Here is a 72,089-nt window from a genome sequence, read left to right on the forward strand (position 1 = left end):
CAGAGTGAAGTAAGTCAGAAAGAGAAAAACAAATATCATATATTAATGCATACATGTGGAATCTCGAAAAATGGTACAGATGAACTGGTTTGCAAGGCGGAAATAGAGACACAGATGTAGAGAAAAAACGTATGGACACCAAAGGGGGAAAGCAGTGGGTGTGTGGTGGTGGGATGAATTGGGAGATAGGGATTGACATATATACACTAATATGTATAAAAAAGATAACTAATAAAAAGAGAAAATAAGGAACTTATGGAAAATGTTCAAACTTACTAGACATCAAAAATGCAAATTAAAACAATAAGATTTCATTTTTGCCCAGCAGTTCTACCATATAAAAAATGATAAAAGCAATTTTGGCAAGGACATGGGGGAATATGCACTCTCATTTCTGGTCAGTAAAGTAAATTCAGAGAAATTTTCTAGACAGCCATTTGACAATGCGTATTGAATCTTTAAATATACTTTCACTCTTTGCTGAATGATCTTTTAGGACTTTTATCTGAAGGAAATGTTTACACAAGTATAAAAAGGTATATGTAAGATCTTAATTACAACCTTTTAAAAAATGGCCAAAAGTGTAACATCAGCTGGTTGTTTATAATCTATTTCTTGAATATAAAGACCTCTTTATCTTTCCAAATTAAATGCATGTACAGTTGATCTTAAAAGACTAAAAAAATATAAAAAAATAAAAATAGGTAGTCATTTAAGTTCAAACATACTCTAAAAGATCTACATTTTTACCCTCCTCTCCTACATTTTTTTGATGTCATATTTTACATATTCATGTTTATCCCTTTATTAATTATAGGAGTTATAGTTGATTTTTACAAAGTTTTTTCTTTCTTTTTTTTTTTTGTGGTATGCGGGCCTCTCACTGTTGTGGCCTCTCCCGTTGTGGAGCACAGGCTCCAGACGCGCAGGGTCAGTGGCCATGGCTCACGGGTCCAGCCGCTCCACGGCATGTGGGATCTTCCCGGACCAAGGCACGAACCCGTGTCCCCTGCATTGGCAGGCAGACTCTCAACAACTGCACCACCAGGGAAGCCCCAAAGTTTTTTCTTTTAATATTTGTAGTAGCTTACTTAAGTGGTTGATCCTCAGCCTTTACTATATATTTGCCTTTACTAGTGAGATTTTTCCTTTCCTATAGATACTTACTTATTGTTATAGCCTTTTCTTTTCCACTTAGAGAAGACGTTTTAACATTTATTTTAGGGTGGGTTTAGTATTGATGAACTCTTTTAGTTTTTGCTTGTCTGAGTTGTTTATCTCTCTCTCAATTCTAAATGATGATCTTGCTGGGTAGAGTAATCTAGGTTGTAGAATTTTCCCTTTCAGCACTTTGAATATATCATGCCATTCCTTTCTGGCCTGCAAAGTTTCTACAGAAAAACCAGCTGATAGCCCTTATGGGTATTCCTTTGTGTATTCCTCTAAATGTGTGCTCTCTCCCTTCCCAGCACTGGCACACTTGCCCCAGAGGGGAGCTGTGCTGGCAAAAGAGGGGTTGGTGTGGGTGCTTGGTGTGGGTCTGGAGTGGACTGTGGCAGTCCTGTTCACAGTCAGATACCTGGATCACTTCTGATGCACTGTCTTTGTAAGCCTCAATAATGAGTGCCCCCCCCCACTCAGATGCTGCTCCAGGTCTGAGCTGCCTTTGTCCCTCACAGCTGAGCTCTTCCTTAGGCCACTACAGTCATTGCCCCAGTGTGGTGCTCCATCATGAAGCAAGTTGGGCCAGAGAGAGTGCTTGGCTTAGGTTAGGTCGTGTGCTAGGGTGGTTGCAGGATACCAGGCAGCATCTCATGCAGTTTCAATCCACCCCCTCCACCCTGTTTGAGGAGTAAGTAAGCATGTGTACACTCCTCTCAAGCAGAGTTCAGACTTCCCACAGCCCTTTTGTTAGTCCAACCAGCCCTTCAACCAGCCAAGGGGACTTTTCTTTCCAGTGTTGGACTCCAGGATTGGGGCACCCAATATGTAGCTTTAACCACTCACTCACCAGGGAAGTAATCCCCCTCCTCTTCTGAGTCCCCTCCCAGGGCCACACGTGCCGACCTGATTGCTTTTCTTCCCTTCCTACCCAATTCTTTGTGGATCACTCTTATAGCCTTGTTTCTACAGGAGTCTTTCTGTCAGTCTCCAGTTAATTTTCAGTGGGAATTGTTTGCGTGTAGATGTACTTTTGATGTGTTTTTTGGGGGAGGTGAATTCCGCATCTTCCTACTTTGCCATCTTGATCTCTTCCCAAAATTCATATTATTTTTGCCTGAAGTGTCAGAGGACAGAGTTTGGACTTTCCACAACAGCTGAAAATTGTGGACGGAAGTCTGGTAGAAGGGAACTGTGGTGGGAGCCCCTAAAATCCTATTTGACCCTGAATTTCACATGCATGAGACTACTCCAAGGACCTCACAGAATGAAATATCTAAAGGGTTAAAAACCTGAGCAGAGATTTCAGCTATTGTTCACTGCAGGGAAGACAGAGTTTAGAGTCTGAGTGCTACCAAGTAAAAGGGGTAAATATCTCTTTGTAAATATCCCAGACTTTCCATTGAAATCCTAGAAAACTCTTGACTTTGGAGTAAAGACTATGCCCAAGGATGTAGGGGCTTACCTGTAGAGTAAGAACAAAATTGAAATAGATCCACCCTAAAAGATACATATAACCAGGCCCCCACAATTTCAATGTTATTTGACTTATTTGCCCACTAGAACAAAAATCAACACTCTTGAGAGGACAAAACAAAGTCTGCAGTCTCTACACTGTATAATTCATAAGGTCAAAGATAAAACAAAAATTAGTGGACATGTGAAAAAACAAGAAAATGTGACCCAGTGTCAAGAGAAACAGAAGTCAATATAAACTAACATGAGATATGCCAAATGTTGGAATGGTAAGCAAGGACTTTAAATATTTTTTTTTATAAACTGAAAAAGAAAAAGATAGCTGTAATGATTGGATCTCAACAAAAAATAAATAAATTAAAAAGTAGAAATAGTTAAAAATAGTTGTCTAAGATGGCATTGACTTGATTCTCCTGGACAGGGTGATGTAAACTCAATGGTAACATAAATCCAAGAAATAATGCAAGGGACAATCAAAAGAGAATAGAGACATGTACCACAATGTTCATTGCAGCACTATTTATAATAGCCAGGACATGGAAGCAACCTAAGTGTCCATCAACAGATGAATGGATAAAGAAGATGTGGTACATATATACAATGGAATATTACTCAACCATAAAAAGAAATGAAATCGAATTATTTGTAGTGAGGTGGATGGACCTAGAGTCTGTCATACAGAGTGAAGTAAGACAGAAAGAGAAAAACAAATGCCGTATGCTAACACATATACATGGAATCTAAAAAAAAAAAAAAAGGTTCTGATGAACCTAGGGGCAGGACAGGAGTAAAAACACAGACATGGAGAATGGACTTGAGGACCCGGGGAGGGGGAAGGGTAAGCTGTGACAAAGTGAGAGAGTGGCATGAACATATATACACTACCAAATGTAAAATAGATAGCTAGTGGGAAGCAGCTGCATATCACAGGGAGATCAGCTCAGTGCTTTGTGACCACCTAGAGGGGTGGGATAGGGAGGGTGGGAGTGAGGCGCAAGAGGGAGGGAATATGGGGATATATATATACATATAGCTGATTCACTTTGTTATACAGCAGAAACTAACACAACACTGTAAAGCAATTATACTCCAATAAAGATGTTAAAAAAAGTGGGGGGGGATCCTGAAAGGTGGAAAGAGGAGAGGAACTGATTGGAGGAAAACTCAACTGAACATTTTATGATCCAACCCAAAAGAAGAAGGCTACCTAAGACTAATGTCTACTGACCCCCTACCTAGCAACAAAATGTGGCCCAGGTAGACTCACTCTTCCCCAAGATGGAATGGGAATCCTGATGACAACCCCAGGTAAAACTGGCAGCACCAACAGGGGAAGTCAGTTGAAAGACCCACTGAAGTTAAGGGGCTAGAAGAAGTGTTCTCCTTTCCCATCAAGCCTGGTACTCCAATTCCCCATCAATAGAAACTAGGTAGCTGAATGGCAGGGGCAAGGGGGACCCCACCACAGCAAGTGGCCTGGTCCAGGAGGCACTCTTTATCCTTGTGGGATGGCCTGGAGAAAGTTCTTCTGCCTACTCAGCATCCCCAGCAGAAACCAGTGGAAGTTCCAGCAACACCAAATAAACCAAGCAGATAAAAATAACACCTCAAAGACTCTAAAATTAAATTTGATTGGAATCAGAGTTCACAAAAGTAGGCTAAGACCTGTGTGCTATACCTAAACCGAATGATTGCCTGCTAAAATAAAAAAAATTAAATTGGACCCAGAGTCTCTTAAAATAATAGATAAAATGCCTAGGAAACAATAAAAAAAATATCCTTCATAACAAGATCTAGGAAAGCCAAAACTTTAGCAAGAAAAGACAATCAGCAGATGGAAAACTGACATGAATCAGATTTTGGAATTATCTGATAAGGATTTTAGAGCAACCATCATAAAAATGCTTCAACCAGCAATTAAAAATTATCTTCAAACAAATGAAAACGTAGAGTATCTCAGCAAAGAAATAGAAGTTATTTAAAACAGAACCAGATGCTGTTTAAAAAAAAAAAAAAAGGCACAAAGCACCGAGCTGATCTCCTTGTGCTATGCGGCTGCTTCCCACTAGCTATCTATTTTACATTTGGTAGTGTATATATATGTCCATGCCACTCTCTCACTTTGTCCCAGCTTACCCTTCCCCCTCCCCATGCTTTGTGACCACCTAGAGGGGTGGGATAGGGAGGGTTGGAGGGAGGGAGACACAAGAGGGAAGAGATATGGGGAGTTATGTATATGTATAACTGATTCACTTTGTTATAAAGCAGAAACTAACACACCACTGTAAAGCAATTATACTCCAATAAAGATGTTAGGGGCTTCCCTGGTGGTGCAGTGGTTGGGAGTCCGCCTGCTGATGCAGGGGACACGGGTTCGTGCCCCGGTCTGGGAAGATCCCACATGGGGTGGAGCGGCTAGGCCCGTGAGCCATGGCCACTGAGCCTGCTCGTCTGGAGCATGTGCTCCGCAACGGGAGAGGCCACAACAGTGAGAGGCCTGTGTACCGCAAAAAAAAAAAAAAAAAAAAAGAACCAGATTTTATAAAATGAAAAAATGCAATAATAGAAATTAAATATTTGCTAGATGGGGTCAATAGTACAGTGGAAATGACAGAGGATAGAATCAGTGAACTTGAGCACAGGTCAATAGAATTTACCCAATCTGAACAATAGAGACAAAATAGAAAAAAATGAACAGACTCACATACCTGTGGGACAATAACAAAAATCAGACATAGGTATCATTGTAGTCCCAGAAAGAGAGGAGAAAGAGAGTGGTATTGAAATAGTATTTGAACAATACTCTGGCTAAAAACTTTCCAGAAGCTGAGAAAACCTCAAAAGATACCACTCTCCCCAAAAAGTTCACATTGAGACATATCATAATGAAATTTCTGGAAAGTAATGACAAAGAAAAAAGCCTGAAAGGGGCAGAGAAATGACACATTACCTATATGGTAACACCAATTTGAATTATAGTAGATTTCTCATCTGAAACCATCTGTCATGAATAAGGGGAAATAAAGACATTTTCATATGAAAAATGACTGAACTAATTGGTCACTAGTAGACTTCCCCATAAAGGATTGCTAAAGTAAGTTCTTCAAACAGAAAGGAGATGATAAAAGAAGGAATCTTAGAGCAGTAGGAAGGAAAGAAGGAAGGAAGGAAGGAAAGAAGGAAGGAAAGAAGGAAGAACAACAGAAAGAGCAGAAATATAGGTACATATGATAGACTATCCTCATGAGTTTTCTATATCATATTTGTTGATTGAAACAAAAATATCACACTGTCTGATTCTCACTGTCTTAAATGTGAGGAAAGTAAAGGGAGCTAAATGGAGTAATGTTTCCATGTTTAATTATAAATTCTTATTTTGTGTGTTCTTTTTTCTATTGAAGTATATTTGAAATACAATGTTGTATTAGTTTCCTCTGTACAACATAGTGATTCAACACTTGTATACATTGTGAAATGATCACCACAATAAGTTTATTTTCCATCTGTCACAATACGAAGTTAAAACAATATTATTGACTGTATTCCCCATGCTGTAATTACACCCCTTGACTTATTTATTTTATAACTGAAAGCTTGTACCTATTAATCTTCCTCACCTATTTTACTCATCCTCCACCACTCTGCCCTCTCGCAACCATCAATCTGTTCTCTGTATCTATGAGTCTGGGTTTTGTTTTGTTCTGTTTGTTTTCTTTTTAAGATTCCACATATAAGTGAAATCATGTGGTATTTGTCTTTCTCTGTCTGACTTATTTCAGTTAGCATAGTACTCTGAAAGTTCATCCATGTTCTTATAAATAGCAAGATTTATTTCTCTGTTATGGGTAAGTAGTATTCTGTTATATTCATACCATAGTTAGATTGTTTCCATTCTTGGCTATTGTGAATAATGCTACAATGATCATAGGGGTGCATATATCTTCTTGAATCAGTGGTTTTGTTTTCTTCAGATAGAAACACAGAATGGAATTGCTGGATCTTATGGTAGTTATATTTTTAATTTTTTGAGGAACTTCCATACGGTTTTGCATAGTGGTTGTGTCAATTTACATTCCCACCAACAATTTATGAGGGTTTCATTTTCTCTACATCCTTGTCAACCCTTGGTATTTCTTGTCTTTTTGATGATAGCCATTCTAACAAGTGTGAAGTGATATCTCATTGTGGTTTTGATTTGCATTTCCCTGATGATTAGTGAGGTTGATCATCTTTTCATGTTCCTGTTGGCCATTTGTATGTCTTCTTTGAAAAAATGTCTATTCAAATCCTCTGTCCATTTTTAAATTGGATTATTTGGGGTTTTGCTTTGACTTGTATGTGTTCTTTTTGTATTTCGGATATTAGATATTAACACCTTATCAGATATATGATTTGCAAATATCTCCTCCCATTCAGTAGGTTACCTTTTTGTTTTGTGGATGGTTTCCTGTGCTGTGCAGAAACTTTTTAGTTTGATATAGTCCCATTTGTTTATTTTCACTTTTGTTGCCCTTGCCTTTGGAGTCAGATTTTTAAAAAATTGCAAAAAGCTATGTCAGGGAACTTACTGCCTATTTTTTTCTTCTGGGAGTTTTACAGTTTCAGATCTTACATCCAAGTCTTTAATCCATTTTGAGTTAATTTTTGTGGATTGTGTAAGATGATGGTCCAGTTTCATTCTTTTGTGTGTAGTTGTCCCATTTTCCCAACACCATTTATTGAAGAGATTATCCTTTCTCCATCATATATTCTTGTTTCCTCTGTTGTAAAGTAATTGCCATTTATGTGTGTTTTTATTTCTGAACTCTCTATTCTGCTCTATTGATCTACGTGTCTGGTTTTATACCAATACCATACTGTTTTGAATACTATAGCTTTGTAATATATTTAGTTTGAATAGTTTGAAACCAGGGAGCATGATACCTCCAACTTTGCTCTTCTTTCTCAAGATTGCTTTAGCTATTCATGATCTTTTGTGGCTCCATACGAATTTTAGAATTATCAATATTTGCTCTAGTTCTGTGGAAAATTCCACTGGAATTTTGACAAGAATTACATTGAACCTGTAGATTGCTTTGGGTAGCATTGATATTTTAGCAATATTAATTTTTCCAATCCATGAGCACAGAATATCTTTCCATTTATTTGTGTCTTCAGTTTCTTTCACTGATGTCTTACAGATTTCAGTATACAGGGCTTTCACCTCTTGGCTTAATTTATTTCTAGGTACTTTATTCTTTTTGATGCAATTGTAAATGAGATTGTTTTCTTGATTTCTCTTTCTGATGTATAATTTATGTTTAGTGTATAAAAATGCAATAGATTTGTATATTAATTTTGTTTCCTGCACCTTTGTTGAATTCAATTATTATTTCTAACAGTTTTCTTTGGTGTAGTTTTTAGGGTTTTCTATATCATGTCATCTGCAAGTAGTGACAGTTCTACTTCTTCCTTTCCTTTTGGATGCCTTTTATTTCTTTTTCTTGTCTTAATACTGTGACTAGGACTTCCAGTACTATGTTGAATAAAAATGGGGAGAGTGGGCATCCTTGACTTACTCCTGATCTTACAGGAAATGCTTTCAGCTTTTTGCTGTTGAGTATGATATTTGCTGTGGGTTTCTCATAATGGCCCTTATTATCTTGAGGTACATTCTTTCTGTACCCACTTTGTTGAGAGTCTTTATTATAAATGGATGTTGAATTTTGCGAAATGCTTTTTCTGCATCTATTGAGATGATTATGTAATTTTTATATTTCATTTTGTTAATGTGGTGTATCACATTGATTGGTTTGTGGATGTTGAACCATCCTGCATTCACAGAATAAATCCCACTTGATCATAGTGTGTGATCCTCTTAATGTATTTTAAAATTCGGTTTGCTAATATTTTGTTGAAGATTTTTGCATCTATGCTCATTAGTGCTATTGGCCTGTAATTTTCTCTTTTTGTGGTGTCTTTTTCTGTTTTTGGTATCAGAGAAATGCTGGCCTCATAATATGAGTTTGGCAGCATGTACTTTTCAATGTTTTGGAAGTGTTTGAGAAGGGTAGGTATTAAATCTTCTTTGAATGTCTGGTAGAATTCACCAGTGAAGCCATCTGGTCCAGGACTTATGTTTGTTGGAAGTTTTTTGTTTTTATGTTTGTTTGTTTTTTTATTACTGATTCAATCTCCTTACTAGTAATCAGTCTGTTCAGATTTTCTATTATTTCTTCATGATTCATTCTTGGGAAGTTGTATGCTTCTAGGAATTTACCTATTTCTTCTAGGTTGTCCAATTTGTTGGCATATGATTGTTCATAGTAGTCTCTTATGATCCTTTATATTTCTGTGATATCAGTTGTAACTTCTCTTTCATTTCTGATTTTATTTATTTGAGTCTTCTCACTTTTTTTCTTGGTGAGTCTAGCTGATAGTTTGTCACTTTGGTTTATCTTTTCAAAGAACCAGGTCTTAGTTTCATTGATCTTTTCTGTTGTCTTTTAATCTCCATTTCATTTATTTTTGCTCCGATCTTTATTATTTCCTTCCTTCTACTGACTTTGGCCTACATTTGTTCTTCTTTTTCTAGTTTCTTTAGGTGTAAGGTTAGATTGTTTATTTGAGTCTTTCTTGTTTCTTGAAGTAGACCTCTATTGATATGAACTTTCTTCTTAGAAACGCTTTTGCTGCATCCCATAAAATTTGGTATATCATATTTCTTTTTCATTTGTTTCTAGGTATTTTTAAAATTTCTCCTTTGTTTAATTCAATGACCCATTTGTTGTTTAATAGCATGTTGTTTAATCTCCACATTTTTGTGGTTTTTCCAGTTTCTTCTTGTAAATGATTTCTAGTTTCTCACCATTGAGGTCTGAAAATATGCGTGATATGAAACTAATCTTGAATTTATTGAGACTTGTTCTGTGACCTAACACGTGATATACTCTGGAGAATGTTCCATATGCAGTTGAGAAGAATGTGTACTCTGCTGCTTTTCGGTGGAATGTCCTATATATATATATATATATTAAGCAATATGATCTAATGTGCCATTTAAGGCCAACGTTTCCTTATTGATTTTTTCAGTCTGGATGTCCTATCCATTGATGTTAGTGGGGTGTTAAAGTACCCTACTATTATTCTGTTGCTATCAATTTCTCCTTTTAGGTCTGTTAATATTTGTTTTATGTATTTTGGTGCTCCTACATTGGGTGAATATATACATATAAATGTTATATCTTCTTGCTGGTTTGACCCCTTTATTATTATGTAATGACCTTCTTTGTCTGTTATTACAGTATTTTAAAAAAGCCTTTTTAAAAATATTTATTTATTTATCTAATTATTCATTTATTTATTTTGGCTGTGCTGGGTCTTATTTGCGGCATGAGGGATCTTCGTTGTGGCATGCGGGATCTTTTTTTTTTTTTTTTTAGATTTTTAATTTTATTTTATTTTACAAATTTAATCAGTTATACATATACATATGTTCCCATATCCCCTCCCTTTTGCATCTCCCTCCCACCCTCCCTATCCCACCCCTCCAGGCGGTCACAAAGAACCGAGCTGATCTCCCTGTGCTATGCGGCTGCTTCCCACTAGCTATCTACCTTATGTTTGGTAGTGTATATATGTCCATGCCACTCTTTCACTTTGTCACAGCTTACCCTTCCCCCTCCCCATATCCTCAAGTCCATGCTCTAGTAGGTCTGTGTCTTTATTCCTGTCTTACCCCTATGTTCTTCATGACATTTTTTTTTCTTAAATTCCATATATATGTGTCAGCATACAGTATTTGTCTTTCTCTTTCTGACTTACTTCACTCTGTATGACAGACTCTAGGTCCATCCACCTCATTACAAATAGCTCAATTTCATTTCTTTTTATGGCTGAGTAATATTCCATTGTATATATGTGCCACATCTTCTTTACCCATTCATCCGATGATGGACACTTAGGTTGTTTCCATCTCCGGGCTATTGTAAATAGGGCTGCTATGAACATTTTGGTACATGTCTCTTTTTGAATTATGATTTTCTCAGGGTATATGCCCAGTAGTGGGATTGCTGGGTCATATGGTAGTTCTATTTGTAGTTTTTTAAGGAACCTCCATACCGTTCTCCATAGTGGCTGTAAAAATTCACATTCCCACCAGCAGTGCAAGAGTGTTCCCTTTTTTCCACACCCTCTCCAGCATTTATTGTTTCTAGATTTTTTGATGATGGCCATTCTGACTGGTGTGAGATGATATCTCATTGTAGTTTTGATTTGCATTTCTCTAATGAGTAAAGATGTTGAGCATCCTTTCATGTGTTTGTTGGCAGTCTGTATATCTTCTGTGGAGAAATGTCTATTTAGGTCTTCTGCCCATTTTTGGATTGGGTTGTTTGTTTTTTTGCTATTGAGCTGCATGAGCTGCTTATAAATTTTGGAGATTAATCCTTTGTCAGTTGCTTCATTTGCAAATATTTTCTCCCATTCTGAGGGTTGTCTTTTCGTCTTGTTTATGGTTTCCTTTGCTGTGCAAAAGCTTTGAAGTTTCATTAGGTCCCATGTGTTTATTTTTGTCTTTATTTCCATTTCTCTAGGAGGTGGGTCAAAAAAGATCTTGCTGTGATTTATGTCATAGAGTGTTCTGCCTATGTTTTCCTCTAGGAGTTTGATAGTGTCTGGCCTTACATTTAGGTCTTTAATCCATTTTGAGCTTATTTTTGTGTATGGTGTTAGGGAGTGATCTAATCTCATACTTTTACATGTCCCTGTCCAGTTTTCCCAGCACCACTTATTGAAGAGACTGTCCTTTCTCCACTGTACATTCCTGCCTCCTTTATCAAAGATAAGGTGACCATATGTCCGTGGGTTTATCTCTGGGCTTTCTATCCTGTTCCATTGATCTATATTTCTGTTTTTGTGCCAGTACCATACTGTCTTGATTACTGTAGCTTTGTAGTATAGTCTGAAGTCAGGGAGCCTGATTCCTCCAGCTCCATTTTTCGTTCTCAAGATTGCTTTGGCTATTCGGGGTCTTTTGTGTTTCCATACAAATTGTGAAATTTTTTGTTCTAGTTCTGTGAAAAATGCCATTGGTAGTTTGATAGGGATTGCATTGAATCTGTAGATTGCTTTGGGTAGTAGAGTCATTTTCACAATGTTGATTCTTCCAATCCAAGAACATGGTACATCTCTCCATCTATTTGTATCATCTTTAATTTCTTTCATCAGTGTCTTATAATTTTCTGCATATAGGTCTTTTGTCTCCTTAGGTAGGTTTATTCCTAGATATTTTATTCTTTTTGTTGCAATGGTAAATGGGAGTGTTTCCTTGATTTCACTTTCAGATTTTTCATCATTAGTATATAGGAATGCCAGAGATTTCTGTGCATTAATTTTGTATCCTGCAACTTTACCAAATTCATTGATTAGCTCTAGTAGTTTTCTGGTAGCATCTTTAGGATTCTCTATGTATAGTATCATGTCATCTGCAAACAGTGACAGCTTTACTTCTTCTTTTCCCATTTGGATTCCTTTTATTTCCTTTTCTTCTCTGATTGCTGTGGCTAAAACTTCCAAAACTATGTTGAATAAGAGTGGTGAGAGTGGGCAACCTTGTCTTGTTCCTGATCTTAGTGGAAATGGTTTCAGTTTTTCACCATTGAGGACGATGCTGGCTGTGGGTTTGTCATATATGGCCTTTATTATGTTGAGGAAAGTTCCCTCTATGCCTACTTTCTGCAGGGTTTTTATCATAAATGGGTGTTGAATTTTGTCAAAAGCTTTCTCTGCATCTATTGAGATGATCATATGGTTTTTCTCCTTCAGTTTGTTAATATGGTGTATCACGTTGATTGATTTGCGTATATTGAAGAATCCTTGCATTCCTGGAATAAACCCCACTTGATCATGGTGTATGATCCTTTTAATGTGCTGTTGGATTCTGTTTGCTAGTATTTTGTTGAGGATTTTTGCATCTATGTTCATCAGTGATATTGGCCTGTAGTTTTCTTTCTTTGTGACATCCTTGTCTGGTTTTGGTATCAAGGTGATGGTGGCCTCATAGATTGAGTTTGGGAGTGTTCCTCCCTCTGCTATATTTTGGAAGAGTTTGAGAAGGATAGATGTTAGCTCTTCTCTAAATGCTTGATAGAATTCGCCTGTGAAGCCATCTGGTCCTGGGCTTTTGTTTGTCGGAAGATTTTTGATCACAGTTTCAATTTCAGTGCTTGTGATTGGTCTGTTCATATTTTCTATTTCTTCCTGATTCAGTCTTGGCAGGTTGTGCATTTCTAAGAATTTGTCCATTTCTTCCAGGTTGTCCATTTTATTGGCATAGAGTTGCTTATAGTAATCTCTCATGATCTTTTGTATTTCTGCAGTGTCAGTTGTTACTTCTCCTTTTTCATTTCTAATTCTATTGATTTGAGTCTTCTCCCTTTTTTTCTTGATGAGTCTGGCTAATGGTTTATCAATTTTGTTTATCTTCTCAAAGAACCAGCTTTTAGTTTTATTGATCTTTGCTATCGTTTCCTTCATTTCTTTTTCATTTATTTCTGATCTGATCTTTATGATTTCCTTCCTTCTGCTAACTTTGGGATGTTTTTGTTCTTCTTTCTCTAATTGCTTTAGGTGCAAGGTTAGGTTGTTTATTCGAGATGTTTCCTGTTTCTTAAGGTGGGATTGTATTGCCATAAACTTCCCTCTTAGAACTGCTTTTGCTGCATCCCATAGGTTTTGGGTCGTAGTGTCTCCATTGTCATTTGTTTCTAGGTATTTTTTAATTTCCTCTTTGATTTCTTCAGTGATCACTTCGTTATTAAGTAGTGTATTGTTTAGCCTCCATGTGTTTGTATGTTTTACAGCTCTTTTCCTGTAATTGATATCTAGTCTCATAGCATTGTGGTCGGAAAAGATACTTGATACAATTTCAATTTTCTTAAATTTACCAAGGCTTGATTTGTGACCCAAGATATGATCTATCCTGGAGAATGTTCCATGAGCACTTGAGAAAAATGTGTATTCTGTTGTTTTTGGATGGAATGTCCTATAAATATCAATTAAGTCCATCTTGTTTAATGTATCATTTAAAGCTTGTGTTTCCTTATTTATTTTCATTTTGGATGACCTGTCCATTGGTGAAAGTGGGGTGTTAAAGTCCCCTACTATGATTGTGTTACTGTCGATTTCTCCTTTTATGGCTGTTAATATTTCCCTTATGTATTGGGGTGCTCCTATGTTTGGTGCATAAATATTTACAATTGTTATATCTTCTTTTGGATTGATCCCTTGATCATTATGTAGTGTCCTTCTTTGTCTCTTCTAGTAGTCTTTATTTTAAAGTGTATTTTGTCTGATATGAGAATTGCTACTCCAGCTTTCTTTTGGTTTCCATTTGCATGGAATATCTTTTTCCATCCCCTTACTTTCAGTCTGTATGTGTCTCTAGGTCTGAAGTGGGTCTCTTGTAGACAGCATATATATGGGTCTTGTTTTTGTATCCATTCAGCTAGTCTGTGTCTTTTGGTGGGAGCATTTAGTCCATTTACATTTAAGGTAATTATTGATATGTATGTTCCTATTCCCATTTTCTTAATTGTTTTGGGTTTGTTATTGTAGTTCTTTTCCTTCTGTTGTGTTTCTTGCCTAGAGAAGTTCCTTTAGCATTTGTTGTAAAGCTGGTTTGGTGGTGCTGAACTCTCTCAGCTTTTGCTTGTCTGTAAAGGTTTTAATTTCTCCATCAAATCTGAATGAGATCCTTGCTGGGTAGAGTAATCTTGGTTGCAGGTTTTTCTCCTTCATCCCTTTAATTATGTCCTGCCACTCCCTTCTGGCTTGTAGAGTTTCTGCTGAGAGATCAGCTGTGATCCTGATGGGGATTCCCTTGTGTGTTATTTGTTGTTTTTGCCTTGCTGCTTTTAATATGATTTCTTTGTGTTTAATTTTTGACAGTTTGATTAATATGTGTCTTGGTGTATTTCTCCTTGGATTTATTCTGTATGGGACTCTCTGTGCCTCCTGGACTTGATTAACTATTTCCTTTCCCATATTAGGGAAGTTTTCAACTATAATCTCTTCAAATATTTTCTCAGTCCCTTTCTTTTTCTCTTCTTCTTCTGGAACCCCTATAATTCGAATGTTGGTGCGTTTAATGTTGTCCCAGAGGTCTCTGAGACTGTCCTCTGTTCTTTTCATTCTTTTTTCTTTATTTTGCTCTGCAGCAGTTATTTCCACTATTTTATCTTCCACCTCATTTATCCGTTCTTCTGCCTCAGTTATTCTGCTATTGATCCCATCTAGAGTATTTTTTATTTCATTTATTGTGTTTTTAATCGATGCTTGATTCATCTTTAGTTCTTCTAGGTCCTTGTTAACTGTTTCTTGCATTTTGTCTATTCTATTTCCAAGATTTTGGATCATCTTTACCATCATTATTCTGAATTCTTTTTCAGGTAGACTGCCTATTACCTCTTCATTTGTTAGGTCTGGTGGGTTTTTATCTTGCTCCTTCTCCTGCTGTGTGTTTTTCTGTCTTCTCATTTTGCTTATGTTACTGTGTTTGGGGTCTCCTTTTTGCAGGCTGCAGGTTCGTAGTTCCCGTTGTTTTTGGTGTCTGTCCCCAGTGGCTAAGGTTGGTTTAGTGGGTTGTGTAGGCTTCTTGGTGGAGGGGACTACTGCCTGTGTTCCGGTGGATGAGGCTGGATCTTGTCTTTCTGGTGGGCAGGTCCACGTCTGGTTGTGTGTTTTGGGGTGTCTGTGGCCTTATTATGATTTTAGGCCACCTCTCTGCTAGTGGGTGGCGTTGTGTTCCTGTCTTGCTAGTTGTTTGGCATAGGGTGTCCAGCACTGTAGCTTGCTGGTCGTTGAGTGAAGCTGGGTGCTGGTGTGGAGATGGAGATCTCTGGAAGATTTTCGCCGTTTGATATTATGTGAAGCTGGGAGGTCTCTTGTGGACCAGTGTCCTGAAGTTGGCTCTCCCACCTCAGAGGCACAGCACTGACTCCTGGCTCCTCAATTTGGGATGATTTGTTGTCTATTCATGTATTCCACAGATGCAGGGTACATCAAGTTGATTGTGGAGCTTTAATCCGCTGCTTCTGAGGCTGCTGGGAGAGGTTTCCCTTTCTCTTTGTTCTCACAGCTCCTGGGTCTCAGCTTTGGATTTGGCCCCGCCTCTGCGTGTAGGTCGCCGGAGGGCGTCTGTTCTTCGCTCAGACAGGACAGGGTTAAAGGAGCAGCCTCTTCGGGGGCTCTGGCTCACTCAGGCCGGGCGGGAGGGAGGGGCACGGAGTGCGGGGCGAGCCTGCAGCGGCAGACGTCGGCGTGACGTTGCACCAGCCCGAGGCGCGCCGTGCGTTCTCTCAGGGAAGCCGCCCCTGGATCCCGGGAACCCGGCAGTGGCAGGCTGCACAGGCTCCCGGAAGGGCGGTGTGGACAGTGACCTGCGCTCACACACAGGCTTCTTGGCGGTGGCAGCAGCAGCCCCAGCGTCCCACGCCCGTCTCTGGGCTCGGCGCTTTCAGCCGCGACTCGTGCCCGTCTCTGGAGCTCCTTTACGCGGCGCTCTTAATTCCCTCTCCTCGCGCACCAGGAAACCAAGAGGGAAGAAAAAGTCTCCTGCCTCTTCGGCAGCTCCAGAGTTTTCCCGGACTCCCTCCGGCATGCGGGATCTTTAGTTGTGGCATACAGAATCTTTTAGTTGTGGCATGTGGGCTTCTTAGTTGCAGCATGCGGACTCTTAGTTGCTGCATGCAGATTTCTTAGTTGCGGCATGCTGACTTTTACTTGTGGCATGCATGTGGGATCTAGTTCCCTAACCAGGGATTGAACCCAGGCCCCCTTTATTGGGAGCACGGTCTTACCTACTGGACCAGGCTTTTTTAATTTCCATTTATATGGAATATATTTCTCCTTTCCTACACTTTCAGTCTGTGTATGTCCTTACTTCTGACGTGAGTCTCTTGCAGGGAGAACATAGATGAGTCTTTTTTTTTTTTTAATCCATTCAGCCATTCTATGTCTTTTGATTGGCAGATTTAACTCATTTACATTTAAAGTCATTATTGATGGGTACGAGGTTATTGTCATTTTGTTAATTATTTTCTAGGTGTTTTTGAAGTTCATCTCTGTTTTCTTCTCTTTCTCAAGGTCTGAAAAGATGCTTAATATGAATTTAATCTTCTTGAATTTACTGAGACTTGTTTTGTGACCTAACATGTGATTTATTCTGGAGACTGTTCCATATGCAGTCTGTAACTTCTGTTTGGTACTTGTGGCTTGATGACTTTCTTTAGTGTTAAGTTTTGATTCCTTTCTCATTTTCTTTTATGTATGTACTATAAGATTCATATATAACATGCTACGTATATAACAGTCTATTTTCTGTTGATAGCAACTTAAATTTTAACACATTCCAAAAGTCTACGTTTTTACTCCTCCCCCTATGTTTTATGTTTTTGATGTCACATTTTACATCTCTTTATTTTATGTATCCCTTAACTAGCTATTGTAGATTTAGTTAATTTTACTACTTTTGTCTTTTACCTCCATACTAGCTTTATAGGTGGTTAATTCACTACCTTTACTATATATTTACTTTTTCCAGTGAGATTTTTACTTTTGTATGTTTTCTTGTTATTAATTAATGCCATTTATTTTCAGCTTAAAGAAGTCCCTTTAGCATTTCTTGTAAAACTTTTTTAGTGGTGATGAACTCCTTTAACTTTGCTTATCTGGAAAACTCTTTATCTCTCCTTCAATTCTGAATAATAACCTTGTAGGGTATAGTATTATTGGTTGGAATTCTTTTCTCCTTCCTGCACTTTGAATATATCATGCCACTCACTCTGGCTTGCAAAGTTTCTGCTGAAAAATATGCTGATAGCCTTATGGGCTTTCCCTTGTTTGTCACAAGTTGTTTTTCTCTTGCTGATTTTAGGATTCTCTCTTTATCTTTAACTGTGATGTTTTAATTATAATGTGCCTTGGTGTGGAGCTCTTTGCATTCATCTTATTTGGAACTCTCTGGGCTTCCTGGACCTAGATATCTGTTTCCTTCTCCAGATTAGGGAGGTTTTCAGCCATTATTTCTTCAAATAAGCTTTCTACCCCTTTCTCTCTTCTCCTTCTGGGACTTCGATGTTAAGTAATGAGAATGTCATTCTGCTTAATGTTGTCACATAAGTTCTTTAAGATATCTTCACTGTTTTTAATTATTTTTTTCTTTTTCCTGCTCTGTCTGGGTGAGTTCCATGGCTTTGTCTTCCTGCTCTCTGATCTGTTCTTCTGCTTCATATAGTCTTTTTTGACCCTTCTAGTGTATTTCTCATTTCGGTTATTGTATTCTTCAGCTCTGTGACTTCTGTTTGCTACTTTTTATATTTTCTATCTCTTTTTTGAAGTTCTCCCTATATTTATCCATCCTTCTCCTCAGTTCAGTGAACATCTTTATGACCATTACTTTGAACTCTTTATCAAGAAGATTATTTATTGCCATTTCATTAGTCATTTTCTGAGGTTTTGTCTCATTCTTTTGTTTGGAACGTATTGCTCTGTCTCCACATTTTTCCCAGCTCTCTGAGTTGGTCTCTCTATATTAGGTGAAACAACTACCTCTCCCAGTCTTGAAGGAGTGGCCTTGTGTAGAAGATGGCATGTGGGCTCAGAAGCACAATCTTACCTGGCCACCAGAGACTGGTGCTCAAGGGACATCCCCTCTGTGGGCTGCTCATGCCCACTGGCTATGGTCGGGCCACACCTCTGGTGCAAGGGGGAGCAGAACACTTGCCTGGCTGTTGCACAGCTTTGGTGCAGGAGTCACAGGGCATTCACCTGGCTGGTTGTGGTCTGGTTGCAGTGTGGGGTGGGTGGGGTGCTTGCTGAGCTGGCTGTGGTGTGGGTGGGCAGGGCACTTCCTTGTCATGGCTGTGGCCTGGCTGTAGAGCAGGGTAGTCATTTACTTGCCCAACCCAGCTGTGGCATGGGATGGGTGTAGCATCCCACCAGCACTAGCAGGTTAGAAGAGAGTACCTACCTGCCAGCACTGATACTAGCAAGGTAGAGTGAGATTACAAAAACTGTGTACACCATCACTTCAATCCTCAGAGAGAGCCCCAGTAGGTTCCTGTCTCTCAAGCAGATGTTTTAAGATTAGTAGGTGGGTTTCTTACTAATCTTAAAACATCTTAAACTTATTGTCTGACATTTTTCAACCTGTTGCTTTTACACTGGGTCCCAGGCCCAGTAAATCTCCATGGGAGCCCTTTAAGTATGGGTTCTTCATTCCCTACAGTTCTGTCATTCTAGATGTAATCCCTGTTTATTTTCAAAACCAACTATTTCAGGCACTTGTCCCTCCAGTCCCAGATTCAAGGGTTGGGTTGCTTGATAAGGGGCACTAACCTCTCACTCCTCAGGGAAAAGTTTTGTATTTTTGAGATCCCTCCTTATTGTGAGTCATTGTACCTGGGGTGGGGTTTTTAGTGATAGCATGTCTCTGCTTCTCCAATCCATCTCAATGAGGTCCTATAATCCTTTGTTGTGGAGGTGTTCATTTAGTTTTCAGATCTTTTTCAGCGGAAATTATTCCATGTGTAGGTGAAGATTTGTTGTGTGAATGGGAGGAGATGAGTTCAGGGTCTTCCTATACCACCATCTTGAACTGCCTTCTCCCTTTTTTTCTCTTGTTCACATATTTATTTACTAGTCCAACTCTTGCAGACTTAGGCTGTGGTAGCTGCCCTGAATTGCAGGGGCAGATCCCTCCTGACAGCCAACAGATGACCTTACAAGGAAAACTACTTATTTTGGGCCAGTGGTGGCCTTTTCTATCCAGTTTCCATGGAGACTGATCTCTGGAAATCATCTAAAAGCAACTATTTTAAAAGGCATGATGTGAAAATCCTTACCCTGCCTTCACTGATTTGACATCTATTTTCATTAAAACTGAGATGGTAATCTCTTTTTTTATTGAGGTATAATTGCCATATAACATTATATTAGTTCCATGTATACAATATAATGATTTGATATTTGTATATATTGTGAAATGATCACCATCAGTAAGTCTAATTAACATCCATCACCATACATATTTACAAATTTTTTCTTGTGATAACTTTTAAGATCTACTCTCTTAGCAACTTTCAAATATGCACTACACTATTATTTTTTTCTCTGGCAAGTGATTTTTATTTAATTTTAATTTTTACAGTGACGGGTGGTCTATTTTATTTTATTTTATTACATCTTTATTGGAGTATAATTGATTTAAAATGTTGTGTTTATTTCTGCTCTACAACAAAGTGAATCAGCTATATGTATACATATATCCCCATATCCCCTCCCTTTTGAGCCTCCCTCCCACCCTCCCTATCCCATCCCTCTAGGTCGTCACAAAGCATTGAGCTTATCTCCCTGTGCTATGCAGCTGCTTCGAACTAGCCATCCATTTTGCATTTGGTAGTGTATATTTGTCAATGCTACTCTCTCACCTAGTCCCAGCTTCCCCTTCCCCCCCGTGTCCTCAAGTCCGTTCTCTACATCTTTGTCTTTATTCCTGTCCTTCCCCTAGGTTCATCAGTACCGTTTTTTTAGATTCCATATATATGCATTAACATATGGCATTTGTCTTTCTCTTTCTGACTTACTTCACTCTGTATGACAGACTCTAGGTCCATCCACCTCACTACAGATAACTCAGTTTCATTCCATTTTATGACTGAGTAATATTCCATTGTATATATGTACCACATCTTCTTTATCCATTCATCTGTTGATGGATACTTAGGTTGCTTCCATGTCCTGGCTATTGTAAATAGAGCTGCAATGAACATTGTGGTACATGACTCTTTTTGAATTATGGTTTTCTCAGGGTATATGCTCAGTATTGGGGTTGCTGGGTCATATGGTAGTTCTATTTTTAGTTTTTTTAAGGAACCTCCATACTGTTCTCCAAAATGGCTGTATCAATTTACATTCCCACCAACAGTGCAGGAGGGCTCCCTTTTCTCCATACCTTCTCCAGCAGTTATTGTTTCTAGATTTTTTGATGATGGTCATTCTGACTGGTGTGAGGTGATACTTCATTGTGGTTTTGATTTGCATTTCTCTAATGATTAGTGAAGTTGAGCATCTCTATATATACACTACACTTTTTTATGCATTAATCCATCAATGGACACTTAGATAGCTTCCACGTCTTGGCTATTGTAAAAAAAAATGCTTCAGTGAACATGAGGGTGCATGTATTGTTTTCAGTTAGTGTTTTTGTTTTCTTCGGATAAATACTCAGAAGTAAAATTGCTGGATCATATGGCAGTTCTTTTTTAAATTTTTTGAGGAACTTCTATACTGTTTTCCATAGTGGCTGTACAAATTTATATTCTCACCAACAGTGCACAAGTGTTCCCTTTTCTCCACATTCTCTCCAACACTTGTTATTTCTTATCTTTTTGATAATAGCCATTCTAAAAGGTGTGAGGTAATATATCATTGTGGTTTTGATTTGCATTTCCCTAATAATTAGTGATGTTGAGCACCTTTTCATGTACCTGTCGGCCATCTGTATGACTATTCAGATCATTTGCCCATTTAAAAATTGGATTGTTTATTTATTTATTTTTTGCTGTTGAGTTGTATGAGTTCTTTATATATTTTGGATATTTACCTCATATCAGATACAAGATTTGCAAATATATTCCTCCTTTTGGTAGGTTGCCTTTTCACTTTATTGATGGTTTCCTTTGCTGTGCAGAAGCTTGAATTTCAATTTGATGTAGTCCTACTTGTTTATTTTTGCTTTTGTTGTCATTGCTTTTGGTTTCAAGTCCAAAAAAATTATTCAAGACCACTGGCTAGGAGCAGACCACCTATGTTTTCTTTTAGGAGTTTTATGGTTTCAGGTCTTATGTTCAGGTCTTTAACCCATTTAATTTTTGTGTATGTGTAAGATAGTGGTCTAGCTTCATTCTTTTGCGTGTGGCTGTCCAGTTTTCCCAACACCATTTATGGAAAAGATTGTCCTTTCCTAATTTTATATTCTTGGCTTCTTTGTTGTAAATTAATTGACCATATATGTGTGGGTTTATTTCTGGCTCTCTATTTTTTTTCCATTGATCTATGTGTATTTTCTGTGTTCTTGATGCTCTGGCATCTGGAGCCTCACTAATTCAGGAGAAGCTACCCCTCTTAGGGTTAGCCAGTTCTTAGAGCTAGACTCTCCTGGGAGCATACCTTTGATATGCAAACTAATCAGTCCAGAGCGAGTACTCCAAACCACCTCCTCTATCTGGCTTTTACACTCAAAGAGTCCATATCCTTATGCCCTAATCACCTCACATGCAGGTACTGGACAACTAGGAACCACCCCTATAGCCCAGAGCCCACCAAAATTATTCAAACTAACTAATCTGAAGCTTGCTCTTCTGCTTATCCTGCCTCACCCATTTCTTCCTGTTAAAACCATAATAAAGGCTTTTGCCCATGCTTTCCCCTTGCTTTCTCTGTCTCCTGACTGACCCTGGCACTTCCACATGTAGCCCTACATGGCACAGCATTCCCCCTTCTCTTGGGAACTATTTTTTCAATGGCAATAATCTCCTGATCTGTTGACTTCACCATACCTGAATAAAACAAAACCCCAGGTACATTTTAAAACAACCTGAAGTTGTAAAAAGTTGATACCTCAACTTTTGTTGATATCACAGTAGTCTGTAATAAGTTACATATGTATATTGTAATAACAGTAGAAACTAATAAGGTAACTACAGAAATTGATACATTAAAAGCAATGAAAACAAATGTTCAAGTAACACACAGGAAGCAAGAAAAGAGAAACAGAGGAATGGGAAACAGAGAAAACAAAACAAATAATAAAATGTCACACTTAAGCTCTAAAATATCAATAATTACCTTAAATGTTAATGGTCTAAATACATCAATTAAAAGACAGATTGTCAGAGTGGATAAGAAACAAACAAACAAACATGATCTGACTATTTGCTTTTGACAAGAAACTCACTTAAATTCACTGATGTAAGTAGTTGAATGTAAAATATATACCATGCATACATAAAAAGGAAGCTATATTAATATTTTATAAAATAGACTTCATGGCAAAGGAATTACTATACACAAAGAAGGATTTGCATAATCATTAAAGAATCAATACACCAAAAAGACACAGTGGTTCCATACTTGCACCCAGCAAACAACAGAGCCTCAAAAGACATGAAGCAAAAATTGATAAAGCTGAAAGGAGAAATAGAGAAACCCACAATTATAGGTGGAAACTTAAATACCACCCACTCAGCAATTGATAGAGTTATTTTACAGAAAATCAGCAAGGGTCTAGAAGAACTGAAGAATATCATCAACTAATAGGATCTGATTAACATGTATTGAGCGCTCCACTCAACAACAGCAGAATATACATTTTTTTCAAATGCCAATAGAATATTCACCAACATACACTGTATCTTGGGCCATTGAACAAATCTCAAAAATTTCAAATAATTGAAACCATACAGAACATATTCTCTGACCATTATGGAATCAAACTGGAAATCAGTAACAGAAAGACAACAGTACAATCTCTAAACTCATGCAAACTAAACAATATACATCTAATTAATCCATGGCCAAAGAATGTCTCAAAAAATTTAAAAGTATGTAGAACTGAATGAAAATAAAAATACAACATATCAAAATATGTGAGATATAGGTAAAGTAGTAGTGAGAAGGAAATTTTTAGCACTAAACTCTTATGTTAGTAAAAGGAAATGTCTCAAATCAATACTTTAAGTTCCTACCTCAAGAAACTAGAAAACCTAGAGCAAAATAAAACCCAAAGGAAACAGAATGTAGGAAACAATAAAGATAAGAACAGAGGGCTTCCCTGGTGGCACAGTGGTTGGGAGTCCGCCTGCCGATGCAGGGGACATGGGTTCGTGCCCCGGTCCGGGAGGATCCCACATGCCGCGGAGTGGATGGGCCTGTGAGCCATGGCCGCTGATCCGGCGCATCTGGAGCCTGTGCTCCGCAATGGGAGAGGCCAAAACAGTGAGAGGCCCGTGTACCACAAAAAAAAAAAAAGGTAAGAGCAGAAATCAATTAATTGGAAACAAGAAAACAATAGAGAAAAATCAATAAAACAAAAAGTTGCTTCTGTGAAAAAAATTAAAAAAAAAGAGAAGACATAAATCACCAATATCAAGAATGAGACAGGATATCAATATAGATACTGAAGTTATTAAAAGGATAATATGGGAACACTGTGAACAACTTTATGCTCATAAATTCAGCAACTTTGAAGAAATGGTCCAGTTTCTTGAAAACCACAAACTCACACAATAAGAAATAGATAATTTGAATAAACCTAAAACTATTAAGGAAATTAAAAACTCCTGAAAAAGAAATCTCCAGGCCCAGTTGGTTTCACTGGATAGTTCTACTGAACATTAAAAGAGAATTAACACCAATTTACACAATTCCTTCCAGAAAATAGAAGAGGGGGAAATAATTCCCAACTCATTTTATGGGGCTAGTATTACACTGATACCAAAACTAGGCAAAGATAGTCTAGGAAAAGAAAACTACAGACCAATATTCCCCATAAACTTAGATACAAAATCCTCAACAAAATGTTAGTAATCTGAATCCAACAATTTATATAAAGAGCTATATACCATGATCAAGTGCAGGTTATTCCAGGTATGCAAGGTTTATTTGAAAATAAGTCTAGGTAATCCACCATATCAACAGGTTCTTTTTTTTGAATAAAAATTTTTATTAGTATAGTTGATGTATGATATTATATAAGTTACAGGTGTGCAATACAGTGATTCACAATTCTTTGAATTGGAGTATAGTTGATTTACAATGTTGTTTCAGGTGTACAGTTTCAGGTGTACAGCAAAGTGAATCAGTTATACATGTACAGATATCCATTCTTTTTTAGATTCTTTTCCCATATAGGTTATTACAGAATATTGAATAGAGTTCCCTGTGCTATACAGTAGGTCCTTATTAGTTATCTATTTTATATATAATAGTGTATATTTTAATCTCAATCTCCTAATTTATTGCCCCCCTTCACCTTTGGTGAAACCATAAGGTTGTTTTCTACATCTGTGACTCTATTTCTGTTTTGTAAATAAGTTCATTTGTACATATGAACAGGTTTAAGAAGAAAATTCATGTGATCATATCTATTGAAGCAGAAAAAGCATTTTACAAAATTCAATACCCATTTATGGTGAACGTTCATACCCACTTAGGAATATAGGGAAACTACCTGAGCTTGATAAAGAGTATCTACATAAAACCTACAGCTAACAGTATACTTAATGGTGAAAGACTGAATGCATGTCCCTTAAGATTAGGAACAAGTCTAAGATGTCCACTTTCACCTCTTTTATTCAATATAATATAATAGCCAGCATAATAAGGCAAGGAAATACGATAAACACGTACATATTGGGAAGGAATATATAAAACAGTCCCTGCTTGCAGATGACATGATTGTCTACATAGAAAATCTCAAGGAATCTATAAAAAAGAACTCTTTGAATTAGTAAGTTCAGCAAGGCCACAGAATACAAGATCAACATATGAAAATCAATTGCATTTCTATATACTAAAAATGAGCATGTGGAAAGTGTTATTCAAGACATAATACCATTTATAATTGCTCCAAAGAAAATGAAATAATTATACACTTAACAAACATATATAGAATCTTTATGCTGGAAACAACAAAGTGTCAATGAAAGAAGTCAAAGACCTAAATAAATGGAGAGACATACCATGTTCATGGATTGGAATACTCAACAGAGTAAAGATGTCAATTTTCCCCAGATTGGTATATAGATTTAATGCATTTTCAATCAAAATACCAGTGGGATTTTTTATAGATATAAGTAAACTTATTCTAAAATTTATATGGAAGAGCATAGGACCTAGAATTGTTAAAACAATCTTGGAAAAGAAAATAAAGTGGGAAGGGCCACTCTATTCAATATTAAGGCTTACTATGTAGCTATAGTAATCAAGTCAGTGTGGTATTAGCAGTAGTAAGACACACAGCTCATGGGAAGAGAATAGGGAAACCAGAAATAAATAGATCCTCAGAAATATGCCCAACTGATTTTTGACAGAAGTACGAAGCCAATTCACTGGAGAAAAAAGTCTTTCAATGAATAGTGCTGGAACAATTGGACACCCATAGACAAAGAAAAAAAAAAGAAAGGAAGAAAAAGAACCTTGACCTAAGCCTCACAACTAATACAAAGATAAATGTGAAATGAATCACAGACCTAAATCTTAAATGTAAAACATAAATCTGTATAACTTTTAGAAAAAAAAGGAGAAAATCTTCTGGATTTAGGGCAAGTCAAAGAGTTCTTAGGTTTGCACCACAGAAGGAAAATTGATAAATTGGAACAAATCAAAATTAAGAACTTTAGCTCTACAAAAGACCTTGCTAGGAGGATAAAAAGAAAAGCTACAGAATGGGAGAAAATACTTGCAAACCCTATATCCAATGAATGACTAGTATCTAGAATATATGAAGAACTCTCAGATCTTAACAAGGAAAACACAAAACAAGCAAAATAATTAGAAAATGGACAAAAGGCATGATGAGACACTTTACCAAGAGGATATACAAATGGCAAATAAGCACATGAAAAGGTGTTCAGCATCATTAAGTGTTGGGAAATGCAAATTAAAACCATAATAAGATATCACTACACACCTGTCAGAATGACTAAAATAAAAAGAATAGTGACAAAACCAAATGCTGATGAGGATGCAGAGAAACTGGATCCCTTGTACTTTGCTGGTAGGAATGTAAAATGGTACATCACTATGGAAAACAGTTTGGCAGTTTCTTATGAAACTAAATATGTAACTATCATGTGAACCAGCAACTGGATTCCTGAGAAATCCATTCCAGAGAAATGAAAACTTATGTTCACAAAAACTTGTTCACGTATGTTCATAGCAGCTTTATTCATAATATACAAAACCTAGAAAAACCTAGATATCCTTCAATGGGCAATGGTTAAACATTCTGTGGTACATCCATAGCAGGGAATATTACTCAGCAATAAAAAGGAATTAATTATTAATAAACATAACCAGTTGGATGAATCTCCAAGGAATTATGCTGAGTGAGAAAAACTTAACCCTACAAGGTTACTTACTGTATGATTCCATTTATATAGCATTTTTGAAATGACAATATTATAGGGATGAAGGACAAATCAGTGGCTGGTAGGGAGTAGGTATGGGAGAGGGGACAGAAGGGAGGTGATTATAAAAGGGCAACATGAGGGATCCTTATGGTGATGGAACTGTTTTATATCTTAACTGTAGTGGTGGATACATTAAATTACACATGTGATAAAATTTGCATGGAGCTAAACACACACACAAGTATAACGGGAAATTTGAATAAGATCAATATCACTGAGTAAAGGATATGCATGTGAATCTACAATTATCTCAAAAATTTTTATTTAAAAATATTTTTTTCGAAGATTGTATTGCTCATTTTCTCCTTTTTCAGTTTTATTTTTATTTCATTAACCATGAGACACACTTATTATATATTCCATGCCTGATAATTCCATTTTATGTATTCATCAGAGTGTAATCCTGTTGTTTGTTTTTTCTGATGAATCTCACTAATGGTGTCATGTTTTCTCATGCATTTTTTTTGTTTGACTTGTGAGCTCCATTTTATGAGTTTTTTTTCCTCTTGGTGTTCTCTATGGCCTGTGTTGAAGTTCCATACCCCCAGAGATGATTTATCTTTGCTTTTGCTATGCACTCCAGGGCACTACCAAGCTAGGAACATGTCTGCTAATTTCAAAAAAAATTTTTTTTTTATTGGAGTATAGTTGATTTTCAATGTAATTTTTTTATTGTGGTTTCCTGGGCACACACAGAGTTTAAATTTGAGCTGTGACTCTTTGTGGTTATGAATCTCAAAAGAGACCTCCTCCATTAATACATATATATATATACACTAATGCTAAAGCCAAAACAGCAAAGTTTGCTTGTTTTCTCATTTAATTATCAAGTGGAATTTTCTTCTAGTCTATACTTTGTTAAGGGTGTGGTCTTTTGGGAGTACCCATTTTTGTGTGTGGTGATCTTAATTCCTACTCCTCCTTATTACAAAGGCCCAAGGCCTTGTCTACTGCAAGAAGACATAATCAGAGCATCATAATCAAAGATCTTAACATTAAAGGCAAAACAATAGAGCTTTTAGGGGAAAAAATAGAGAATATCTTCATGACCTTAAGATAAGCAAAGATTTTTTAAAAATTGTAGTTGATTTACAATATTGTGTTAGTTTCAGGTGTACAACAAAGTCATTCAGTTATATATATTTTCCAGTTAGGAAAATATAGGTTATTATTTTCCAATATAAGTTATTATAAGATATTGAATACAATTCCCTGTGCAATACAGTAAATCCTTGTTGCTTATTGATTTTATGTATAGTAGTTTGTATCTACTAATCCCATACTCCTAATTTATTCCTCGCCCTCTCCCTTTCCCCTTTGGTAACTACAAATTTGTTCTCTATGTCTGTGAGTCTGTTTCTGTTTTGTATATAGATCCATTTGTATTATTTTTTAGTTTCCACATATAAGTGATATCATATAATACTTGTTTTTGTCTGTCTGACTTACTTCACCAAGTATAATATTCTCTAGTTCCAACCATGTTGCTGAACATGACAATATTTCTTTCTTTTTTATGGCTGAGTAATATTCCATTGTGTGTGTGTGTGTGTGTGTGTGTGTATATATACACACCACATCTTCTGAAGTCAATTGTCTGTTGATGGACACTTGGATTGTTTCCATGTCTAAATAGTGCTGCTATGAAATTGGGTCGTGTGTATCTTTTTGAATTATAGTTTTCATTTTTTCCAGATATATACACATGAGTGGGATTGCTGGATCATATGGTAATTCTATTTCAGTTTTTAAAGGAACATCCATACAGTTTTCTATAGTGGCTGCACCAATTTACATTTCCACTAACAATGTCAGAGGGTTTCCTTTTCTCCCCACTCTTTGCAGTGTTTATTATTTGTAGACTTTTTCATGATAGTTATTATGACCAGTGTGAGGTAATACCTCACTGTGGTTTTAATTTGCATTTCTCTAATAATTAGTGATGTTGAGCATCTTTTTATGTGCATGTTGGTCATCTGTATGTCTTCTTTGGAAAAATGTCTATTTAGGTCTTCTGCCTATTTTTTGGTTGAATTTTTTTTATATCAAGTTTTGTGAGCTGTTTATATATTTTGGATATTAACCCCTTGTCAGTCACATCATTTGCAAATATTTTCTCCTATTCTGTAGATTGTCTTTTTTTTTTTAACATTTTAAAAAAAAATTATTTATTTTTTTTTGGCTGCGTTGGCTCTTTATTGCTGCCCGTGGGCTTCTTCTAGTTGCGGCGAGAAGGGACTACTCTTCATTGCAGTGTGTGGGCTTCTCATTGTGGTGGCTTCTCTTGTTGCAGAGCATGGGCTCTAAGCACGCAGGCTTCAGTAGTTGTGGCATGTGGGCTCAGTAGTTATGGCTCACAGGCTCCTGAGCGCAGGCTCAGTAGCTGTGGCACACGGGCTTAGTTGCTCCACGGCATGTGGGATCTTCCCAGACCAGGGCTTGAACCCATGTCCCCTGCATTGGCAGGCGGATTCTTAACCACTGTGCCACCAGGGAAGCCCCTGTCTTTTTGTTTTGTTGATGGCTTCCTTTGCTGTAAGATAAGCAAAGACTTTTATGATCAGGACATGAGTGCTAATCAAATAGGAAAATATTGTTACATTGGATTGTATTAAAATTAAGAAGATCTGTTTATGAAAAGATACCACTAACAAGTCTAACAAGTGAAAAGACAAGTCACAGAGTGTGTAAACATATTTGTATTACATATATCCAACAAAAATTTGTATCCAGAATATACATAATCACACTATGGAATACTATACAGTAACGAGAATAAATGAATTATTGCTACACATTATAACATGGATATATGAATCTCACAAACACAATATTGGGTGAAAGACACCAGACATGAAAGACTACATACAATATAATTCTGTTCTATAAAGTTCCAAAACAGATAAAATCAATCTATGATGTTAGAAGTTACCTTTGAGAGATAGTGACCAGGAACAGGATATAAGGTGGAGGAGGGGTTCTGTTCTATTTTTTGATCTGGGCACTGGTTACAAGGTGTGATCACTTTAAGAAAATTCATCAAGTCATACATTTAAGATATATGTACTTTTCTGTTTATGACATGCTTTAAAAATTTACTTTAAAACTTGGATTGGCAAATAGAAAAATGAGTGTGCTCCAGGTTGGGATCTGGAAAAATAAGTCATGAGAGGACAGTGGTATTTTAGCATTAAATTATTGTTTGTTTTCTATTTTGTTGATGTTTTACTTTAAAATTGGTTTATTGGATAATAGCTTAAAATATAGTAATATTAAAAGTAAATCCAAAAGACAAAACTGCAAAGGGCCTTTTTTATGGTAAACGTGATGTTTGATGGTATACCTTTCCTCTACCCCAAAAAATAAAAGGTCCAAAATAAACAAACTCAAATCCCTTCAGCCTCTACTTGGTTAGTAATCCATACCTGCCTCAAGGGCATTCATAAGGCAGCATCAGCCCAGGGCTCTTCTTTTAAGCTTGGCTCTTTGTTTTGGCTCTTGGGGATTTAGCTTGATTCCTTTTGAGCTCAGTAATGTGTTTAAAATGATATTTGTTATCTTTTATCCAGTATTTTTAGGTGTTTTGTAGGAGAAAGTTATTGTCAGGATATTGCACATACAATGTTGCCAGAAATGGAAGGTGTAGTCCCATTTCTATGTTCTGATAACACCCAAATTCCTGTCTCCTCCCCTGACCTCACCCTTCATATCTAAGAAATATCTCATATGCCTGTTTCACATCTTCACTTGGACGTCTAATAGGCATCTCAAACATATTCAAAATAGAACTTTTGATTTTCCCCTCAAACCAGTTCCTCCCCAGTCTTCCCCACCTCAGTGAATTGTAGCACTATATAAATATACACTGAAGCCAAAAATTTGGATGTAATCTGAGGTGTTACATCCAAAAGAAAAATCCTCCTTTTCCCTCACCCCCTACATCAGCACATCCTGTTAAATCCACTCCAAATAATATACTTAATTCCTTCACTCCTTTTTATCTCCACTGTAACCCATTTCCAAGATCCCATCATCTCTTTCACAGGCTACTTCCATAGCCTCCTTATTTGTTTACCTGCTTCTACTCTTGAATCTTTCTGCACAAAAGTGGACTGACTGTATCAATCCCCAGCTTAAAATCTGCCCATACTCCTAGAATGAAACCCTACATCCTTATCACAGCCTTCAATGCCCTTGAACACTGATCCAAAACTCAAAAGAGGACTGGTTAACTGGACAGCACATAACCCTTCTATAAATGGGGCATCTGCTACTCACTTCCAACAGATTGTCACCTTGCCAAATGAGGATCCACAATTATCAGTTCTTTTGATATTTTTTTCAAGAGAGCTAGAAATCTAGGTCTAGATATGAGATCTTCTGATTTTTAATTATTGGCAGTTAAAGATAAAATGAAAATGAAACAAACAGAAGTAAGAGAAAACATCGTGCAGGCCAAATCAAACACCTCTGCCAGCTACTAATTTGTAGCTAACCTTGGCCCTAGATGATCTGCCCTGCTTGACTCTCCAACTGGTCCTTTTTCTGACTCTGCCCCAGGCTTACTAGCTACAGCAGACACTGTCAAAATCTTCTCATATCACTTAGATCTGTCATTTCAGTGCATTCTCACTTTCCAACAGCCAGTGTCTGCATCTTTGAGCCTGGCTGCTTTTCTGGAGATTTGGAAGGTCTGCTCGTGGAGAACAGCCATTGACCAGTGACTTCAACTCTCTTACTCCTTGAGTTAGGTAATTTTGAGACGTGTGTTTTGCCTCATTTCCAAGAGTTTTCCTGAGGTATTAGGACTGCTACCCACTATGTACCTGGCTTATTAACATACTCTCTACTGGCTGCCTTTACTGGTTATCCTTTATTGGCTGCCTTTCTTTCCCTGTGTCATTTTCTCATTGACTACTGGTATTCCCCTCATCTCCCAATAAACTACTTGCACTCAAATTCTTGTCTTAGGGTCTGCTTCTGGAAGAACTAAAACTGAGATAATAGCCTTTTTTCATTTTCTCCAATGAGTCAAGCTTGTTCCTGCTGCAAGTCCTTTGCCTTTGCTATTTCCTCTGCTTATACGATCTTCCCTCAGATGTTTGTAAGGTTCGTCCTCCTCTTTGTTCCTATCTTGGTTCAAAAGTAACCTCTGCAGATAGGCCATTCAAGACTACCCAAACTGGGGCTTCCCTGGTGGCGCAGTGGTTGAGAATCTGCCGGCTAATGCAGGGGAACCGGTTCGAGCCCTGGTCTGGGAAGATCCCACATGCCGCGGAGCAACTAGGCCCGTGAGCCACAACTACTGAGCCTGCGCGTCTGGAGCCTGTGCTCCACAGCAACAAGAGAGGCCCGCGCACCACGATGAAGAGTGGCCCCCGCTTGCCACAACTAGAGAAAGCCCTCGCACGGAAACAAAAACCCAACACAGCCAAAAATAAAAATTAATTAAAAAAAAAAGACTACCCAAACTATAATAGTTCCTCTGTCCCTTTCACTGTCAGTTTTATTTTCTCTGTGACCTTTTCACTGCCTGAAGTTATCTTGTTAATTTACTTGTTCATGTGTTTATTGTCTATTTACCTTCAGTATTAGCTCCATGAGAGCAGAAATCTTGTCTGACTTGTTTGCTGCCCTATCATGGATGCAGGGCACTAATTAAATGAACAAATTATTATTTCCACAGTTCTTGGAGTTGGAGTTCACTTCCCCTAGTACTCCATCCCTTGTTTCTCTATTCTTAACCTGACCCCCAGGATGCCACAAAGCCAGTGCACGTGGGCAAAGGGCAAACTTCCTAACTGGTAGGTAACCCAGATCTCTCAGATTTGTGTCTTTAGAAGTCCCCATGAGGGACTTCCCTGGTGGCGCAGTGGTTAAGAATCTGCCTGCCAATTCAGGGGACACGGGCTCGAGCCCTGGTCTGGGAAGATCCCACATGCCGCAGAGCAAATAAGCCCGTGGGCCACAACTACTGAGACTGCACTCTAGAGCCCGTGTGCTGCAACTATAGAGCCTGCATGTCACAACTACAGAACCCGCGTGCCCTAGAGCCTGTGCTCTGCAACAAGAGAAGCCATCGTAATGAGAAGCCCACACACCACAACGAAGAGTGGACCCCGCTCACCGCACCTAGAGAAAGCCTGCACACAGCAACGAAGACCCAATGCAGCCAAAAATAAATAAATAAATAATTAAAAAAAGAAGTCCCCATGAATATATTCCAGTTATGAATCCTTTTCCTCTAAGTCTTAATAATATCTTTGATTTTTTAAACTTATTTTTGTTAAAAATCCCACTTTGTTTTCTGCTCTCACTCTTCACACTGGTATATTGACAGTTGAGGCTTGGAAGCGCCATTCCCAATTTCCTTCCTAGTTATTTTCTCCTGCAAATCACTGAGTGTCTCTCTCACTATTATTCTTCTGTCTCTGACATGCCCGCTGTTGTCTATAGTATCTGGTGTTACAGTCTAATATGGGCATGTTTTTCACCCCCCCCCCATTTCCAGTTAAAGTCATCTTGATCAGATCGGCAAGTCTCCAGGCAACCACATTCTTCCCTAGTGAGATACACTTGATCCTTAGCCAAAAGCCTACCATTCCAGTGTGTTAAGCCATCGTCAAAAAAAAAAAAAAAATCTGTACAGCTCTAACCCTTCCCTGAATCATCAGCTGTGCTGGCTGCCGCCACCCCCACACCTAGCCTCAAGGGACCTCTGACCTCCCAAGCTAGCCCTGCAGCAGCTGAGATGTAGACAAATCCCATTTCTCTTGATTCAGATGAAACAATATTGGAATTTCTCAAAAGGAAATTTGCTAGGAAACAAAGTGAAAAACAAAACCAGAGAGAGGGAGGGAGAGGGGGAGAAAGAAGACAAAAGCTTAGGAAAAGATGCATTACAGAGTCCCGATTCCTTATCCTGAGATAACTATACTCCGACTGCAGATCGACTTGGCTGGCACAACTAACAGGGCACACAGGATATGAGAATATAATCCTTCAACCTTTTCACAAAGGGGTGATGGGGATAGGGTGGGGGAGGGGCTTGCAGGAAAGCAGAAAGAGTCTTTGTGTCTGGACTGTTTCATTCCATGGAAATGGTACCCAAGAATGTGTATGGGCTACTTCATCAGCTCTGGAGGGGCAGGAAACCCCATCTACCATCCCTTGTTACACTGGAAGCTGCCTGCAACCTTGCTGAACTTGTTTATTAGTTCTGATAGTTTTTCAGAGGATTCTTTAGGATTTTCTACATATACGATTATGTCATCTGAAATAGAGGTATTTTTACTTCTTCCTTTCCAATCTGCATGTCTTTTATTCAGTTTTCTTGCCTAATTGCCCTAGAACTTCAGTACAATGTTTAATAGAATTGGCAAGAGTGGACATCTGTGTCTTATTCTTGGTCTTAACAGGAAGCTTCCAGTCTTTCACCATTAAGTATGATGTTAGCTGTGGGTTTCTCGTAGATGCCATCTCACTGACTCTTTCAGGGACCCATGCCTTATTTTAAAGCTCTGCTATAGTTTTTGCATTTTCTTTCTTTGTTTTAATTGTAACCTCCTTTACTTTTTGTACATTTTCTCTCAGAAAAAGTCTAACTTGTCTCTGCAGTGCAGAAATCAAGCATGGAAAGGCTTGGTTTTCTTTCATTCATCTGTTCAGCAAGCATTTATTAAATGTTTACTCTATGTCAACACTGTCCTAGGTTATTGCAGATACAACACTGAATAAAATAAAGTCCCTATCCTCGTGGAGTTCACTTTCTAGTGATGAACTTACACAGTAAATAAATAGTGAAGATACGTATAAAGAAAAGTAAATTCAGAGAAGGAAGAAAGTTAGGCTCTGTAGGAGGGACGGCCCCAGGAGCTACTTTATAGTGAGAGGTTAGGGAAAGCCCCTCTGGAAAAGTGACATTTTGGTTGATAGCTGAATAATAAGAAGGAGCAAGCCATCGGAAGAGCTTGGAGAAGAATGTTCTAGAAGAAGGAAAAAAGTGCAAAGGCCTTGAGGTAGGAATAAACCTGCTGAGTGAGGGAGAAGGGCAACTAGGAAGGCAGCCCAATGTGGCTGGAGCAGAGGGAGGAGGAGAGCCGGAGGTGATGAAGACAAGTCATCAGGCAAGGATGTTGGAGTTTACTGAGTATGATGGGAAGGTGTTAAACCGGGGATACTTTAATCTGATTTAAGTTAGTAAAATTCCATCTGGCTGACATATCTATACATATCTTGGATATCAGCCTTTGTGAAGCCCAGGGTTCACTGAAATTGGTTCAGAAAGTCAGGGTAGTTGGAGAGCCCCTGTTAACCTCTGAAGCGTCCCCTCACACAGCAGCAGAAGGATTCTTCTAAAATATGTTAGATCATGTTTCTCCTCGCCTTAAAACTCTCCCACTGCTCCCTATTTCTTTGAAAGTAAATACCCTCTCAATGGTCTTCCAGTCCCTACGATATCTGTCCCTCCCCATGTCTCTCTGCCATCCTTGCCCATCACTCTCATCCCCACTTACACTCCTCCAGCCATACCAACTCCCTTGGCCAGTCCTCAAACTAGCCAAGCGTGCACCCACCACAGGGCCTTTGTACTTACTGGTTGTTCCCTTTGTTTGGAATGCTTTCTTGCAGTTATCTGCTCAAATACCACCTTGTCAGAGAGACCTTCCCTGACTGATGCTATTTCCTCTCTGACCACATCTACCACTCTCACACATTTGCTCACTGTATTCCAGCCACATTGGCCTACTTGCTGTTGTCCCATGAGCTTAGCAAGCATACTCTCACCTGAGGGCTTTTGTTATCACCTCTTCTGCTCCAAGCATGATGGCATTCATTTAAGTAAAATACCAGTGCGACAGAAACCAGGGGTCAGTGAAAAGGAAACATGTGAACAAGAAGGTGGCAGGCGGAACCTGGAGTGATTATCTGAGTCAACTAGTATATGATGGCTACAGAAACTTTTGTGGTTTCTTTTGTCTATTGTGAAATTTTTATTTTTATGATCATAAAAGCAGTATATATTCATAATAGAGAGTTTGGAAAATAAGAAATGTAACAGTCTGGCAGTTTCTCAAAAAGTTAAACATAGAGCTACTATAAAACTCAACAATTTCACTGGTAGGTATCTACCCAAGAGAAATAAAAACATATGTCTAAACAAAGACATGCAAACTAATATTTATAATAGCATTATTCATAACAGCCAAATAGTAGAAACAACCCAAATGTCCAGCAACAGATGAGTGGATACACAAAATATGGTATATCCATAAAACGAAATATTATTTGGCCATAAAAGGGAACAAAGCACTGTTACATGCTGCAACCTGCACGAACCTTGAAAACATTCTAAGTGAAAGAAGCAAGTCACAAAAGACCACCTCTTGTATGACTCCATTTATATTAATTGTCCAAAAGAGGCAAATCCATAGAGATGAAACAGAAAGCTGATTAGTGGTAGCATGGGGAGTGATTGCTAATAGTTATGGGGTTTCTTTTGGAGGTGATGAAAATGTTCTAAAATTGTTTGTGGTGATGGTTGCACAACTTTGTGAATATACTAAGAACCACTGAATTGTACACTTTAAAAGGGTGCATTTTATGGTATATGAATTACATACCAATAAAGCTTTTATTAAAAAATAAGGAATATATAAAGATTTAAGTAAAAATCACTCAATATCTTACTACCTCAAGGTAAGTCAATGTTGCATTTCAGTGTTGTTTGTATCTCCCTATATATTTATTGGTAAATAGATGTAGAATAGACATATAACTTCAGAATGGTAAACATAGACAAAACTGCACATACAGTTTTGTCTCCTTTTACATTTATTACATTGTGAGCATTTTATAGGCCATTAAATATTTTCCCCCAAATATGATTATAATGGTTGGTTGTTTCTCAAGTATTAATGTTCTCTCCTCAAGAGTCATACCTTCTGGTATACTTTGGGGGAGGAAAGGAGGTTCGTCTCATGTTTACACTGAGTTGTACACTGAGTATTGCTTCTCTGTTCCATATGCTTATCCCTGCTACTATCTCCCTTTTCTTCCTTCTGTCACGACCTATAAGTTCTTAACTACAGTTCCCCTTCATTTGATGTTGATACCTCTCCACAGACCTCAGTGAGTGGGAAACAGGGTGCAGGACACCCCCTTTTTTAAAATTATTTTTAAAATTTTGATTTTATTGGAGTATAGTTGACTTACAATGTTGTATTAGTTTCAGGTTACAGCAAAGTGATTCAGTTATACATATATATATATATATTCATTCTTTTTAAGATTGTTTTCTCATATAAGTTATCACAGAATATTGAGTAGAGTTCCCTGTGCTGTACAGTAGGTCCTTGTTGGTTATCTGCCTTATATATAGTACTGTGTATGTTCATCCCAAGCACCTGATTTATCCCTCCCCCTGCCACGTTTCCCCTTTGGTAACCATAAGTTTGTTTTCAATATCTGTAAGTCTGTTTCTGTTTTGTGAATAAGTTCATTTGTATCATTTTTTAAAATTAGATTTCACATATGAGTGATATCATATGATATCTGTCTTTGTCTGACTTACTTCACTTAGTATGATAATCTCTAGGTCCATCCATGTTGCTGCAAATGGCATTATTTCATTCTTTTTTATGGTTGAGTAATATTCCATTGTATACATGTACCACATCTTCTTTATCCATTTATCTGTCTATGGACATTTAGGTTGTTTCCATGTCTTGGCTATTGTAAACAGTGCTGCAATGAACATTGGGGTGCATGTATCATTTCAGATTATGGTTTGCTCCAGATATACTCCCAGGAGTGGGTTTGCTGGATCATATGGTAGTTCTATTTTTAGTTTTTTAAGGAACCTCCATACTGTTCTCCATAGTGGTTGTACTAATTTACATTCCCACCAACAGTGTAGGAGGGTTCCCTTTTCTCCACACCTTGTCCAATATTTATCATTTGTAGACCTTTTGATCATGGCCATTCTGACCGGTGTGAGGTGATACCTCATTGTAGTTTTGATTTGCATTTCTCTGATCATTAGTGATGTTGAGCATCTTTTCATGTGCTTTTTGGCCATCTGTATGTCTTCTTTGGAGAAATGTCTATTTAGACCTTCTGCTTATTTTTTGATTGGGTTGTTTGGTTTTTCAGTACACCCCCTTTGAAGTTCTGTCCCTTTATTCAACACAGTTCACCACAAAAGGCTGAATGGGCATTTCTTTACTAAAGATTTGAAATGATAGAAGGAAGCTACATTTTCCCCAAGAGCCAGCTGACAGAGGCCAGGGCAGAGCTGCTCACCTTACGTTCACAGTCCTGATGATCTCAGGACTCAGGTTAATGTCCTTTGGCTTCCAACTCCAGGTTTTGTCTGTGTTGCTGTAGACTTTCATGGAAATTCTGGGTTAGTGGCATTTCTCATGTATCTCCTAACTTCCTAAGTGGGTAGTGTTGGGAGGCAGATAGGTAGTAGAAAGATAGTTCCTTATATATAGCCTGGTAGCCCCCTCAGGAAAGATCCCATGATATTTCTAGCCATATTACATCCATGTCCTGATAGAAAAGGCCAACACCACCCTTTCTGCCTCTACTATGGGTAAAGGTCAGTAAGCCTTCATTCCATCACATTCTGCTGACAGATGAATAATCTCACCCTGAGGCCATGCTTCTAAGAGGAAGTCTTATCTGAAACAAACTAGCCTAGACTATCGAACCAGCCAAAGTCCTAGACATTCTAGGCTTAAGCGCCTGATGGTAGCTCTGATACAGGGACTAGTGTACATCACACCCAAGGCAGATGAGGAGGAGTCATTGCATGAGGATATGGGTTGGGATAGGGATATTCCTGCTTTATAGTAGCTTAGTGAGCAGGCCACAAGGGGGGATTGTGCCACAAGTCCTGAACGCATAACTGGAAAACATTGTAGCTGCCAGTAACAGGAAAATGGAATATGCTCAGGCATAACCCTTATTTTATCTGAGCCTCACACTGAGTCAGGAGATGTTCTGGTTATTAAAAAAACTGTCAAGAGGGTGTAGTTCCCAGTTAAAAACAAATGTATTCGGTGGTCTTTGGGGGTATTGGGGAATTAGGTATAATAAGCCCAGCAATTGACCTGTCTCAGGCCTGCCCTAGTCCTGGCAAAAATTTATTTCAGAACTTTCTAATCTTTATCATGCCAAAATGCACATAGAAAATGATAACATTTATATAGTACAGTGGGGCAAATGGAGCCTACCCATAGTCAGAGGTGACTGGTCCAGGCTCCAGCTGCCTCAGATTCTGCCCAGCCACCTAAGGCTGAGCAATGCAGCACATGGCTTGGGAAGCTCTGCTTTGTTGAAGGGCGTTTGCTTCTGATGGCGCCTGTACTCTTGAAGCTCAGATATAAGTAATATAAACGATCACTCCATGGCCATGTGTCTGTTTGACCTTAGATGTACCTATCTTGAGACCTACAAACTTATCATTTCCTGGAACAGTTGAGACCCTGAACATCACCTATAAGTATTGCCAACATTATCTTTGGGTCAGGCTTATGGCCAGAGAACCCATTTTGCCAAGTAAATTGTCACTAACTTGAGAGGTGTTTTCAGAACAGGAGATGGAAATTCTAGTACAGTATACACCTTCAACTGGTTTTGGAGTCTTATAGTCAGGATGCCCATCCTTGAAAAGTCAAGGTACTCATACTCTGATTCGGGAGCCCAGGCTCAAGGACACCACATATAAAACCTATGGCAGAGGTATATTAAATCTTCAAATTCCTCCAATCAGGCACTGGCTCTTTCATAAAAGGTTAAGAAAAGATTTCAGGAGGGAACTTCCCTGGCGGTCCAGTGGTTAAGACTCTGCACTTCCACTGCAGGGGGCATGGGTTCTTTCCCTGGTTGGGGAACTAAGGTCCTGCATGCAGCTCAGCATGGCCAAAAAATTTAAAAAAAAAAAAAGATTTCACGGGATGACAGGTCTCCAGTGGTTAAAGGCAATGGTGTTATGAGAGGAACCCAGGTATTTATAAACCTGGACCTGCTGGGTACCTACATATAGCCTCATTTGAGTTAGAAGGGTGAAAAATGTCATATCACTTGGGGGTTAATATAAGGTATTATATTAGTATCATATTGATATGCATTAACCTTTATTGTTTTGTCACTTAAACAATTAGATCTTTTATTCTTGTTGGATCTAGGGCTCTAAATTTATAATTTAATCCCTAAACCTGTTTTCCCTTTAGTTCTTGGTTTGAGTTATATTGGGATAATACAGCAGCACCACCTGCAGGTCACATCAAAGAAATGCATATTGATGGCTTGGAATTTGAATCTTAGAATTCTGATCTAGACTAGTAGTTTCTAAATCATTCTGTGCATCAGAATGGCTGAGAAGCAGAAAACAAACAAACAAAACAAAACATCCAAACAAGTGTCCAAACAAAAGAAATACAAAAACAAACAAATCGTCAGGCCTCACTCAGATCTCCTAAATCAGAAATTCTGGGATGGAGACCAGGATTAATTCTTTCAAAACTGTTCTGATGCCACTGACTTTTATAAACCATTGGTTTAGCTGATAGTGACCAAAGTGCCTGCAGGGCTTTAACAGCAAACCCCTAAATGATCAAGGACATACAAACTTGGGGTTTACTTGCAGGCTATCATTGCAAGTTTATAACCCATGTCTCAAGCCTAATCATGGCTCTCACCATCATTTGCACGAAGCAGTGAGGCATCATTTGGACTACGGTGCAGCTGGGAAACTTTTTTTTAAAATTTTATCTTTAAATTAACACATCAGTCTTCCAGTTTCCAGCACAGTATGTAAGGAGCTTAGAGATTGCCACAGCATCCTAACAACAAATAAAAAGATGAACAAACTGAAAAATCAATAACTTGTCTTAGATCTGTTAGAGAAATGAGATCACAGGGAAAACTGATGCCCCCCAAATTGGACAAACAGGCAGGAGGATACAGAGAATCATAACTTACTAGAGCAGAAACATCTGTGGGACCAGAAAATTTGAACTATAATTGATGAATTGTTGGAGGTTCAGAGTGACAAGGAGACCCATTCATAGTGGGACCCCCCATGGTTTTAAGAATTTTCATTTCAGGAGTTCTATCAGGTTTTCCCAGTGAATATTGGAAAAAATAAATCTCCTCATGCTTCCAGCAGGAGGGGAAGAAAAGGAACCATTTCTGCATGCTTCCAGCAGGAGGGGAAGAAAAGGAACCAAGGGGAAGAAAAAGAACGTCAGAGCATGACGTTCTTCTAAACAGAATTTGCCCTCAGGACAAGCTACTTAACCAGAGCTTATCCTACTGAGATATTAGCAAAGCCTAACCTACCTGGAGAAGAGAAATAGCCAGCTCCAGCCAGCTCTAGTTTCCATGTGGGAGAAGGGAAATACCCAATTCAAGCCCCCTGTAGCCTTCCTGTTCCACCTAAGATGGGGGGAGGGGACTGAGAAGCACTGAAGTTCACAGTCCAGGAGCATAGGTTTACCAAAAGATTGAGAGCTAATCATGGGACTATAAAACACTTCCCCCCCCAACACACCTTATCACTAGACTACTAAAGGCCTATTTACCACAGTTCCTTTTACCCAGTACATCATGTCCACCTTTCAACAAAAATTACAAGGCACACTAAAAGGCAAAAAACACAGTTTGGAGAGACTGAACAAGCATCAAAAGTAGATCCAGATATGATAGAAATGTTGGAGTTATCAGCCCCCAATTTTTTTATACTATTATTAATATGCTAAAGGCTTTAATGGAAAAAATAGACAACATGTAAGAACAGATGGATAATATAAGCAGAGATGGAAATTTTAAGAAAAATAAAAAATAAATGCTAGTGATCAAAAACACTAACAGAAATGAAGGATGCCTTTGATGGGCTCATTAATAGACTGGACATGACTGAGGAAAGAACCTCTCAGCTTGTGAACATGATAATATAAACTTCCGAAACTGAAAACAAAGAGAAAAAAAAAACTGAAGAAAAAAAAAACCAAACAGAATTCCTAAAAATTGTGGGACAACTACAAAAGATGTAACACACTCATAATGGAAATAGTGGGAGAAGAAAGAGAGAAAAGAATAGAAGCAATGTTTGAAGCAATAATGACAGAATTTCCTCAAATTAATGTCAGACATCAAACCATAGATCCCCAAAACTCAGAGATCATCAAATATGATAAATGCAAAAAAATTACAACTAGGCATATCATATTCAAACTTCAGAAGATCAAAGGTAAAGAAAAATATCTTGAAAGAAGCTGGAGGGAAAAAAACCTTACTGATAGAGGAGCAAATCTAAAAGTTATACCTGACTTCTCAGAAATCATGCAAGAAGAGAGTGGAACAAATAGAACTACAATATGACCCAGCAATCCCACTACTGGGCATATACCCTGAGAAAACCATAATTCAAAAAGAGTCATGTACGGGCTTCCCTGGTGGTGCAGTGGTTAAGAATCTGCCTGCCAACGCAGGGAACACAGGTTCGAGCCCTGGTCTGGGAAGATCCCACATGCTGTGGAGCAACTAAGCCCGTGCACCACAACTACTGAGCCTGTACTCTAGAGCCAGTGTGCCACAACTACTGCCCACGTGCCTAAAGCCCATACTCCACAACAAGAGAAGCCACCGCAATGAGAAGCCTGTGCACCACAACAAAGAGTAGCCCCTGCTCTCAGCAACTAGAGAAAAAACCCACGTGCAGCCCCAAATTAAAAAAATGGATAAAATAAAATAAATTAAAAAAAAAGAGTCATGTACCAAAATGTTCACTGCACCTCTATTTACAATAGCCAGGAGATGGAAACAATCTAAGTTCCTGTCATCGGATGAATGGATAAAGAGGATGTGGCACATATATACAATGGAATATTACTCAGCCATAAAAAGAAACAAAACTGAGTTATTTGTAGTGAGGTGGATGGACCTAGAGTCTGTCTTACAGAGTGAAGTAAGTCAGAAAGAGAAAAACAAATACCGTATGCTAACACATATATATGGAATTTAAGAAAAAAAATGTCATGAAGAGCCTAAGGGTAAGACAGGAATAAAGACACAGACCTACTAGAGAATGGACTTGAGGATATGGGGAGGGGGAAGGGTAAGCTGTGACAAAGTGAGAGAGTGGCATGGACATATATACACTACCAAACATAAAATAGATAGCTAGTGGGAAGCAGCCGCATAGCACAGGAAGATCAACTCAGTGCTTTGTGACCACCTAGAGGGGTGGGATATGGAGGGTGGGAGGGAGGGAGACATAAGAGGGAAGAGATATGGGAACATATGTATATGTATAAGTGATTCACTTTGTTATAAAGCAGAAACTAACACACCATTGTAAAGCAATTATACTCAAATAAAGATGTGAAAAAAAAAAGAGTTGAGTGAAATATTTAAACTGTTGAGAGAAAAAAACCCACTAACCTAGAAGTCTGCACCCTGTGAAATTATACTTCAAAAGTTAAGGAGAAGGCTTCCCTGGTGGCGCAGTGGTTGAGAGTCCGCCTGCCGATGCAGGGGACACGGGTTCGTGCCCCAGTCCGGGAAGATCCCACATGCCACAGAGCGGCTAGGCCTGTGAGCCATGGCTGCTGAGCCTGCGTGTCCGGAGCCTGTGCTCTACAACGGGAGAGGCCACAACAGTGAGAGGCCCACGTACTGCAAAAAAAAAAAAAAAAAAAAAAAAAAAAAGTTAAGGAGAAATAAAGACTTTCTCGGACAAATAAAAATTGAAAAAAATCTGTTGCTAGTATGCTCACCTTGTAAGAAATGTTAGAAGAATTTCTTTAGGGAAAAGGAAAATGATATAGCTCAGAAACTCAGATCTACGTAAAGAAAGGAAGAGCATTGGAGAAGGGATAAGTGAAGTAAAATAAAACTTTTCTTATTCTTTATTGAATAACAGGTGTTTGTTCAAAATAAAAATAGCAACAATATATTTATGTATGCTTATATATATCTTATATATATATAAATATGCTTATGTATGCATATGTGTAAGTTAAATGAATGACAGTAATGATATAAAGGAAAAGAGGGAGGAATTAGGAATATTTTGTTATTACAAGGTACTTGCACTACCCATGAAGTGATATAGTATAATTTGAATGTGGATTTATATTAATTTTAAACATATACTGAAAACTCTAGTGCAACCACTAGAAAAAGTAAAAAAGAGAAGTATCATTGATATGCTAAGAATGGAGAGAAAATAGAATCATATAAAATGCTCAATTCAAACCATAAAAAGCTGACTGATATCAGCAAGATGGCACAGTTGAAGGCCCTCTGCTGTGTATCCTCCCTTAGAAACAATAATTTGGCAGCCACTCATGGCCAAAAGTGCCTTTGTGGGAGATTTGGGATCCAAGTAGGAGATTGTGAAACCACATTGGACCCCAAGAAGAAGGAGGGCTGTTTTGAGAAAGCAGGCCCATGTCCAGATGGCAGACTCACTGACCTTGGTCCAGCTACAGATCTAGAAACAGCCTTATCCCCCGTGGACTTGGCTAAAGCCCCATTTGGCCTTGGTCCTGCCACCAGTACTATCTGCCAAGGGACTCGGCAGTAGTCAGGCCTACTTGTGTCTTGGGTAAGAGGCCCACCAACCTTGGTCCTGGCTGTAGACCCTGAAATGGCTCATGACCCAGCTCCAGCCCATATTGCTGCCAGTCCTGCCTACCCAGAGATTGGGTGGGAGATACTTCCGTATGTGTCCCCAGACTAGGCCCACTGACTTCAGTCTGACTGCAGATTTGAAGTGGCCCTGAAACCTCACTGCAGGTCCTTCCTCCCACAGTCTGGAAGTGGACCTGCCCTACCAGGCATCTGGAAGGAGAAATGCCCATCTGTGGCCCACCAGGAGGCAGGCCTGCTGATTGCAGAGCCTGAAGTGGCCCTGTGACTTGGATCCAACCACGGTTCAGGAGCAGTCCTGCCCATACAGGGACCCAAAGGGAGACACATTTTTCTGTACTCCCAAAGGTAGGCTTGCTGACCTGGGTCTGACTGTTGATCCTGAAACAGCACTGTGACCCAGCTCCAGTCCTGCTCAGCTGCAGTGTAGGGGGACTTCTGCCACCAGGAACCTGGCAGGAGGCATGCCTGTTCATGCCCCTGGAGGCAGACTTGCAGACACTGGTCCAAGCTGTGGACCCTGTGTCTCAGTTCCAGCTCCTATAAGCTGTAGTCCAAGGCCAATTCTGTCCACCCAGAAAAGTGCCCAGTGACCTGTCAGGAGCCCTCCCAGGGACTCAATGGGAGTCACATGCATCTATACACCTGGTAACAGATCTGCCATCTATGGGCCATGAAGCAGACCCTTCTCCCAGATCCAGTCCAACTGACTGAGGTCTTGGATGCAGTCCTGTATACCCAGGGACCAGATAGAACTCATGCCTGCTCAGATAGAATTCATGCCTTATACCCAGGGACCAGATAGAATTCATTCCTGTCATGTGTTTTCAGGCCCAACAGGCCTGAAAACACATGACTCAGTTCCAACCTGGTTGACTGCTGTCCCAGAGACAATATCATCATCCTGGATACCTGACAGGACAAGAGTTTTACCTGCTGAAATCAGTCTCTAATGGCTGGAGGAGGTGTTTGTTCCTTCAAATGCACAGACACCAACACAAAGCTACATGAATCAAGAAGAATCAAGCAAACATGGCACCACCAAAGAAGACGTATAAAGCTCTAGTAACCAACCCAAAGAAATGGAGATCTACAAATGGCCTGACAAATGATTCAAAATAATCATCTTTAAAAAGTTAAATGAAATGTAAGAGAACACATACAACTAAAAGAAATCAGGAAAACAATGCATTAAAAAATGAGAAGTTTATTAAAGAGATAGGAAGCATAAAGTAGAATCAAATAGAAATCCTAGAGCTGAAGAATATGGTGACAGAACTGAAAAATCAATAGAGAGCTTCAATAGCAGAGTCAATCATGCATATGAAAGAATCAGTGAACCTGAGGACAGGTCATATGAAATCAGCCAGTTAGAGGAACAAAAAGAAGAAAGAATGAAGAAAGCACACAGGACTTATATTTGAATGAACAAATATATGCATTTTGAGAGTCCAAGAAGCAGAAGAGATGAGAGGGGAGGGGGGAGGGACAGAACACTTATTTAAATAAATATTGACTGAAAACTTCCAAAGTCTAGGGAGGAATATAGACATCCAGACAAGTGAAGCTCAAAGGACCCTAAGCAAAATCAACCAAAAGATTATTATAAGACAAATTATAATCAAATTCTCAAAAGTTAAAGACAAAGAGAGAAGTTTGAAAGCAGCAAGAGAAAAGTGACATAAGTGGAATTTATCCCAGATATGCAACACTTGAAAGTAATCCATCCCATCAATAGGCTAAAGAAGAAAAAAATCACATGATCATATGAATACCTGAAAAAGAAGCATTTGACAAAATCCAACACTTATTTATGAATAAAATCTCAGCAAATTAGGAATAGAGGGAATCGTTTGCAACTTGATAAAGAACATCTACAAAAAACTACAGCCAGCATCATACATAATGGTGAGAAACTTGAAGCTTTCCCACTAAGATCAGGAATAAGGGAAGGATATTCCTCTCACCATTTGTTTTCAACTTTGTACTGGAAGTCCTACCTCTTGCAATAAAACAAGGAAATAAAAGGTATACAGATTGGGAAGGAAGACATAAACTTGTCTTTGTTAACAGATGAAATGATTGCCTATGTAGAAAATCTGAAAGAACTGACAAAATAAAGCCTCCTGGAAGTAATAGCCAATTATAGCAAGGTTGCAGTATGTAAGATTAACATAAAAAGCCAATCATTTTCCTGTATACCAACAAAGAGCAAGTGAAACTTGAGATTAAAAACACATTAAAATTTACATTAGCACAAAATTGAAATATTTATAAATCTAATGAAATATGTATAAGCTCTAAATGAGGAAAACTCTAGGAAAGATATCAAAGAAGAACTAAATTATTGGGAAAACATTTCATATTCATGGATAGAAAGTCTCAATATTGTCAAGATACCAGTTCTTCTCAACTTGATCTGTAGATTCAAAGCAATCCCAATCAAAATCCCAGCAAGTTATTTTGTGGATATCGACAAACTGATCCTAAAATTTATATGGAGAGGCAAAAAAGCCAAAATAACCAACTCAATGTTGAAGAACAAAGTTGGAGGACTGACACTACCTGACTTCAAGACTTACTGTAAAGCTACAGTTATCAAGATAGTGTAGTATTTGTGAAAGGCTAGACAAATATATCAATGGAACAGAATAGAGGGTGCAGAAATAGAAGCACATAAATATAGTCATCTGATCTTTGTCAAAGGAGTAAAGGGAATACAATGGAGCAGAGGTGGAATTTTCAACAAACTGTTCTGGAACAACTGGACATCCACATGCAAAAAAAGAGAAAAGAATCTAGACACAATCCTTACACCCCTCACAAAAGTTAACACAACATGGATCATAGACCTAAATGTAAAATGCATAATAAAACTCTTAGAATATAACAAAGGAAAAAACCTATTGGTATGGCCATAACTTTTTAGATATAACACCAAAGCCACAATCCATGAAATAAACAATTGATAAGCTGGACTTAATTAAAATTAAAAACCTACTTTGTGAAAGACCACATCAAAAGAATGAGAAGACAAGCCATGGACTGTTAGAAAATATTTTCAAAACACAAATTTGATAAAGGATTACTATCTAAAATATACCAAAAAACCCTCTTAAACTCTTAAAACTCAACAATAAGAAAACAAACAACCCAATTAAAAAATAGGCAAAAGACCTGAACAGACACCTCATCGAAGAAGATATACAGATGGCAAATAAGCCTATGAAAAGATGTTCAACATCATATGTTGTTAGCAAACTGCAAATTAAAACAACAATGTGATATCACTACACACCTATTAGAATGGTCAAGATCCAAACACTGACAACATCAAAAGCTGGTAAGGATGTGGAGCAACAGGAACTCTCCTTCATTGCTGGAATGAAAAATGGTATAGCCACTTTGGAAGACAATTTGGCAGTTTTTTACAAAACTAAACATACACTTACCATATGATCCAGCAATTGTGTATTCACTCAAAGTAATTGAAAACTTATGTCCACACAAAAACCTGAACACGGATATTTATAACAACTTTATTCATAATTTCCAAAACTGGGAAGCAACCAAGATGTCCTTCAGTAGGTAAATGTATAAATAAGCTGTGGTATATTCAGATAATGGAATATTATTTAGCACTAAAAAGAAATGAGCTATTAAATCATGAGAAACATGGAAGAAAATGCACATTACTAAGTAAAGAAGCCAATTTGAAAAGGGTATACATTGTATGATTCCATCTATATGACATTCTGGAAAAGGTGAAATTATGGAGACAGTAAAAAGAAACAGTGGTTGCCAGGAGTTAGAGGAAGTGAGGGATGTATAGGCAGAGCACGGAAGATTTTTAGGGCAGTAAAATTATTCTGTATGCTACTATAATTGTGGATATATGTTATTATATATACGTCCAAACCTGTAGAATGTATAACACCAAGAGTGAACCCTAATGTAAGCTATGGACTTTGGGTGATAATGATGTGTCAATGTAGATTCGTTGATTGGAACAAATATACCACTGTGATATGGGATGCTGATAGTGGGGGAGGTTGTGTGTATGTTGGGATGTATTTGAATTCTCTGTACTTTCCAGTCAATTTTGCTCTTATCCTAAAACTACTCTAAAAAATTAAGTTTATTAATTAAAAACATAACATACAGTAAAATAGATTTTTTGGTGTACAGTTCTATGAATTTTAACACATATATGGATTTGTGTGACCACCACTCCAATCAGGAGCCAGATCAGTTCTACCCTCCAAAAAAATTCCCTCACGTTGTCCTTTTGTACTGACAAGTGCTAATCTATTCTCCATCAACATAGTTTGTCTTCTCAAAAATGTCATATAAGTGGATCATGCAGTATTTAACCTTTTGAGACTGGTTTCTTTCACTAGCATAACTACATCTAATGTATTAATAGGGTACTCATAGTTTGTTACATTTTATTGCTGAGTAGTATTTCATGGTATGGATGAACCAAAATTTAACCATTCACCTAGTGAAGGACATTTGGGTTGTTTCCACTTTCTGGCTATTATGAATAATGCTGCTATGAACATTCCTATACAGATTTTTGAGTGGATGTATGTTTTCAATTCTCTAGGGAAAATATTCAGGAGTGGCGCCACTGGGTGTTATAAACTGAATATTTGTGTCCCCCCAAATTCATATGTTAAAACCTAGTCCCCAGTGTGATGGTATTTGGAAGTGGGACTTTTTGGAGGTGATTAGGCCAAGAGGGAGGAACCCTCATAATGGGATTAGTGCCTTTATGAAAGAGACCTTAGAGAGCTCCCTTGCCCCTTTAGCTATGTGAGGACACAGCAAGAAAATAGCTATGAATCAGAAAGTGGGTCCTCACCAGACATTGTATCTGCTGGAGCCTTGTTCTTGGACTTCCCAAACTTCCAGACTGTGAGAAATAAATATTTGTTGTTTAAACCACCCAGTCTATGGTATTTTTGTTATAGCAGCCCAAACAGACTAAGATACTGGGTTATATGGAAAGCATATATTTAACTTTGTAAGAAACTGCCACACTGTTTTTCAGAGTGACTGCACCATTTTGCATTGCCATCAGTAATATATGTTCGTCTCTCCACATCCTTGCCAGTACTTGGTATTGTTTTTAATTAAATGATTACATGTTAAAATTTTAGCCGTTCTAATAGGTGTATGTTTTTAATTTGCTTTTCATCATGTTTTTAATTTACTTTTCTCTAAAGTTGTTGACTATTTTTTGTGTGCTTATTTACCTTTCATATATCCTCTTTGGATAGCCTTTTAAAGATTTTTAAAATTTTATTTCTTTAATTGAAGTGTAGCTGATTTACAATGTTGTGTTAGTTTCAGGTGTACAGCAAAGTGATTCAGTTATACAATATACATGTATATATATATTCTTTTTCAGATTCTCTTTCAAAGATTTTTTGATTGGGTTTTTTTCTTACTGTTTGTTATATATTCTAGATATGAGAGATTTGTTGTATATGCAGTTTGCAAATATTTTTTGCAAGCTTGTCTTTTCATTCTTTTCACAGTGTTTTCGTAGAGCAAAACTTTTTAATTTTGATGAAATCTAACATCAACTTTCTCCTTTAAGGATCATAGTTTGGTGCCATGTCTAAAAACCCTTTGTTTAACCCCAGGTCACAAAGATTTTCTCCTATGTTTTCTTCTAAAAGTTTTATAGTTTAACTTTTGCATTTAGGTCTATGATCCATTTTGAATTAATTTTTCTATAAGGTGTGAGATTTAGGTCACGATTCTTTTATTGCACATGGGATATGCAATTGTTTCAGCACCACTTGTTGAAAAGATCCTTCCTACACTGAACTGCCTTTGCATGCTTGTCAAACATCAATTGGCCAAAGCTACAAGCTTAGGTTACTGATTTTAAATCTTTCTTCTTTTCTAATGTGTGCATTCAATGCTAAAGATTTCCTTCTAAGCGATTTTGCTGCATCCCACAAATTTTGATAAGTTGTATTTTCATATTCATTTAGTTAAAAATATTTTAAAATTCCTCTTGAGACTTCTTTAGATATATGTTGTTCAATCTCTAAATATATTGGAATTTTCCAGGTATTTTTCTGTTCTCTGCTAGTTTAATTCCTTTGTGATTTGAGAGCATACTTTGTATGATCTCTGCTAGCTTAGATATATTAAGATGCATTTTATGGCCCATAATGTGAATTATCTTGATGAATGTTCCATGTGAGCTTGAAAAGAATGTGTATTCTGCTGTTGTTGGATGAAATATTCCATAGATGTAAATTATATCCAGTTGATTGGTGGTGCTGTTTAGTTCAACTATATCCTTACTGATTTTCTGCCTGCTTGATCTATCTATTACTGAAAGAGTTCTGTTGAAGTCTGAAACTATAATAGTGGATTCATCTATTTTTCCTTGCAGTTCTGTTTTCACTTCACATGTTTTGACACTCTGCTGCTAGGTGCATACACATTAAGGATTCTTATATATTCTTGGAGAATTGACCCCTTTATTATTATGTAATACAGCTCTTTCTCTCTGATAATTTTCCTTACTCTCAAGTCTTCTTTGTCTGAAATAAATAAGCTATTCCAAATTTCTTTTGATTAGTGTTAGCATGGTATATGCTTCTCCATCTGTCTACTTTTAATCGATCAGTGTCTAAATATTTAGAGTGGGTTTCCTGTAGAAAAAATATAGTTTGGTTTAGTTTTTTATCCACTCTGCAAGTCTTTGCTTTTTAATTGGTATATTTAGACTATTTACATTGAAAGTGATTAATTATATAGTTGAATTAATATCTACCATATTTATAACTGTTTTTTATTCATTCCACTTGTTCTTTATTTTTCCCCCTCTTTCTTTGCCTTCTCTCATTTTAACTTAGCACTTTATATGATTCCATTTTCTTTCTTCTCTTAGTACACCAATTATACAGTGGAAAATTCGGTGGTTAAGGGTGCTAATCCTCTGCACAGTTGAAAATCTGACTGTAACTTTACAGTTGGCCCTCCATATCCATGGTTCCACATATGTGAATTTACCAACCATGGGTCATGTAGTACTGTAGTATGTATTTATTTTAAAACATCCATGTATAAGTGGGCCCATGCAGTTCAAACCCATGCTGTTCAAGGGTCAACTGTACTTAATTTTTAAAAAATTAGTGACTGCTCTAGGGTTTGCAATATATATTTACAGCTAATTTAAGTTACTTTCAAATAACACTATAATGCTTCACAGGTAGTGCAGTTACGCTGTAACACAGCATTCCTAAATTCTCCTTCTCATCCCTTATATCCTTGCTGTCATTCATTTTACTTATCCATAAGCTATAATCAACCAATATATTGTTGCTATTATTATTTTAGTTTAGTTTAGTTTATTGTGGTAAGAACACTTAACATGAGATTTACCCTCTTGACAAATTTCTAAGAGTACATTATTGTTGACCACAGTTACAATGTTGTTCAGCAGATCTCTAGAGCTTATTCATATTGCTTAACTGAAACTTTATGCCTATTGATTAGTAACTCCCCATTTTCTCTTTCTCTGCAGCCTCTGGTAACCACCATTCCACTTTTTGATTCTATGAATTTGGCTATTTTAGATACCTCACATAAGTGGAATCATGCAGTATTTGTCTTTCTGTGACTGGCTTATCTTACTTAACATAATATCTTCAGAATTCAACCATGATATATATTGCAGAATTTCTTTCTTTTTCTAAGTCCAAATAGTATTCCATTGTATGTATATACTACATTTTCTTTATTCACTCATCTGTCGATGGACATTTAGGTTGTTTCCACATCTTGGCTATTGTGAATAGTCTTGCAATAATCATGGGAGTGCTAATATCTCTGCAAGATACTAATTTCAATTCTTTTGGATAAATACCAGAAGTGGTAGTTCTGTTTTTAAAATTTTGAGGAGTGTCCGTATTGTTTTCCATAGTGACCGCACCATTTTACATTCCTACCAGTGTAGGAACTGTGTGCAAGAGTTCCAATTTCTCCATATTCTTGCCAACACTTGTCTTTTGTTTTTTGATAATAGCCATCCCGACAGGTATGAGGTGATATCTCATTGTGGTTTTGATTTGCATTTCCCTAATTATTATTGATTTTGAACATTTAAAAATATATCTGTTAACCATTTGCATCTTCTTTGGGAAATGTCTGTTCAAGTCTTTAGCCCATTTTTTAATTGGGTTACTAGGTTTTGCTTTGTTTTGTTTCTTTGTTATTGAGTTGTAGGAGTTCCTTATATTTTGGAGGTTAGCCTCTTATCAGATATATGGTTTGCAAATATTTTTTCCATTCCATAGGTTGCCTTTTCATTTTCTTGATGGTTTCCTTTGATATGCAGAAGCTTTTTAGCTTGATGTAATCCACTTGTTTATTTTTACTTTTGTTGCCTGTGCTTTTGGTATCATATCCATGAAATCATTGCCAAGACTCATTCCCATATGTTTTCTTCTAGGGTTTTACAGTTTCAGGTCTTAAGTTTAAGCTTTTAATCTATTTTGACTTGATTTTTTTTGTATGGTGTAAGAAAAGGGCCCAATTTCATTCTTTTGCATATAGATGTCCAATTTTCCCAACACAATTTGTTGAAGACAATCCTTTCCCCATTGTGTGTTCTCAGCACCCTTGTCAAAGGTCAGTTGACCATATTTACATGGATTTATTTCTGGGCTCTCTATTCTGTTTCATTGGTCTATATGTCTGTTGCTATTATTATTTTGAAGAAACAGTTATCTATTAGGTCAATTAAGAAGAAAAATTGGTGCAGTCACTGTGGAAAAAAATATGGAGGTTTCTCAGAAAAAAAAAGTGGAACTACCATATGACCTGGCAGTTCCACTCCTGGGTATATATCTGGAAAAAAACAAAAACACTAATTCGAAAAGACACATGCATCCCAATGTTCATATCAGCATTATTTGCAATAGCCAAGATATGGAAGCAACCTAAATGTCCATAACAGAGGAATGGATAAAGAAGATGTGGTATATATATATATATATATATATATATATATATATATATACACACATACAATGGAATACTACTCAGCTATAAAAAAGAATGAAAATTTGCCATTTGCAGCAACATGAATGGACTTGAAGGGCATTATGCTAAGTGAAATAAGTCAGACAGAGAAAGACAAATACTGCATGATATTACTTATAAGGCAACTCTAAAAAATACAACAAACTAGTGAATATAACAAAAAAGAAGCAGACTCACATATATAGAGAACAAACTAGTGGTTACCAGTGGGGAAAGGGAAGGGAGGAGGGGCAATATAGTGGTAGGGGATTAAAAGGTGCAAACTATTATGTATAAAATAAGCTACAAGGATATATTGTACAACACAGGAAATATAGCCAATATTTTATAATAACTATAAATGGAGTATAACCTTTAAAAATTGTGAATCATTATACATCTGTACACTGTACATCTGTAACTTATATCATATTGTACACCAGCTATACTTCAATCTAAAAAAGGAAGAAAAATAAAATATTTTATTTTACCATAATTATTACACTCTAACACTCTTTCTTTCTTCATGTAGGTACTAGTTTCTGACTTATATCATTTGCCTTCTCTCTGAAGAACTTCTTTTAACATTTCTTGCAAGGCAGGTCTACAGGTGACAAATTTCCTTGGCTTTTGCTTGTCTGAGAAAGTCTTTATTTCTCCTTCACTGTTGAAGGAAAAATTTTGCTGAATATAGAATTCCCTGTTAGTAGGTCTTTTTCTTTCAATGCTTTAAATATTTCATGATATCTCTTCTTGCTTCCATGGTTTCTGAAGTAAAGTCTCTTATAAATTTTATTTTATGACCCAGTATATGGTATATCTTTGTGAATATTCCATGTTCACTTGAAAAGAAAGTTTGTTATGCTGTTGTTGAGTGGAGTGCTTTATTAAAATCAGTTAGATGTAGTCAGTTGTTGTTAGGGTTCAGTTTTATATCCTTGCTGATTTTCTATCTACTAGTTTTATCAATTAATGATAGAGGAGTGTTAAAGTCTCGAACTGTAATTGTGGATTTGTCTATTTTTCCTTCAGTCTTTTACAATATCAGTTTTTATTTCATATATTTTGAGGCTCTGTTGTTAGCTGCATACACATTTAGGATTGTGTATTCTTGGTAAGTTGCCCCTTTAATCATTATATAACGTCCCTGTTTTTATTTGTAATTTTATTTGCTCTGAAATCCACTTTTTCTGATATTAATATAGCCACTTGGGCTTCCCTGGTGGCGCAGTGGTTGAGAGTCCGCCTGCCGATGCAGGGGACACGGGTTCGTGCCCTGGTCCGGGAGGATCCCACATGCCACGGAGCGGCTGGGCCCGTGAGCCATGGCCGCTGAGCCTGCGCGTCCGGAGCCTGTGCTCCTCAACGGGAGAGGCCACAGCAGTGAGAGGCCCGCCACTCCTAGTTTCTACTTATTAATGTTTGTGTGATATATCTTTGGTATGTCATTTAAGATCAGATTCACACCCAGGAGTTCCTGGACAATTTTATGGAGCCACTTTCCTGAGCTCCCCCCTTTCTGCAAGTTCCCCAGTACTTTCCAGTTAGGGGGTCCCCCTTCTTGGTCCTCCAGCCAGAAAAGTAGGGTTTTATTTATGCTATTCTGCCGTGCATTTCCTATGATTGTGTCTATATCAGGAGCCCAATGACAACATGACAGAGAGAGGAAATAAAAGCAATGTGGGTTCACTCCACCCTCTTGGGATCACAGCCCCTTTGATCAGAGAGGAAAGTCCTGCTAAACTCCACTGCCATCACTGTGGCTTCCAGGAGACCCCTTTCTTAATCCTGAAGCTTGAAATAAATGGCTTTTCCTGGAGATCTCTATGTCTGCACTGAAACTGACTTCTGAGTTTGGGGCTACCTTGAGTCCAGGCTGGAGGATAGCAAAGGAAAAAAAAGTGGTAAGCTTATCACCACCTCAGTGATACTTTGAATTCTAGTCTTGTTCCCCCAATTCACATGCTATTTACTTTTCAGGGTTTTTTCATTTTGTTTTGTTTTTTGGCTGCACTGTGCAGCATGCAGGATCTTAGTTCCCTGACCAGGGATCGAACCTGTGCCCCCATCAATGGAAGCATGGAGTCTTAACCACTGGACCAGGAGGGAAGTCCCTACTTTTTAGTTTTTAAATAGTTGTTCCATGTGTTCTGTACAGCAGTGGTCCCCAAACTTTTTGGCACCAGGGACCGGTTTCATGGAAGACAATTTTTCCACTGACCGGGGTCGTGGTGATGGTTTCAGGATGATTCAAGTGTATTACATTTATTGTGCACTTTATTTCTATTATTATTACATTGTAATATATAATGAAATAATTATACAGCTCCCCATAATGCAGAATCAGTGGGAGCCCTGAGCTTGTTTTCTTGCAACTAGATGGTCCCATCTGGGGGTGATGGGAGACAATGACAGCTGAAGTGTTTTGCTTATGTCCAGTCTACCCCGTAATCTCATTTTGGTTGCTGTCTCTGCAGAAAACCCTGCTTTACAAAGATAGGATGTTGGAAATGGAAGCAGGCTTTTCAGTGCTTTTGTGGCAATCTCAGGATATTCCGCCTTGACTTTAATCCAGAACATAGGCGGACTTGAAGTGGTCTCAAACACACTTTTAAGGACGCCATCATTTGTGATCTCAAGCAGTTGATCGTCTTCTAGCATGGACAAAGTTGATTCACCTGGCTTATTCACAAATGGGTCGCAGATCCATTCCTTCCCAGTTCGGGGGTCTTTTTTTTTTTTTTTTTGCGGTATGCGGACCTCTCACTGTTGTGGCCTCTCCCGTTGCGGAGCACAGGCTCTGGACGCGCAGGCTCAGTGGCCATGGCTCACGGGCCTAGCCGCTCCGCGGCATGTGGGATCCTCCCGGACCGGGGCACAAACCCGTGTCCCCTGCATCGGCAGGCGGACTCTCAACCACTGCACCACCAGGGAAGCCCAGTTTGGGGGTCTTTTGTGGTTGGGAAGTAATGCTCAAACTCTTTTTAGATAGGTGATCATGCCCCAGCTGGGAGAAAGAAGGCCCTGGCTCAGTCTCTTTCAAAATCTCTGCGAATGTTTGAAACATGTCAAAAACCCCTTTGTTTACTCATCGCCCCCATAATTCCAGTTTGGCTTTGAATGCAGCCACTTACCTGCCGACTTGAGCACAGTTTTCATTCTCCTCTGAAGTGGCAGACTGAGTTCGTTGAGCAGGTTGAAGATGTCACACAAGTATGCAAGTTTTGCGACCCATTCTGTGTCACTGAAATGTGCTGCCAGTGGTCACTGTTCTTCTAAAAGAAATCTCTGGAGTGGCTCTCATAACTCAAAAACTCTGGCAAGTGATCTGCCTTTAGAAAACCATCTCACTTCTGTGTATAAGAGAACACGTGTGTGCTCTGTGTCCACCTCCTCACAGAGCTGCGCGAACAGACGTGAGTTAAGGGCACATACTTTAATGTGGTTGATAATTTTAATCACATCCTACAAAACGTTGCTAAGTTCAGGTGACATATTTTGGCTAGCCAACATTTCTCTATGGATGACACAGTGCGTAGACTCACATTCAGAAGCAACCTCTTTGACCTGAGTACTGAAACCAGAAAGCCGTCCAGTCGTGGCAGCCCCTCCATCCGTGCATATACTGACACAAAATGACCAATTCAGTTTTCCTGATATGTAATCATTCAAAGACTTGAACATTTCTGCAGCTGTGGTGTTGGTTGGCAACAAGAGTGCACATAACATATCCTCATGCACATCTTCCTGAAAAATATATCTCACAAAAACAAGCATTGTTGCCTTGTTGTCAACATCAGTAGACTCATCAACCTGGATTGCATACCATGGTGACTCATTGATCCTCTCTAACAATTGTGCTTCAATATCCTCTGCTATGTCATCATTCATCTAGTTATGGTGCTATCCGGAAGAGGAACACGTGCCACCTGTTGAACTGCAGCCTTTCCTAAAAGTTCATGCAAATGTCCTTAGCATCAGGCAGGATCAACTCTTCACCAGTAGTAAAGGGCTTCTTAGCTTTAGCAATGTGGCTAGCCACTAAGAATGATGCTCTCAGTGCAGACACATTTGATGAAGTGGTGGCCTTCAATAATTGCTTCTGTTCTTCGTGTTCACCTTTCTTCTTTGGAAAACTCCAAAGACTTGTCTTTTAATGCAGGGTGCTTGGTCTCCATGTGGCAAAGCAGTTTTGAAGGTTTCATGGCTTCATTAGATAGCCGGTTGCCACATATTATACAAAGCGAGCTTGGAGAATGTGAATCACCTGTTGCAATGAACCATAATTTAAGGAGGACTCTTGGTATTTTCTTTTAAATGCAGCTTTCTTTTTGTTGTCAGTCTTAGAGTCTTCCGCTGTCTCATCATTGGGTCTTTCCCCCTTTTCAAAGAAGCTCTCCAGCGATGTTTGTTTTTTTACTCATTTTGGCTAGGGTTAGCTTGTGGGCTTACCAAAACTGTGACTGAGACAAGTGTGCGGTGCAGGAAAGAGGTGCGGATGGAAGTGGTAAATAAAATAATGGGCAGGCCACACATATACTAAAATAAGTGTCAGACTCGGACTTAAAGCCTGCCAGCAGATGCAGCTGTACAATTGAAGTACATCACCTCAATTGCCACTATAAAGCCTGCCACCAGATGTAGCTTAATTGTCACTTGCCACTCACTGATAGGGTTTTGATATGAGTCTGCAAGCAATCGATTTATTATGGTCTCTGTGTAGTCAAACCTCTCTGCTAATGATAATCTGTATTTGCAGCCACTCCCCAGCACTAGCATCACTGCCTCAGCTCCACCTCAGATCATCAGGCATTAGATTCTCATAAGGAGCACGCAACCTAGATCCCTCGCATGCACAAATCCCAGTAGGGCTTGCGCTCCTATGAGAATCTAATGCTGCAGCTAATCTGACAGGAGGCGGAGCTCAGGTGGTAATGCGAGCGATGGGGAGAGGCTGTAAATACGGGTGAAGCTTCTCTTACTCACCCGCCGCTCACCTCCTCCTGTGTGGCCCGGTTCCTAATAGGCCACGGACCAGTTCCGGTCTGTGGCCTGGGGCTGGGGACACCTGATGTACACGTTTTATAGCTGCATTCAGTGGGAGAGACAAGGAATGTGTTGATTCCATCCTTCCTGGAAAGAAAACCCCAGGCCATAGAAATGTAATTGTCTCTTTACCTTCACCCTGATCCTGAACTTGTCTGAACTATTTCATTTAGGTGTGCTAAATGGAAAATTATATCTTCTGCAAATAATAATGTGTATTTTTCTTTCCCTTATTTTATACCTCATTCATTTTTCTTGTCTATTGCATTAGCTAGAACTCCCACAACAATACTAACAGTGATAGTGGTCATTTTTGTCTTATTTCAGTCTCTGATACATCCTGCCTGGCAGAATTTTCCACACATCTCTCATAATCACTGAAGGCAGAGTGCTGTAAACAGATACATATTTCATGGGAAGATGAGCACACAATGAAGAAACACCAAACATTTGAGGTAAATCAACACTATGAAAGAGAGACATCGACCTCAACACAGAATTAAATCCAAAGAAGCAGATACTAGAGCAAACAGAATAAGACTTAAAAATAATTAATATTCTCAGAGGGTTAAGGAAGGATATTGCATTTATAAATCATCAATAGGTTTTTATGAAAAAGAAAATTAGAGACTTTGGAGATTGAAGAAAATGATTATAAAAATATTGAAAACTCAGTCAATGTACTTTATAGCAGAATAGGCATAGGTGAAGAGTTAATTGGTGGGCTGGAAGGTGGGGCCAAAAAATTTTACTAGAATGCAGCCCCAAAAGACAGAGAAATGGAAAATGTAAAAGAAAAATTAAGAGAGAGGAATAATAGATCCATAAGTTCAAATAATCATCTAATATTTATTCTTCCAGGAGAGAATAAACTATTCAAAGAAATAAAAAAGGAAAATTTTTCTTAGCTGAAGAAAGAAAAAGTGTACAGATTGAAAGGTGCCAGAGTGCTGGCTGGGGTGAATGAAAAATGACCTACATTTTATACATCAGATTACCCTTTTCCACCTTGTTCTGTACACCTGGAGGCTGACTACTATTGACTTCATCATCAGGGATATCTTGCTTTCTGGCTTCTTTTTGGGTTTGGCCAGTTAGAGGCAGTGGCAAGAGATTGAAGGGCAAGAGGAAATCGGGATGCTTATTTCCCTAGCCTCCTCCCAGGTGAGCCATGGTTCAGCAATGGCTTTATTATGCTACAGCTCCTGGCAGGAAGTCTCTCTCACACAGCTACAGCTCTCACTAGTTTCAAAAGTTGTTCTCTTCCCCTTGCTTCTTTTTTTTTTTTTTTTTTTTTTTTTTTTTTTTTTTGCGGTACGCGGGCCTCTCACTGCTGTGGCCTCTCCCATTGCAGAGCACAGGCTCCGGACGCGCAGGCTCAGCGGCCATGGCTCACGGGCCCAGCCGCTCCGCAGCACGTGGGATCCTCCCGGACCGGGGCACGAACCCGTGACCCCTGCATCGGCAGGCGGACTCTCAACCACTGCGCCACCAGGGGAGCCCCCGAGAGCCTCCCCTTGCTTCTTGAGGCCTACAGTTGATAATGCTTTCTTGCTATTTCTATTCTCTGGGAGCTACACCACCCCTTGTTGTTTCCCTTAAACTAGTTCATACCCTTGCAAATTGACCTTTCATTAAACTCTCTTTCCTTATTCTTTTGAGTGTGCCATCTATTTCCTGCTACAATATTATCTAATACTAATATTGTGGTGACATTTTTAGAATGTGAAGGGCTAAGATTGTCCTAATATATTCTAGAAGGAACAAAACAGATTGGCCACAAAGAAATGAGATTAAGAGCTACACTAGACTTCTCATGGACAATATTGGATGTGAGAAAACTGTTGAGAAATATCTTCAACATTCTGAAACAAAAAATGCAAATACAAAGAAGAAACAAAATATACCTGAAAGTTAAAAAAATAAGTAACTCTTGAGTTAAAGATGAAATCAAACAGAAATATGCAAACTATTTATAAATGAATAATGACAGCATTGCATTTCAAATGTTTTAATATGTGACTAAAAGCTCTACTTTTAGAAGAAAAATTGTAGTCTACTAATGAGCTATTTTAATTAAAATTGTGTGGAATTGGTAGCCATGAAAATCTAGCAGCCTGAAAGTCAAAGGAGAGGACTGACCAATTTTGGAACTCCCTTAAAGGCCCCATGCCCAGAAAGCAGTCAGTATTTTGACCAAACTGGAAGCTCCCTGGAAAATCTCCATTTTAAAGGTATTGTGGCTATTTGATTTGACTCTCAGCACAGCTTTGTTGGTGATATTGCAGCTGCCTAAGGCTGTGATTTCAGTTAGGGCAAGTATGAGTCTGGTCAAAAGTTTTAAAGGAAAATCTTTTAAACTAAATAATTATTGGGAAGTTTGAAAAGGTTCAATGTAGTTCTGGGGATTTAAAAGCCTGTGCATATATCCAAGAAAGCCTGGAAAAGGAGAAGGCCCTAGTCACTCAATTATCTGATCTTGGCAGGCAAAAAGTAAAAGCTAAGGCTGACTTGTAAACTGCCTGAAGTTTGAAGGCATATTTTCATACACAGGCTTCCTTGGTAAAGAGTGGAGAGCTTACTTGTTCAAGACATTTAAGGAAATCTTCTGACTGATCTTTGGCTGACCATGAACCCAGGTGTGATCTCTAGGAAACCGAGCTTAAAAATAAAAACAAAAACTTAAAAAACAAACATATCTGAGAACTTAGTGGCCCCAGAACACAGGGAATACAACGTCTACAGAATTAACCCAGGAAAGTCACTAAACAAATGAGTTGCAACAACAACAACGATAATTCCCCAACAACAACAACAAAAACATGGCAATAATAAACCTTGGGGGAAGTGTAATCTAATACTAGAATTGTTATAGTATATTACCTTAAATGTCTGATTTTTAAAAAATTATTAGACATGCAAAGAAACAGGAAAGTGTGGCACATATACAGGAAACAGCACAGTTATTAGAAACTGTCCCTGAGGAAACCCAGACAGTGGACTTACTAGACAAAGACTTTAAATCAGGTATTAGAAATATATTCAAAGAAGTAAAGAAAACCATATCTAAAGAATTAGAAACATAGGAGAATGATTTCTCACCAGATAGAAAATATCAATAAAGACATATAAATGATGAATAAAGAACCAAATACAAATTATAGAGTTGAAAAATACACTAACTGAAATGAAAAATTCACCAGAGGGACTCAACAGCAGATTTGAGTTGGCAGAAGAGAAAATTGGTGAGTTTGAACTCAGGTCAATTGAGATTATCTACTCTGAGAGGCAGAAAGAGAAAAGAATGAAGAAAGACGAATAGAGCCTAATGGACCTGGGGGACACCGGCTTATACCAACCTATATATAATGGGAATCCCTGAAGGAGGGAAGAAAGAGAATAATGCAGAAAAATATTTGAATAAATAGTAGCTGAAATCTTCCAAATTTTATGATAAACATTAATCTGTATATCCAAGAAAGTCAATGACCTTCATAAGAAACACAAAGAGATCCACACCTAGTCACATCACAGTCACATTGATGAAAGCCAAAGAAAAAGAGAAAACCTTGAAAGCCACAAGAGAAAAGTGGCTTATCACATGCAAGGAATTCCTTACTTTTCATCAGAACAAAGGAAGCCAGAAGACAGTATGATGGCATATTTAAAATGTTGAAAGAAAAAGACTGGCCAATCAAGAATTCTATATCCAGCAGACTTATCCTTCAAAAATGAAAGATATATTCCCAGATAAACAAAGATCAAGAGAATTTGTTACCAGTAGGTATGCACTACAAGAAATACTAAAGGGAGTCCTTCAAGCTGAAAAGAAAGAACATTAGTAAGAACATTAGTAAGCAAGAACATGTAACTTGAATCCATATAAATAAAGAGTGCTGACAACAGTAACTACATAGATACATTTAAAGACAGTATAAAATATATAGTTCTACTCTTTTCTTCTCCTAATTTAAAAGGTGCATGCATACAATAATTACAAAACTGTGTTAATGGGATTATAGTCTACAAAGAGTAATGACAATAATAGAACAAAAGAGGGAGGGTAGAGGGAGCTATACTGGAATATACAGTCTCTATATACTATTGGAATTAAGTTAGTATTAATCTGAGCTAGATTGTTTTAAGTTAAGAGGCACATTGTAATCCTCAGAGCAATCACTAAGAAAATCACTCAAAAAAAAAACAGTAACAACAAAAGAACTTAAATGGTAGACTAAGAAATGATGGCAGTAATGGAAGAACTGAGGAACAAGAAAGACATAAGACATATAGAAAACAATTAGCAAAATGACAGACATGAATCCTACCGTATCAATCATAACATTAAATGTGAATGGATTAAAAACCTCAATCACTAGACAGAATATATCTCCCATGTCCTCCTAGACCAAATGTGATAGACCACCTCCATGATATCTTAACACACTCTCATTCCTGCCTCCCATGAGTATTCTGAGCTATTATTCTGTGGATAGGGAGATTATAGATGGAATTGTCAAACCAACTTTGAATGGTCCATGTGGTCCATCTCTAGACCAATCTAGAAAAAGTTGTTCAGGATAGGGGAAGGAGAGTAAGAAAATGCCAATCACATTGTCCTAATTTCTAGAATGCTGGACCTGTGAACCATGGAGGATATTTGGGGTTGCAGGGCACACTTACAAATTTATAGCTACTTTCCAGCCAAACTCCCCTTTTTTTGTGGAGGTTTCTTAAGAGTGGTTAAGGCCTAGTTCAGGGCTTCCACAGAAGCATAAGCCTTTCAGAGGGTTAGAGAAGGTTTCCTTTGGCCCCATCTTGGACTACCACAGCCTGATTCCTCATATATCATTAAAAGGACCATCTCCAAAAATGCAGTAGGCACAGCCTAGTGCCAGAAGATATGCCTAGATGAGGGACTCGCACAATGGATGCTTTTCAAGAAGTCATATCTGATCCAGTGCTATAGAAGACCATCTCTTTAGTCTTTTGAATGGATCTGCTGTCTCCCAATGCTGAGCCTTGGCTGGTGTTTGATTCCTCGTGCTGTAAGTCTGGTAAACTTTCCTGCTGTATCACATGGGATTTCAGTTAGGTTTTCCTAGGTGGTCTGTGGCTATGATGGTACTCTGTGGTTTGAGGAATCAAAGAGTGAAGCCTGTAATTAGAGGGCCAGGACATGCTCAAGGTGGAGGGGGACAAGGAGTTCTTAGAGACTGTGTTTGTGGTGGGAGGTAGGTGGAGCCTCCTTCGTGGTTGTAATGTCTAGACCTGGAGGTACCCTTTTATGGTTCTGCTATTGCACTCAGTATGTACTCTGGTGGTGGGTAATAAATAAGCTACTATGGACATAGAGGGCTTTGAAGACTGTCAAACCTACACACTTGAGAGACAAAACTGAAGTTCTTGATAAAAATTTGGATGATACATGCCACCATGGTGAAGGCGTCTACCACCACCATAAGGCTCTGTGGCCCTAGGAGGGAGGTTAGGCTCAACACAGATCATGAAGTGAGAATCTTATGTTAGAAAGTGTTGCAATGGTCTCAACGGGACTTGAGTAGCCCCAATGGCCTCCTGAATTTGTAAACTCCCATGGATATCAATGTCCTGTAAGGTGTAAGCCTGATCTGTGGGTCACCAGAAGTCCTGGGAGGCATAGCTAGTGCCTGCACCTCAGTGGTCTGCTAAAGATGTATAATGGTTGAGATGTCTGAAGGCATCCCCTGATAGGATGGGCTGTGATCTTCTGGTGGAACAGCACCTTTCTCTTCCCATTCTTCTCATCTTTGGAAGGTATTCTGGGAGGCTGGAGGCCTTATCCTGAGGGTGTAGTGTTTGCCTACTAATGACCCTTTATCTTGACACATAGCTCCTCCAGGGTCTTTGGGGTCACAGTATCTCAGTAAGGAGGAGCTCACAACAAGGTGGTGATCTGCAACTACAATTTCCAAGGAAGAGGATCAACTGCACTGATGTGGGCTGGGGGGAAGCTGCTCTAGGATGTTTTAGACATTGTGATCATGGATTGTCCAGAGCCCCCTTGAAGTAAGGTTTGTAGGCATCTGGAGCAGCTTTGTTGGTGAGGAGTTTTTATTCCCATCCTGTAGAGTTTATCTTGGCTACAGTCTACTTCCTAGAAAAATAAGCAAGAGAGTGAAAGTACTCTGTACCAGTCAGTGTTCAGGAGCCTCTTAGGACCAGTATGATTTTCCTGTCACTACTGGGAAGCCTATCTCAATGATGTAGATCACAGAAACAGCCTAGAAAAACAGAGAGATGGGTTGTGAGCCTCTATAATCTCACCAAGTTCAAAAGCCCCTAAATAATTCCCTGGTGGCTTGGAGACCTGGTTGACAAGCCCATGTCCATGAAAAAGATTTTTGGCTTTCAGGTGTATATAACTGAGTTGGCTCACAGGTGATGCTGCCAGAGATGACTAGGGCTTTGCCAGACTAGGGACTTTTGAGGGCGAGGCTTGGAGAATAAATGGGAATGTGATGCAGCTTCACTGTTGCCTCTTGGTCTAGGAGGGCTGGAGAAGTTAATATAGGAGCTGTTGCAAAGGGAAACCTTGATTATTCAAACTGTCCAAAGTGTCTGTGTTATCTGATACTTTAGTGAGGGCTGAGACCAACCCCTTCAGAAAACAAGGCAATGGTTGGGTAGCTGCTATAGTTTAAGTTCCAAGGACCAGAGCTGAGTGGTTGTAGAGGTGGTAAAACATGGCTTTTATGTTATGTAAGCACGGGATGCATTTAATTGGAACTCTGGAACTGTCATTTACTAGCTGATATTCTCTCTGACCCTCACTTTTTCTCATCTATAAAATGGAAACTCTAATAATACCTACTCTCAGGGCTGTTTTGAGAATTAAATTAAATGAGGCAATGCTTAACAAAGTACCTGGCACATAATAGGTGCTCAATAATGGGAAATATTATTGTGACTGCTGTTGTTTTGTGGTGCCCAGGAGTGGCAAGAACAAATGAGTAAATGCCAAACGTTTTGACTTTGGAAGGATGAAGGTCAAGGAAGTCAAGTCTAAAGAATAAGAACAAGACTGGAAATGCGAGCCAAAGTCAGGATAGAAAACTTGGAAGGGGTGAAAAGGAGAAAATAAGAGCTAGAGTGCCCACCATTGTTGGCTGTTAGCCATATGCTCCATAGCTGACTCAGGCTTTGAAGTGACAAGGTCCTCAAAGGTAACTGGAAGGCTATTTTTCACTCACCATCTTCCTATATTTACAAACATCTCCAGGTTTACAAGCCTGGAGACCTTACAACATAGGTCATAGGTCCAGGTTTGTGAATAACCTTGTGAGTTGGCCCAAGAAGCTGAGGTTATTCAAAACAGAAAGTGGTTTTTTACAGTCACTATGTTGAGGCTAAGTAATTCTGCCAAAGTCATATTTTCCTTTACCCAAAAATCTGATGTCTCAGGAATGGGGATGGTCAGAGAAGCTGAAATCCTATAGGGCTTACCTGTATGCTTGAATTCCTGAGTCTCTCATCTCAGAGAAAGAATACTTGTCTATATCAGTCAAGATAGGCTGCAGTAACAAACAACCCCAAAACTTGTGCTTAAAACAATAAAGGTTTATTTCTTGCTTATGCTACATGTCCATTGCAGGTCAGCTGAGGGCTCTGCTCATCATAGGTATCAGAGATCCGAAATGACAGAGCCTCCATCTCAACTCATTTCCATGATTTTTACATCAAAGGAGAGGAACAAGTTGCATCAACTCACTCATCATTAAAGTTCCTACCCAGAAGTGACCTTATGTAAATTCTACTAGTTTTTCATTGGCCAAAGCAAGTCACATGGCCATGCCTAATTTCAAAGAGGTGAGGGAAGTGCATTTCTACCATGTGCTGAAGGAGGAAAGCCAGAAATAACTGGTAAATAGCATTTATGGCTAGTATGCTGTCTGATTGAAATATAAGTCCTGATACATCAATGTTTGGCATAGTCAAAATTTCAGTGCAGACATAATTCTTCTGTCTCTTGTCTTTTTCTGATAAGTTCTACTGTTCTGGAAGGCTGTGTCCTTGGTCAGTATTCCAGGTAACTTACAAGCAGATAAATTGTCTCATGTGCCTGTCAAGCTCACTGAAAGAACATGTGACAGTGTTCTGGGGTTAACTAGTAGAATGTGGATTGTGGACTTCTAAACAGGTTAGTTTGAGAATCTATAGGAAATGTCAGGGTGGAAATGAAGGGTAAAGACTACCAGTCTCACAGAATGGCTATTCCTATCTACGCCACACTAACCTCCATGAGAATAGTCATAAGCCCTCCTGGATTTGTGTTGCAGCTTTGTAATGTCTTGACATTTACAGTTTGGGGGCAAAGCTGAAGAATTTCTACCCTGACAAGCGAGGACAAAACATTGGCTTTTCCACATTCCAGAGCTTCATTCAAGACCCTCAGAGTCCTGCTATGACCCTGACTTGTTAATGTGATAAACACAACTCATGCCACGATATCAGTGGGTGAAAATGGTTTAAAGTGTTAGCTTGCAACATTGGGGCCTAGACTGGACTTTTTAAGGCCTTATATAAATGCAAAAACTGAACAGAGGTATCTTTTTCTCCCCCCCTCTGGCTTAGGTACTGAACTTATGCATAGATCTCTGAGAGAAAACACAGGTTAAAAAATAATTATTTTACCTGGTTTTAAAATATAAGGAGTAGGGCTTCCCTGGTGGCGCAGTGGTTGAGAGTCCGCCTGCCGATGCAGGGGACACGGGTTCGTTCCCTGGTCCGCGAAGATCCCACGTGCCGTGGAGCGGCTGGGCCCGTGAGCTGTGGCCACTGAGCCTGCGCGTCCGGAGCCTGTGCTCCGCAACGGGAGAGGCCACAACAGTGAGAGGCCCGCATACCGCAAAAAAAAAAAAATAAAATAAATAGTCCTTTTAAAATATAAGGAGTTTTTTTTTTCTTTGCGATACGCGGGCCTCTCACTGCCGTGGCCTCCCCCGCCGTGGAGCACAGGCTCCGGACGCGCAGGCCCAACGGCCACGGCCCACCGGCCCAGCCGCTCCGCAGCACGTGGGATCCTCCCGGACCAGGGCACGAACCCGTGTCCCCTGCGTCGGCAGGCGGACTCTCAACCACTGAGCCACCAGGGAAGCCCATACAGAGTTTTTTGTTTTGTTTTTTTACTTTACATTCTCACTTACCAACACTCTAAACTCTAAACCATTTCTTTTAAGTTGAACGTGATTCATGCTGAAATTAATAGTATTTACCTGCTGAAGGTTTTATACTGAAAGGAAAAAGGAGAAAATGTATTTCATGTCTTAGCAAATACTAGGTATTTTTTCTGAATATGGTGCTTTTTCTTAAAGGTCTAATATCTTATATTTTATTTAAGTGAGAGATAATAGAACTTACAGATTTTCCAAATTTCATATTAACTTTTCCATGCTATGGTCAGGAAACCTTCCCCTGCATGGTGGTTATGCTGGTTCCTGGAAAAATTGAAGAGAGGTTGTATCAATCCCTACCAAAGGTGAACTGCCACTAGGAGCCAAGGTGGGGCCAGTTGGCCTCTATGCCTTGAAATTCCACAGTCTTCCCCAAGCCCTCTAGAATGATGCTACTTACTTATTGTAGTAAGCACTTTTAGAAGGTTTTGACCGCGCTGCTACACGATGAGTTGTCTCAGGTATTGGAAGTGGGAAACCTCACCAAACAGGTGCCCTGTGGATATGGCTAGAACGTGAACTGGAGGCTGCAACTGTTTTCCAGTATGGCTAGGAATGTTGCTTGTGCCCTTCTCATAGCTAGAAAGAGTGCATGTATTTGGGTGATCCTACCATCTCCTACACACAACCAAGCATACATGTTGGGAGAGCCATCATCAAATCTGGGCCATGGGGAGTTGAATCCCTGGGCTTGCTCTTTCCGCCATCCCACTTTCATGCCTACCCCATTTTCATATTCAGGGCTTGCCTGCCAATCCAAGCCATAGTATATTCCAGAATGGCATACAGTTTTATCCAGGGGGATCTAGTCCAACAGACCTTACTGATTCCCTGCCCCAAACTTGTTATATTATGAATGGACACCTTCTTTGTGCAACATAGCAAAGAGCTTAAGAGCTCAGGCTCTGAGGTCAGATTGCATGTATTTGAACTTGGATAGGAGCCTTTCAGAATTGTTGTGATGATTAAGTGAGATAATGAATATAAAGCACTTAGTATAGTATCTGGCACATGATAAGTGCTCAATAATTGGTAACCATCACATCATCATCATTACCATGATGATCATCATGAGCCCTGCTAAGAGGCCTATTGCATATGAACTCCTTCTCCAGGGGCCCTGAGTAGGACAAGGTTAAGTTGCTGACTTTTGTGGTCACTCATTCCCTGTCTTCCCCACTGTAGGGCAGTGGCTTTTACCTTGATCCACTGTTGTCAGCACTTAATGTGAGCCTCTCAGGCAGCTGTTCAGTCCACCCTACCAGTAGCTGAAATGCTGGCCAACTGTGTGGCTCTGGGAGGGTATTCTTGGAGCATTAGCTCAGGAATCTTCCTCCTCCTGGGACTGGGAGCAGTAGGATTTTTTTCCCCATTTCCAGAGCCTGGGCCTTTATGAAACAGGGATATTCTGTGCCAGGGCCAGAGGCATGCATGCCTCTGAATTGTTATTGACAGAAATCTCTGGGGAAAGTGAAGGAGTCTTTACCCATCCTTCAAAATAGTAAGCTAAGACTCCTCTAGGACAACCAAGGCCTAGAAAGCATGACCACAGAAGACTGGCCCCACAACTGTTTATCCATTTTCTGTTGGCTAAGCTCAGAGAGGCCTGGGTATTCAGGAAGCTGAAGGTCTCAGGAGACATGCACCTTCATCTGTAACCCCAGAAGAGGTAGGTGAGTGGAGGAATATCTGCCAGTGTCTCATCCTGCCTGATGGGATTCCTAGTATCAGCCACCTCCACCTCCACCCAAATCTCAAACCACATAGCTGGAACCAGCCTCTAACACTGTTGAATGCTTTGCAGCTTACACCCTGAACCACTTTCATTGACCCAGCATGTTCACTGCTTCACAACCTGTTGTTCATTTTCTTGGCATCAAACTTGTGATTTGTTTCCCACCCTCCTCCCATCTCCCATGTTATCTTATGGCCTAGACCAATCCCCAGATAAAATCTTACATTCAACCCCACCTCTCTAGACTATACTTTTACGTCTTTGACCACAGCTAGAACTTTCTGTGGCTACGGTGCCATTGGCTGGTCTGGCAAACAGTAATCCTGGGGTTCCATCCTGGATCAGGCTTTCAGGAGCAGTGATCTAGGCAGGTTTGCAGAAGCCTCACAAGTAGGTAGGACCCCAGACCACCAGATCGAGTAGCATATCTTGGTCATCCTAGCAGTGCTAGGAGTGTTCCACCAAGTCATAACCAGCATCCTGCATGTACTTTGAAACTATGAAGTTGAGATATATTTGGGCAGCATGCTTATTTATACCTTAGCCCAGATAGTTTGGGTGATCTGCAGAGCAACCATCTTTGGCCACCCCAGAGTAGAGTTCCCTGGGACCATCTTCTTTCCTCAGAGCATTTGGATAATGCTGACAAAGATGACTGTGGTCTTGGAGCAGGAGCTCATTTAGAACCTTGTAATTAAAAGATTTCTTAGCTACATGAGCTACTATTACCTTCTATCTACAGTAGTTTGACATGTCTCCATCTCCAGTGCTACCGCTGATCCAAACTGTCACCATCTGTCTCTTGGACCACTGTGGTAGCTTAACCAATCTCTTCACTGCCACCCTTGAACACCTACAATCTGTTCTCCATAGGTAGCCAGAGTGATCTTTTAAATACTAATCATACCATACCACTCCATTGTATAAATCCCACCAGTGTTTGTGGTTATATTAAAAAAATAAAGAGTCCTCATCTTTTAAGTTATATATAAAGTATTTATGGAATGAAAGGATATGCTGTCTGGATTATGCTTATTAATTCAATGTGTATGGGAGGAGTAGAGGGTACAGGTGAAATGAGATTGGTCATATGTTAACTCTTGAAACTGCGTGGTAGGTACATGAAGGTTCATCATGTGATTCTTTTTAATTTGTTATATGTTTGAAAAATTCCATGATTAGAAGCAAAATAAAACAAAACAACAACAGCAACAACAAAAAAGCAGCAACAGCAACAAAACCCTCTGAACACTTCCTACTATACTTAGAACAAAATCAACCCATAACCATGGCCTACAAGGTCCTACTTAATCTTGCTGATAACCACCTCTCTGACTTTATCTCCCACCACTTCCCTTGTCTGTCTACTTTCCTTTAGCCATATGGGCCTTCTTGCTTTACCTCAAACACCTCAAGATCCACCTCAAGACATGTTCTTTCTACCTGGAATGCCTACCCCCATAGCTACATGGTTTGTTCCTTTTCATTATTCAGCTTCTCTGATCCAATATCCCTTCCTTAGAGAAGCCTTCTCTGAATACCTTTTATTATAGTGAGACACATAGACAGTGAGACACATAGGTATACTACCTATAGCCCCCTGTAGATATAGACAGATCTCCTCATATAGATAGTCTTACCTGACTATCCTATCTAAGGTAGCTCCCACCCTCTTGTCACTCTAAAGTAGTCTATTCTATTTTCTTATAGAACTTACCACTATCTGAAAACTTAATATTTTTTCTTATTTATTATCTGCCTTCCTGACTAAAATATAAGCTCCAAGAGGGCAGAAACTAATACATATACACTGAGGTGCACAATGAATTTTGGTTAACTGAAAAAATGAATGACTCCCCACATGGAGACTGGTGGATCACCTAGCATGCTTGGGAAGATGAGTGCTCACTTTTGCTGCTATGTCCATGTAGAAGAGAGAGATGCCTCCAATACTGGGCAGGGAGTAGTCCTGTCCAGTGTAACTCACAGATACATTGTTCTTACTCTCTGTTCAAATTGATGGCAATGAGGTGTATAAAATGGGAAGTTCTTTGAATAGTGCCGGGCACATAGTAAGTAAGCTCTCAATAAAGGTTAGCTATTATTATCTGAATTAGAAAGAGCCCAGATTTGTTGTTGTTGTTGTCGTTGTTGTTGCATCTTTCTGTGCCTTTATTCAGTAGTCAGGACTTCCTCTGACCACAGCCAGGAAATGTTCTCTCTGATTTTTTTAAAAATTAATTAATTAATTAATTTATTTATTTTGGCTGTGTTGGGTCTTCATTTCTGTGCGAGGGTTTTCTCTAGTTGTGGCAAGTGGGGGCCACTCCTCATCGCAGTGCGCGGGCCTCTCACTGTTGCGGCCTCTCCCGTTGTGGAGCACAGGCTCTGGACGCACAGGCTCAGCGGCCGTGGCTCACGGGCCCAGCCGCTCCGCGGCATGTGGGATCCTCCCAGACCAGGGCTCGAACCCGTGTCCCCTGCATTAGCAGGCAGACTCTC

The sequence above is a fragment of the Mesoplodon densirostris genome, chromosome X (assembly GCF_025265405.1).
Source record: "Mesoplodon densirostris isolate mMesDen1 chromosome X, mMesDen1 primary haplotype, whole genome shotgun sequence".
In the NCBI taxonomy this organism is placed as follows: domain Eukaryota; kingdom Metazoa; phylum Chordata; class Mammalia; order Artiodactyla; family Ziphiidae; genus Mesoplodon; species Mesoplodon densirostris.